This window comes from Neolamprologus multifasciatus, chromosome 3 (assembly GCF_963576455.1).
Source record: "Neolamprologus multifasciatus chromosome 3, fNeoMul1.2, whole genome shotgun sequence".
Classification (NCBI taxonomy): domain Eukaryota; kingdom Metazoa; phylum Chordata; class Actinopteri; order Cichliformes; family Cichlidae; genus Neolamprologus; species Neolamprologus multifasciatus.
Window position 1 is genome coordinate 31480146 of NC_140441.1, and position 70734 is coordinate 31550879.

The window sequence follows — 70734 nt, forward strand, 5'->3', positions numbered from 1 at the left end:
TTATATTAATTGCAATTCCTACCTCTACATTTATTTTTTAAAATATATAATCAGCACAGCGTGGCCGTGCAATGTTTTATATGTTTAACCAGTGTTGGGACTAACGCGTTATTAAGTAACGCGTTACAGTAACTACGTTATTATTGTGGTAACGAGCACGGTAACTAGTTATTATGCCAAAATCAGGAACGCGTTAGTCGTTACTGGGATTTAGATAGGGTCGTTACTCGTTACTTCGTGTGGCGGCTATTGCGGAGCTTCCACAGATTCAGTAACATTAGCAAGTGTTGGAGGCTAGCAGGTGGAAGAGAAGGAAAAGAGACCCGAGGCGGCCGCCGGTCCAAGTGTGAACTGAACTTCAGGTAAGAAGTTATGACCCGCAGTCTATCTGGGTCAGATATAAACCAAGTTTAGGTGGAGTTTATTTTCGTTATTCTGACTTTTTCCGTACTGCGTACTAGCTAGCATGACGGAGTTTCTATACAGCTTGGTGGGTGCTATGATGTTAACGATGTTGAACTTTATTTTGTTCATAAGTTATTAGAGTTGCCAACCGTCCCGTCTGGTATTCAGAGAAAATATTACGCGTTTCTTATTGAGGTGAAAAGGAACAGTTTGTCCCGTAATTCGGCTAAATTGAAAAAGGCACAAAGCTGGATTTATTCTGTGTTTGCTGCACAGTTGCCTCTTCTTCTCTCATTCTCCTCCCTCTCCCGTTTCTACTTCAATCATGAAACTGATCAACGATCAGCTGATCGGCTCTCTTGTTTGTTTATCGCCCACTTCGCGCCAGAAAGAGGAAACCAGCCGATGTCGCGTTAAACAACAGCAGCACGTTTAAGCTTGATCAGCTGTTGTTAGAATTTATTTAATATTAATTTCTAGTATCAGCTGATGTTTGCTGGAGCCACAGCTGCAAAAAAGCTGCTGGTCATGATATCGGTTTGGTTATCTGGTGAGAGGGAAACATGAAGATGAAACCAGGAGATGTCCTTACTGAATCATCAGAGCTGAACAGGTGATGGAGATACAGGTTTACCTTTTAGGTGACATGAATGAGTTGAAGGGAAGTTATGAACTGTTTCTGAGAGACAGATAACCCCAGGATCCTTTTTAGGTAGCTGACAGCTGGTAACTGTGCAGGAGCAGAGCTAGCAAAGTTTTGCCAGGGGGGCAGGTAGTGCATTAACAGGGAGAGGGGGGCACAAAGAAATACTTTTCTTTCTTATTCTCATTTAAAATGTCTAGCTTTTAAAAAATAATTATCTGAATCTTACAACAAACGATTGATAGATTGATGCATATATACCATCAAAACAGTGAACATCACTGTCACAGCAGCGTTTGTTTTCATTCAAAGGCTTTATGATTTTTCCTATAATGGCGGCCGGTCTCTAGTCAAATTTCCCGGGACGATTTTTTGTCCCCGTCCAGCCCTGTATGCAGCTCATCTGCAGTCTGGTGTTACCTACATCTTCCTATTCAGAAGGCAGAATTTCCGAGTTCTGAGTACAATCAAAAGTACCACGACTGCAGTTTTTGTGTTGGATGTAAAAAGCGCACATGACGCTGTGACGTAGGCTAGAATCATGGCAGCAGTCAATGACGGTCCAGGCGTGGGATTTCACTCGTGGAAATATGCACATTATCTTTTCCTTTCTATTGGTAGGTGGCACAGTGCACTTGTGGCAAGTAAGCAAGCTAGAAGACTGGCAAAGTTATGGAAGCAACACATTAACAAGAGAATTCTGAGTAAAACCAAAGTTACTTTCCCTAGTAACTAGTTACTTTGAAAGTAACGAGTAACTTGAAGTAACTGAGTTACTTTTGATAGAAGTAACTAGTAATGTAACTAAGTTACTATTTTAAAGTAACTTACCCAACACTGTGTTTAACAGATAACAGATTCTCTCACATAATAGACACATATTCATGAAATTATGATACATCTGTGAATGTATTTTTACAATCTAAATATGCATATGTACAAAAAATATATTTAAAAAACAAGTAAATTGTGTTTTACTATATTTACAGTGCTGTTATGTTATTTTACCTTTGACATGTAAAATCACAGTCTACTTATGTAAATTTAATGATATTCTAGGAAGACAGTACAAAACTGTAAAATATACAGTAAGATACTTTGACATTACTATTTTTTGGAACAGTGTACTTTTTCATTGTTTATAAAACTGAATGTTTTGTGCTATTCCTTCTTTATTTATATGTGCAAGTTTATGCATTATAGTTTAATGGCTCATTTACAACATGCACTGAAAGCTATCTTGGCTAAGGCTGCAAACACTGGACATGTGGTTAATGCTACACTTGTCTCCAAGCAAACATTTATAAAATGAATAATTTTCACAACTAATTATCACCACCATCCCAGAATAACTGATCATTTCAGAAAGTTTCTATTTAGTTTTTTAGCTACACGTTTGAAAATAAATGACTGAACTAGATTAGTAAAAGTCTTTCAACTGACACAGAGACTAGAAATCTCCATAGTGAAATGCTCAAACCTGACTTACCAAATAGAAGCTTAGTTATTTATGATTTTATGATTTAAACATCTTTAACACTTTTTGTGTATGATTCCTCTTTGTGGAAATCTGCTGCTGTGTTTTTTTGTTGTTGTTTGTTTTAACCTTTTTTTTTGGGGGGGGGGGTTGGTTGGTTTGTGTTTTTTTTTTGTTTTTTTTTTGCATCAAAAGAAATATCAGAGCATTTGACTTTAGACCTTATTTCAGAGCTGAATACGATATATAACAGCCTAGATACAAAATGAAATAGCTAATCTCTGGTACCATAATAATAAAATGTTTTGAGCTCCCTCTCTAAACGCTCAAGATCACTTACAGGAGAGTAACATATCCCAGAATGCATAGCGCAGCGGTGGGTGTGGATAATTTTGCCGGAAAAAAAAAACGGCGGATGAGGGCGCCCGAAGAGTAAACTTTAAGTAAGTACTGAATATTATGTCACTTATTTATGTGCAAATGTTTAATAACGAAGAACATTAAAACATTACTGTTGGCCACATGTCGGCAAAGTTATGTGACATTAGTGACGTTTGTACTAACTTGGTTTTAAAGCCTTTACTTTAAAATACACGCCGTTCAGTAGCTGACCTTCATCTTACAGAGAATGATCAAAGCTCATGTAGAAACAAACAAATAAATGAACAAAAGATTTTATCCTTCATTTCTGTCAAACAAAGCTGTATGAAACGTTTCCATCATGGTTGCTACGCAACCTCGGCAGCGCAACGGAGGCTAGACCGTCCCATTTCACAAGCCTCGCACTTCCGGCCTTAGCGGTCTATAAGTACGCGGCCCTTGAGGATCGTTGAGGCTGCGTACTTTAAGGCTGCAGATCCTGAATTGGAATACAGCCCATGTTGACCTCACAGTCACTTCTTTTATTGAACTAGGGCATGCGCCACACACGCTGACACACTCTCAAACAACTGTTGCCCCCTGGTGGACAAATCTCTGCTACCACAAAACACCCCCCCCCCCCCCCAAACTGAAACTACTCTGTAGTTTTAATCACCACATAAAATACCCATAAACAAAACCTTCACCTTTATTAAAATGCAACAACCCCGTCCCCAGCCTTTACGGAAATTTCACTCCGTAATAATGAACCTTTAGTCCCGCAGTCTTAGGTTAAACTATAACAGTTCACCGTAATCTTCTTATTATTATTGTCAATCATGGCACAAAGTCTCTCAGATGCTCAGGAGGTCTCTTGGTTCTTTGCAATCACCGTAACACAGTGGCTGGTGACTCCTGTGAATCACTACTCTCCATGTGTGGCTTCACCACTGGTGTAACTTGCACCTCAATGTTTTCTCATCATTGTCTCCTGCCTCAGCGCTGATGATTGGTGCTGCTTTGGGGTTCTTGCCCAGGTGGCCTTCAGGCATTCCTGCTCACAGGCACGGCTCCAGGCAGGCAAACAGCTTATCTACATGACGCCTCACCACTGTCCCATTACCCAGCATCACCAAGTAGGAAACAGGCCCTGTCATCTCCTGTATAAGTCCTGGTATCCATTTGGGTCCTCCGCCAATACTGTGTCTGTAATAACAAACTTGTGCTTGACATGTGTATCATGATACAGTCTTTGGCTATCTTGTTTTGCTGTCACTTTCTGTTTCAAGTCAGGGTGTATGAAATCAAGAGTACACCTCAACTTCCAGCCTATCATCAACTCAGCAGGAGACCTCCCCGTTTTGGATTGTGGTGTGATTCGGTAACTAAGCAGAGCCCTGTTTAACTTGGTTGCCAGTGTGTCTCCAGCACTCATTTTCATGAGTTCTTTGAAAGTTTGCACTGCTCTTTCTGCTAACCCATTGTATGCTGGGTGATATGGAGCAGAGGTGACATGAGTGATTCCATTCTTTGCCCTGAACTCTTTAGTTTGTGCACTTACGAAACACTGGGCATTGTCTGAGACCACCATCTCAGGAAGGCCGTGTGTGCTGAAACAGTTTCTCAGGCAGTCTATGGTTGCAGCGGATGTAGCGGATGGAACTGGGTACACATCTAACCATTTGGAGTGGGCGTCCACTATTACTAAGAACATTTTACTCAAAACGGGCCAGCATAATCGATATGTATTCTTCTCCAGGGCTTTTCTGGCCACATTGGTCAGACCTTGCAACACACTCTCCATGGTGCGCTGAAAAATGGCAGGACTTGAACTTACACCAAATGGCAACCTGGTGTATGTAAACAAACCCCTGTGTATGTTTACTGTGACATACTTTCGAGATTAGTCATCAACCTGTTGTATGCGTGACTCATATCTAACTGGTGCATTTTTATCCTTCCGCCAGCCCCGCTGTCATGTCCTCCATTCTTGGAATGGGTGTTGTTCTACAGGCGACACCTGTTTAACCCTTTAAGACCTACCATAGAACCAAGCCCGCCAGAGCTTATATTATATTTTTACATGCTGTGGAGCCATTTCTGGGAGCATTTCAAGTTGATATACATCAATACAACCATTATAGCCCAAATTTTAATAATATGTCTGCATTAAGTGCATAGTAATTACATAAATTGCAAAAAAGTGCAATAAACTACAAAAAAAATTAAAATCGTTTTTGTTTTTTTAACATATATTTCTAGTTAGAGAAATTTAAGAGGCTTATTCCTCAAAACTGTAAATACAAAAAAGTTGCACAAAATAGTTTCCCACCACAGGAAATTTATTTTGAGTGTCTTCATAGTTTTATTTTTGAAATACACCAATTTTTATATACTGCAGGAAAAACTAAAAACAATCCTATGATGCAAATTTGCAAAAAAGCAGCATATGCATCAAAATAAACTATTTCCAGCAGTGCAATATTAGTCCTAAGCATCCCAGAAACGACACAGAAAGTCATAAAGTCAAAGATAACTTTTAAAAACACAAGTATAGGCTCATGAGGCCCTGATGGTAAAAAACTACATTTCCGCAAAATGACGTCACTTCCGGTTTTAGGCAGGTCATGGCGGACATGCGATAGTTCATGTTGATGGACTAGTGTTAAGTGTTACAAACAGCTGATCGGATCGGCAAAGCGTGTTTCTGGAATATTATGTTTTTGTTGCTGCAAGTGCTTTTTATGCAGTTTTTGCAAAGCTATATGTGGAAGGAAACTGTGACCTAGGACAAGCTGATGGCATAAGATGTAAGTACAACTTCTCCGGTTTCATATGCAAAAAAAGTATTGCACTAGCTTACGTGGTTGCAGTGCTACCGGGATTTTAAAATAGTTATGCAAAATGGAGCGTGTCCGCTCCGACCGGCTTTAAAGGGTTAACAGTCTGTTTGTAGTCACCACAAATTCTGGCGCTGGAGTCTGGCTTTAGCATGGGTACGATGGGTGCGGCGGACTCTGAGAATTTCACTGGTTGGATGATCTTCTCCTCCAAAGTCTCTCCAGTTCCTGCTCCACTTTCTTTTTCATAGCAAACGTAACTGATTGGGGTTTATAGAAGCACGGTTTGGCTACATGTATCTTTGCTGCAAACCCCTTCAGCGTTCCCAACTCATCCTTAAACACTGTTTCATATCTGGCCAGTATCCACTGTAAGGCATCGTCTCTGCCTTCTATCTTATGTACAGGTTGCCAATCTAATTGAAGGGCCTTAATCCACCCCCAACCCATCAAACTAGTTCCAGCCCCTTCAGCCACCACCACATCCAGATTTTTTTTTACTGTCTCTGAAGTCCACCTGCTCTTTGGCTGCTCCCCACACGGGCAGGGGTGGACTTTGCATCTGTGTATTCTGGAGAATCACAGAACAGCCGGTACTCCAGGAAGTACTGGCTGTTCTGTGATGTGGTATTATTTGTGCAGTAAGAGTAATTACTGCATAAATGATTAAGCTTATCAAGTAATAAATTCATTTTAAGACATTATCTAACAGCATTTTATATAATCTATTCCATGCTGTCTTGGAAGAAAACCTTTTTTAAATCCATTCTATCATTTTTTTTTTCAACATCAGCACTGTTGCTATAATTTTGATGGTTTGATAGCATAAGCCACAATTAAAGTCTTGTAACACTAATGCCAAGCATTATTGTTGCCGAGTTTCCGCACGCCAATTACTTTGGGCTGGGCCCAGTCAAAGTCCAGGGCTGTTTTTTAGTCCCAGTCTGTCCCTGCCCATGGGTACCTTGTGGTCTCCATACATTCTCAGTTTGATTCCACACTTGCTTACTTTGGGTGCATTACTGCCTTCAAAAGGTTTTTAAAATGACCCCTTCGACATGGCAGTGTAGCCACAGCCTGTGTCTACTTCAATTGTCACATTGTGTCCATTTACTTTTAGCTTCTGTCTGAAGCTAAGGGAGGACCTTAGGATACTAATCTCCTCATGCACATTATACATAGTCACACTACTTGCCTTTATGTGGTCCATTTTAGCTCCTTCCTCCTCACTCTCCATATTCTCCTCTTCTAAGAAATGTGCTTGTTTACCTTGTCTGCCACGCCCTCCTTTTTGTTCCATTTTCATTATTGTGTTTATCATTGTGTTTCTTCAGTTGTCACAGTGTCTAAACACAATCAGAGTGAGAGAGAGAGAATTTCAATTTTCAGCTTTTTTTTTTAAACAAATTTAAAGCGAAACAACACAAAACACTGCAAACCACAACACAATAAAATATAAATTAAAATATGCAAAATTGAAAGAAGATGCACATTGTCTGTCATATAGGCCTGGGATGATTTTTGGGGAGAGTGTTTTCTTGCTTGGAATTGCATACATAGGATTTTCTGCATGTATAAACTTTCTGAATCCTTTATCATCCGCAACTGAAAATAATTGTGGATGATTACTATCCTACCTTTCTAATGTGACGTTGTTGTCTCTTGTTGTTGTCCTTGACTCGCTTTCTCTTTCTGCTTTGTCTCATAAGTTTTCAAAAATGTCTTTTTCTGTCATTGTCCAGTGCATCAATTTAATGTCCAATATTTCCTCTGTAACATACAAATTGGAGTCCACTCCACAGATAAAGATGGCCAGCTGTGCAATGTCCATCATGTCTGTACTTGTATCCACCGCAAGAGAATGTGCAATACAGTCTTTGCTTCTTTCACACAACTGTGTTCTTAAATCAGTGGCCATCTCACAAATCCAATCAGCAATTGTATTTCTCCTCAAGCTCACATTTGCAAAATTCTGCGTTTTGCACACCTTCATCATGCAACTCTTCAGAAACTCTCCCTCAATAAACGGCCGGGCTGATTTGGCTGTCTCCTCTGCTACAATAAAACTTGCTTTCACAACAGCTTCACTTTGTGATTTTGCTCTGATGAAAAACATCTGCTGAAATGTCAGATTCTTCTTTAGCTCTTTTGCTTGGCGTGACTGTGGTTCAGTGGGTTGGGAAGCTCATTTTGTAACCAGAAGGTTGCCGGTTTGAACCCCAGCACTGTCGTTGGTCGCTGTGTCCTTGGGCAAGACACACCTATTGGTGTTGGCCAGACATGGCAGCCCCGCTTCTGTCAGTCTGCCCCAGGGCAGCTGTGGCTACAACTGTAGCTTGCCTCCACCAGTGTGTGAATGAATAGTGGAATTGTAAAGCGCTTTGGGTGCCTACAAAAGCGCTATATAAATGCAATCCATTATTATTTTTATTATTACTTTCTGTATTTTCTGCCCTGCATTTAGGTTTTTCTGATTATCCTGATGTTTTGTCTCGTTTTAAACCACCAAACATGTCACCGCTTAAGTGTGTGAAACATCAAAACACAAAGAGAAATCCCAGTTTGGAAATGATCACCAGGGGGCAGAGTCATTTTTTTGTTTATTTGTTTTTTGGCCTGTCCTGTTTGGTTCTTAAGCCATCGGAATTATTGTCTGAAGGCCAAGAAAGATGCCCAATGGATTTACTTTACCAAGTGGATCATCATGGATCAAGGTTATCCAAGTAGATCACCTTGCCAGATTGGCCCATTTGATTGACCTTGGTTATTATTATTATTTATTTATTTTATTTTCATTTGTTACAGACGGGACAGACATGACTGGAGGATAGGAAAGAGAGAAAGAAAGGAACAAAGAAAGAGAGGGGGGAGAAAGCGGGGAAGAGGGACAGTGAGAAAGGGCACTTAAAAACAAACCACCTGGATCACCGGTTAAGAAAAGAAAAAAAGAAGAAGCAAAAAAGAGAGCAACATAACAAACACAACAGCATCACACTAACAATTGGAGGGGCAACTGTGTCACCCTCCTGGGAAGAGCTGAGGAGAGCCCCCGAACGAGGGGTCACCCAGCAGCCACGGAGAACAAGCCTGAGGGGGCTGCAGTGACATGCCCCCGGGCTCTACCAGCAGCCAGCTGCGCCAGAGTGAACCAATCCGCAAGCCCAGAGGGCAGAGGGCCTGATTGAGGCACAGGTGTTGTCAAGCAGCCACCAGGAGTGAGCCGGTACATACCTTAGCGCCCAGCCTCGGACACCAAGAACCACCAATACACTGACGACTAGGGGGCAGAGTTGTTTTCCATTTTAGAACGACTTCACACTCTGCAGCGATGATTGTAAGTGGAGATTCCACTTCAAAAGTCTCCTTTGTGAAGCCAGTTTTTATATTTGCTCTCGTCAAGATCTCCTGCCACCTCAGCCATTTATCTTAAACTAGAAAAATTAATCAGAACCGATTTTAATGTGACATGTTTTCTGATCTTTTTCGTATCTGCACAGGAAACTCTGTCCTTAGACTCCGAATAAGATAAGAACAACATTTGAACACATTGGAGAGAGAGCACTATGAGTGAATCATGTTTGGCAAATAAAAAAGGGGCCCGCTAGGTGGCGGGAGTGAGAAATGTGACTTTATACTGTCAAAATCAGTGTAACTCTTAGAAATGACCTCAGTAAATAGTGTTTTGAGATTGCAGAGCTCACTTTTTCACGTAAATAAATGAACTTATTATTAAATCTGCTTTTTGTTTGGTTTTTGTCTTAAAATGTTGCACAAGCTGAGGTTTCAGACTGAAAGGTAAGAGATAAGATAAACCTTTATTAGACCCACACGGCAGAAAGTACAAGAGCTGTAAAAATTGGGAGAGAAAAACAATAGAATAGAATAACATAAACAGAATAACATACTATACAAAAATAGAAATCATACCAGCCACCGGAATACAATAGAATAAGTACTATACAAATAAAATAAAATACTTTGTTACTGAGTGTTTGCTCTTTCATTCAATTAAGTGGTCCTTTGTACTGACAAATCAATTTAAAGAGAAGAACAATATTTATATATTTTATTTATTTAGACCACAAATTTGCCCTTTTTAAATTAAATGTTAAACTTTATTATTAAAATAATAATTCATTTTCTTGGAGAGCCAGGAAAGTACAAGACAATAGTTTACATTCACCTGACTAGCATATGACACACTCACTGTCAAATAACAAAATGACAGAAACTTGGCATCTGAAAAAAAAAAAAACAGGGTAACAATGCGATAGAAAAAATGCTTTGTCATGACTTGCTTCCATTAGTATGATGACAAGATAGTTCTAGGACACGTGGATTGAGTTTCCTCTCACATGGAGAAGCCTGAGGCAAACCAGTGGATGAGTCAGTGTTTGGGGGGAAGTACAAAGCATAAATTCAGTGATTTAAAGATATAAATGGTAAAATTGAAGAATAGTTTTAAATGCAGTTGAAACAATGATTAAATGAAAACCACATTTCTAAAAACCTGGTTATAATTAGAGCCTGACAGGATCTGTTGAGGAGCTCTGAGTATCTGAATGAAAACAGATACAGTGGGAAGAAGGAACAGGAAGTGAGCTAATCATGAGTAAATTAGTGGGAAGTCCCTGTCTGCTCAGTTTCTATAAACAGATCCACACATAATAAACATATTAAGGAAGTTTCACTTGTACACGTGAAAGCAGACACTATGACGAGAAATTGCAAGGGACTGGCTCAGTCGGGTAATTCTGGAGTACATTTTCCAGTTTTCTATTTTCCAAGCTTCATTCATAGCAGTAGAACAGGTTACTCAATACACCGCTGAAAAACAGAAACTGAGCACTCTGTCATCCACTTCTTCAACTGCCAAGCTGGAAGTGTTTGTTTGTTATTCATGAGTTATATTAAAAATTTAATAAAAAACAAATCACAAGCAAAAAAATGACAAAAAGAATAAACAATAAATAGTTTAAGAACAAAAGTCTATGATTTTACAGCAGTGCATGCAAAACAAGCAGGTCTTCAGCTGCAGCAGGACTCGGCTCAGTTTACATTTACAGTTTTTATACATGAAGACGAAACAAAAATAGATCCCAGCACAGACTCTGATGCCGCCGCTCAGCTGGCTGCTGGTTTGATTGTTGAATAGAAAGTTGCTTCAGAATCTGTTTCTGCTAAAGACACAAAGATGCAAACTGTTAAACTACTAACAACATGCAGACATTAAAGTTCAACTACACTTCATCACATGCTATACATTTTTAAAACATCTACTTACAGTGACACCAGGCAGGGAACAGATGTGTGGGCTTTCTTTGTTTCACGCTTCATTTTTCAGTGACTCTCACACAGTCTGAAGGGGGTGTCCCCACCCCCTTAAAATATGACTGCCTCTACCTTCAGCACTGAAGTGTTGCAGTGAATCAGTACTCACTTGTAGTAATGGGCAATTCTTTATAATGAATACTTTTACCGTAAGCACTGCGTACATTTTGATGCTAAAACATTTTTAACATTATTATTAAGGAAGATCTTTGTGTACCAATAATAGGAAATGCAGTAAGTCTTTACATTTAAAACAATTTCTGTGATGGCACAGGACACAGCAGTCATTTATAAGCCACTTTTCTGTGTTTCTGTCATGAAGACAAGTCATGGCCTGGTAGAGGAACCAAATGCAAGGCGCTGAGGGAGGCTGAGCAATGACCGGAAAGTAAAGTCAGTCCTCCATGTGAAAAATCCCTAAAATGCATTTAAAGGAGAGAGGACAGAGTTCAGCCTGTCTTACATGGAACATGGACGCAATGATGCAGTGAAACGTGCAAACATAGAATCACAGTATGTTAGGCAATGAAAGCTTGTACAGGTCTTACAAAGTTGAAGGTTGTGTTATTCCTCAACACAGCCTGAACTCTCTTAGGCAGCGTTCTTGTTTCTTTAAGTCGCCTTCAGGAATAGTTCTCCAGGCTTCTTGAAGGACATTCAAAGCTCTTCTTTAGATGTTGTCTGTCTTTATATGACCCTGTACTTCAACAATGTTGAAGCCTGGGCTCAGGGAGGCGAGTCCATGACTTACAGTGTTTCTTTGTGTGTTTTTCGAACACTCTGTTTCTAATGCATTGGCAGTGTTTGGGATCATTGCCATGCTGAAAAATGAAGTTGCTGCCTTTGAGATGTTTTTCAGATGTTGTGGATCAAAACCTGATGGTATTTTTTCTGTATTCATAATTTCATCAGTTTTGACAAGATCTCCAAAACACTGGCTGAAGTGAAATGAAAAACCATGAGGAAGCTTTACAGATGGCTGTAGACACTCACTGTACCTCTCTCATGACCTCCTCTGTACATACTGATGACAGTTTGAACCAAATATTTTAATTTGGGATTCACTCCATCACTTCCTGTTTTCCTACCTTAAGAATGGGTTCTTGATGGCAGCCCTACCACTTAACACCAATTCTGATGAGGCATGAGTAAATGTGCAGAGATTTCCAAGATTTTCGGCTAATGGTTCTTTGTGAAGCATCGTGTTGGTGCAAAAATGCTGTGTAGTGTTTCTCAAACGGTGTTATCTTTGGCATTTTTGTAGAATCTGATGACAAAATGGGAATATTTATGTGCAACAAAGACGCAATTGAAAATGTGTTCTTTGCTAATCCTTTGTTATGTGTTGACACATCAGTGGGTTAGGTTCCTTATACTTCAGTAATTAATAGTTGAGTTAAGTAGCTTAACAAATAAAAAACACATTCCCCTAAAAAATTTAAATAAATAAAAAAATTAAAAAGAGTGAAAAAGCAGCCAGTGTCCAAAAGAAATCTTTGAAAGACCTTCAGAAAGCCTGGAGAACTATTGCTCAAGACCGCTTTGAGAAAGATTACAGGGAAGTCTGACCCCTTGGAAACCAAATATAAAAAAAATTAGGTTAGCTCAGGACTTTTGCACAGCACTGTATACTATCTTGCCACACTGTGTCATATTGTGACTTTAAATCAGGGCCCTAAATATCAAATATGAGTAGTCTCTCCTCATGGTAGGGGGGACTAAGATGCAAGGAGAGGAGCACAGGAAAATGTAATGAGCAATGCCCATAGACCAGGCAGAAGTAAACCCGGAGAAACTAAACATAGTAACATTTAAATAGAAACCAAAAGTCATTAAACGCGACAATCTGGGAACACAACAGATTTTGATTATATTTTTATTACTCATGGGTGCTCTCTGTCTGGTTTTATCCCCCCCGACCACAAGTGAAACCACATTTTTAAAACTCTCTGAACCCCCTGTGAGCCACCCACCTGTATTTGCTTCTTTCTATGTTTAGTTATCGTTTGTATCTTATTATGTGTTGATACTCCACTGACTCTATAAATAATTAACAAAATGAAACTTGTTCATGTGCTTCCTTGATAACGACTGATACTCTTGTGTCATTAAACAATGAGGTCGTAGTTTCATGCAGGCGCTACGTTTACACTTGACTCAAAGATCAAAGAAGTTTCACTCATGACCAGATAACAGCACAAATAACTTTATAATAACTTTTATAACTTTCCACAAAAGGGAAAAACTGAGGTAATATAAACAACATACATATGCTTCAGGCTCTTGTGTACGTGTGGGAAAAGAGCTCTGCATGTGTTTTTACCTTTGTCACTCTTTGGCTGCACTTCCGGTACGATGGTGACATCAGTGTAGGAAACATCAGGGTCAGTTTCACCTGCAGCACAATACTTCTCACTGTTAAACATCTGCTTGGAAATATGATTTTCGACCATAAAGTTAAACATATAACTCTCTGCTACATGTAATCGATCTCATTTATATAGTTTGTTCAGTTAAATCACTAAATATAGATCAGCTTAGTAAAGAGAGAACATCACAGAAAACCATTTGTAACGTAAATCCTGCTGTTGATTCATCAAAATTAGATTCTTAAAGCTGTAGCGCTCTTCCAGGTTTTTTGTCTTCAGTGACCTGAATGCTTCTACATGACACTCTCTGACTGTTTTACCAGGAAACATCTGCTGCTTTTTTATGCTGTTTCCCAACAATGAGCTCTCAGCGATGCATAAACTCCTGCAGATACAGACGAGGAAGTTCAGTTAAGGCTTGCAGTGTGAGCAGGAAGCTGGACTACCCGAAAGAAACCCACACAGGGAGAACAAGTGAAGTCTTTACATAAACCTGTAAAAGTGTGGGGGAGGGTTTGATAGTTTCATGGTTTAATACTACAAGTATTATTTTTGGTCTTACAGTTATGTCTAAACACACCAGAATCAACAACGACCCGATTACTTTCTGATTGTGTTTTTTCACACAGGCCCTCTGTTTTGACCTAAATCAAACAAATACAACATAAACGGTTTCTGTGCAGCAAGTTTCAACACTTTCATCATACAAATAGTGACTAAACAGAGATCAGATCTGCAGTGAGCTCATGAAACACAAAGACATACCAAGGAGATCGAACAGCTGATAACACAGAAGAATATGTAAGACACGATGCACTCATACTTTTTTACGTTAGTCACACCACTGTGTTTTAAGTATATCAGCTCATGTATGTACAGGCCTGTGTTAAAACCATGTCTGGTGCCAACAATTGACCCAAAATCTTTAATCAGAAGGGGGAAGATATGAACTAAGCGAAAGTACATGGCTTTTCCAAAATAACCACAACGAAATGCAGCAAAACACATTTTTGATGTGGAAAATAATAACTAAGAATCATATCAACACTCAGCAAAATCAAAAATAGTCCAATGACTAGCCCAGTTTCATTACAGCCCTTCTAAGAAAGTGTTCATTGAGTGTATATGAACAGTACATAAGAAATATTAAATCATCATTTTAAATTGATTTAATCACATTTTTAAAATGTGCATTTATATTTATATTGTGAGCAAAAGATGTCTTCTTTTTTTAAGTTCAAAAATAAATTTGGGTGGATCTAAAACCTGAAAGATTGTTGTTTTATCTATTGAAAGGCAAAGTTAATTGGTCGGCTAGAAATGAATAGAAACTATGCGGGAAATGACGCTCTCAGCCACCTTTGTTTAGATTGTATCATAATTTTTAAAATGTTTTATTGGTTGTTAAGCTTAAGAGTGTAAAATCTAGCACCAAGATTTAAAAAAGGCATCAAAGACACTGTTTACGTCCGATCACTTTTTAAGTTTCAATATTCTCGTTTTACTAAATAAAGAGCCACAAAGGGTCAGTATGCAGAGCTGCGCTGATACTTGTATGCGATGAATACGCACATATAATTTTCTTCTGGAAATTTGCATAATCGGACTCTTTGAAACTGCATGGTGTTATCTGATGTGACACAACCCTGCCAGAAATGCCATCCAGGGGAAAAAGTCTACTAAATCAAGTACGCGGTTCTGCTGTGGTGACAGCCGAAAGAACAACAGATAAACTGACTCTTTATCGCCACGCTGAAAAACTAACAGTTAATCTCTTTGAAACTTATAATATAATCTTAATATGTACATAGTTTCATAAAGTAAATTACCTTAATTTATTGGAAACTTAGGGCACTCTAACCAGCAGTGCACTTTTGGATTTTAGCGGTGGGATTCTGTATGAGAAATTGAACGATATAAACTGTGTGTTTACAGTAACTAAAGAATATGACTGTAAGTGCAAAGCTGTGGCTAACAGATATACTTCAAAAACAGACTGACCTTTGTGGTTCCTCCAGAGGCAGAGCAGCAGCACCAGCACAACCAACACCACAGCCAGCGAGAGGCAGACACCCACCACAGGAAGCACAACATACATAGGAGGGGAGTGAAAAGATTTGGGTCGCCCAGCTTAAACACAATAGAAAACAGAAACCACAGTTTGTTCTTGATGCAAACGCAACAACAAGTTTGGGCTATCGCGTTGGTAGACTGTGATCTCTGTGCTACGCTCAAATAAAAGCACCAACAAATGTTCAAACAGAAGTTATATCTACTGTGTGAAAAAGTTTCCTTTTTACTTTTCAGTCTTCTCACCTGTGACAGACAGCCAGCTGTCCGGTGATTCTCCGCTACCAGAGATGGTACACTTGTAGAAACCTTCATCAGACTTTGAAACTTTGAGGATGGTCATGATTCCTGTAGAGCTGTTCCTGATGAGGAGGCCATCTTTATAAAATTCAGCTGGGAGGTTGATAAAAGAAGCCTGTTTATCCATGCAGCGCAGAGTTGCAGCATCGCCTTCCTGCAGAGGATGGACGGGACTCTCCAGGATCACAGAGCCTCCTGAACAACAGCATGACAGAAACCATCATCAGCATACTTTTAGGTCAATAGTTTATAACTTTTTGTTCATAATTTTAGCTAGCTCCAGCGTTTCATCTAATTATTGATTATGCGAAGCTATGGTATTAACTAAAAGCTTTAACTGTTAGCCATGCTTCGAATAAGCTTTGTCCATGCACTAATATCTAAATGACCCTTATTGCAGTACTTTAATTCAAAACCCATTAGAGTCAGCCATTAGATTTTATGCTAATTTCTTTAGCTAACTGCAGGTGTTGAGTTACCCTTTACATGTTTCTCCTAGTTACTCCAGAACTACACCCTCTGGTTAGCATGCTTGTACCCCATGATACAAGTTTTTGTTTATTTTGAACTAAGTGATTTATGCTAAGCTAACAGGGTGCAGGTTCTAGCTTCATATTAGATATTTAAAGAAGTAAAACAATAATAATGCTCTTTTCTGTATTTTAGCAAAAGTCTGTTTTTTGAATCTGCTTGTTTGCTATCAGGAGGCGAGAGTCAGCATTAATATCAGACAATGGGTAAGAAGTCATTTGGCTGGAAAACATAAATGAGGTTTGTAGCTGTTTCAACAAATCTTCATGTCAGGCTTCTCATGGTGCATATTTAATATTTAATATCACGTTATTAGTCTGTAATAACACAACATTAACATAAAGTGACCCACTATAACGGTTACTGGTTGGATTTCCCTAAAATTTGATGCATTAATTTAAATACCCTCAGTCCACTCGGTGACATTTTCTGTTAGGTCCAAATCTGTGTTGATTGGTGCTTAATTCTAATTAGAAAATTTTCACTATTTTAATATGCTAAACTTCATAAACCTGCTGAACATCCCACCAGCATGTTGGTGTCATATTTCAATCAAAACTGCAAACAGAACTATCTGTAATCTGGCTTTAAATCCAAATGACGGCCTCTTCAATTTAGTACTTAAACTCACCGGTCACAGTGATGTTGACAGCTTCACTGCAGGCTCCAGCTCCAGAGTCACACCAGTACAATCCACTGTCTGATGGGTAAGCATCTTGAAGGAAGCAGTTTGATTCATTTTTTGTACCCCAGTGTTTGGAACACTCTTCATTTGTTTTTGTTGACGTGTTTCTCTTTATTGTCCAATTAGAGTTTTTAAGCTCTCCACAGCTCAGTGTAACAGGATCGTACTTGAAGAACTGAGATCTGTTGGGAAAGATACTCAAAGTGGCTGAAAGAAACAGAGAAAGAAACAACAAACAGAAAGGTGAAAAACAATTAAATACTTTTACAATAAAAGATGTAAGGTTTGAGCTATAAGGTAGCCACCACCACCTAAAACTGAGTCTAGCTGCTCTTGAAGCTGCTGTAGCATCTGTTCTGTGAAAATTCTCTGAGAAGGTGCTTCCCTCCATTGTCGTGGGTGAACAGAAACCAAATGAGTGTAGAGTATTTGCAATTAATAATGCTAAATGGTTTCCACCAGTTGCTGTTTCATGAAACAACAATGCACTGTAAAATCAAAAGAAACTCAACTGACACCATTTGTCTCCTCTTTGCTGCTCTGTTACGTGACATATGTAATGAAAGCTTCACATATTACCCACAAAACAGATACATCTGCATCTTCTGTTACAAGGTTTCATATGAAACACATGTGGGGTTTTTGAACGATGCTCTTTATGGGTGAATATGTGATCTGTATCAGGATGCCAGAGTGCAAATACGGTTTTATGCCCTAATTAAATGCTCAGCTGCAATCCTTTTTATTTTGTTTATTGTCTGTTGTATTATTTACCTCATGAGCACATCAATAATTAATTAACATTTGCTTAACTTCACTTCATTATCTAAAAACAACTTCATAGGTAAATTAACTCAAATTAATTAAATATGAACAAAAACTTCTGTATTTAGAAACTACATTAAAATACTGAAACTGTAAACTGAACACAGACAGCAATAAAATGTAAGAAGTTTAGCAACAATGAGGCAACTTTTTGCTTGTAAAAGTTGCTCAGTTTTGCAAGATGGTTTAACAATTATAAAGTAACAATTACCTTGTAATATCAAATAATCACAAAGCTTACAGTTTATTGTAAAGTATGTTTGAATTCATGTGAAATACAAAAACTTGATTTCTCTTTAATTTTGTGAAAAGATTAAAGGCTGAACTATTAACCCATCTGTTCATTAAATCCAAAACCTAAAGCCCACACACAGACTCACCGGAGACTTGACACATTCTAGTACTCACCCATAATTGTGCACAGAGCTGTGATCTCCATGCTGCTTGGCTGGTGTTCGACTCTCAGACTGAAGAGTTTCGGAGGGGCTGCATCACACCTCAGTGCTGACTTAGTGAAAAAGACAATTATGCAGGATGTATGTCACAGTTTTATTTTTGAAACCACAAATGCAAAATGCTTACGTTCTTCACCCTGAAGACCTGAAGTATATTAATAATGTATTAGACCTGAATCAAAACAGCCCTGAGATTCATGCAGAAAAACTTAAATCTTGCATAACAATCTTCAAACATTGCATAAAACTTAGAGAAGAAATGTAATTATTTTGATGTCTGGAAGTATGTTACTGTTATATTACAGTTGCATTTGTTGATTTGTGCAGTTTGCACATGCAGGTTGCAAAACAGGTTTCATGTCACAAGACTTTGGAAGGGAGTCAGGTTACTGGCAGGACTTTGGTAAGAAAAGCAGATATCCCCTAAAGGTTTTTTTGTTTTTGTTTGGTTTTTCAATAATGGCACAACTAAAAGCATTTCCCACAGCGCCCCCAAAAACTCCAGATTTAACTTGATTAGGTAACTGTAACGCAGGGTTTGCCAGCAAAATTCCCAGAGCGCCTGGCTTGATGAGGCTCACTATTACAAGTGATACTTTGGGCACCTTTCCCATTCAATCAAAACTTAAGACTTTTGCTTTCTCACCAGTACGATTTCAAACGAATCTCTCTGTAACTAACTGAAACCCTCTTGACACAAATGCGTAGAGGTTTGAAAGAACGCCAACCTACTGTGTGGGAGTGTGCAGAGTTGTTTAACTCTCTATCCAACTCAAAGCAACAACTGCCGACACACACCAACGTAAAGCTGCTTGGAAATAAATAAATATATATATATATATATATATATATATATATATGAATACAATTTTAAAAATCCTGTCTTACAACACATGACACTTATTGACCCTACTGTACAAGACCTGAAATATACCAGGCAAAACACAGCAGCAGCAGTGAAACTTCCATCAGAGGCGGTGTGGTGTGTTTCAAAAGCGTCTTTTACTCCATTGCTTCAAAGTGTGCTGAGTCTGTATTTACGGGAACCTAGTTAACAGAGTAAAGTCAAGCAGGAACTAAGGGAATCTAATTACTCTTCAATGAAAAGACTCAATGCAGTCCATGGGCCTTGTTTCTGAAGCAATTCAGCGACTGCTGTGATACAGAGCAGGTGATGATCAGACAAAACTGCTGGAGACGTGGAGTTATATTTATGTATGAAGTAGAGGTTGAGACATTTAGTGAAGACATTACAACATCTGAACTAAATGTTAACCTCACCAGACACAGGTCGCTGGCCCAAATCTATGGGGAGAAATTTGCATTACACACATGTGCGGATCCTCAGAAGTTACACACAAATCACTGGGCACATTTGTAAACATCCATTTAAGCTTTAGGATCATATCATGCAACTTTCTAACACTTTTGAGACAAATTTCTCTCCAAATGTATCCGTTTTTTTCTAATATTGGTTATACTCAGGTTACTAAGTAAATAACTTAACTAACCTCACTTGAAATATGAGTGATTACTCATATTTGTGAGATTATGGAGAAAAACTCATCTCAGAGATTAAAGATACCAACATCCACAGCTCTTTTCTGTGATTTCATCTATGTTTGTTGTCTTATTCTTCCTGTTGCTCCTTTTATCTTTTAACTGACATAATATACTATTACGTAGCAGTGGGTTACATAATAACATGTGGGATGTGCAGTCATACTTTAGCAGATAATTCAGTTCAATTACAATTTTTTTTTATATTTTTCCAAATTGCAAAAACAGTCATCTCAAAATGCTTCTTATTGTAAAGACTCTACAATAGCCCAGAGAAAACCGCAACAATCAGCTGACCGCTATGATCCAGCACTTGGCAACAGTGGGAAGAAAAAAGAAACCCTCCTTTTAACAGGAAGACACCTCCAGCAGAACAAGCTCAGGGAGGGGCAGCCATCTGACATGACCAGCTGGGGTTGGCGGAAGAAGTTGAGACACAGACACACTGTGGAAGAGAGTCAGAGATGAATAATAGCTACTGATGAAATGCAGAATGGTGTGTATATAACAGATAATAATGTTATTTTAAAACATCTACAAGTATAAACTGTACAGTTCCAAATCATCTAGCCTGTGGCCATACCTACCAACTGTGAACACAAAAATTCCAAAACAAAATTCCCTGGCAGGTTTAGTAAATCTAGTGTTAACGTGTACAGATGTGGTTTGTGCTGAATCTGTGCTGAATCTGTACCAGTTCCTCTAAAGTCCAGTTTGAACCTGCAGGGTGGGCTTTAGAAAGTCAAGCTCACAACTGGGTGAGATTTTACTGGATGCCAGCCTAACATAAAGCTAACACACAGAGACGTGCAACCACACACTCTCACATCCCAGCCAGGTTGAAAAAGCAGAGCTTCTATGAAAGTGGAAATCCACAACTTCTATTTAACCCCAGACGGAAAAGGCCCAGCTGACCAGGATGTTTGAACACAAGGTGATACCGACAAATAAACACCGTGATGCACTGATGTTTAACTGGCAGCATGTTTGTATTTATCACATAGACAAATAAAAGCAAATAAATCTGCATCCAGGAGGAAAGACAAACTGCACACATATACAGATTCGGTGGAGGCAGGGGAGCTCATTCTTGGACCATGTGAGGCCTTTGCATGTTGATCCTTTCAGCAGCTACTTCATTCAGTTGTTGCCCGCTGTTGTTCACTAAAAATGAGGATCGGAGGTGTTTGATTTCGTAACCTCCCCCATCCCTGCTGCCGCTCCTCTGATCTTTTTACTTTCATTTTACCAACGAGGCAGCAGCTGCTCCACGGTCTCTCTCTTTTACCAAATAAAGTAGTTTTCTTATAAACACTGCTCCGAGAATCCGATGGTCACCGTGAATTTACAAATCTGCGATCCGAACAGGTGAGTCTCTTCTCTGTGATATCACAGCTGCTTAGGAAGTTTGGTTTTTATATTCACCCATGTTTGGTTAAATTTTCGCTTTCTCAAACTTCAAGTTCAGTAAAAGTAGAGATAAATATTCACTACTTTCTCCATTTGATTTACACAAGTTTGATACTGTACAATTAATCACGTTAAAAGCACGTGTTTCTGGGGAATTCACCTGTTAGGACACGCCCCTCATGTATTTATAGCTCGTGATCAGACTTATATTAAGCTGGTTTCAAGATGCTTTAATTATTTTCTGCATTACTGTCATATTAAAATGGGCGTAGGAGAGTTCAGTTACAGGATTTCTATCTCAACTCTAATAGTCGTCTTTCCGCTCCTTTTTGTCTTCAGGCTTGCTCAAGGTAAGCTTTAAAGTACATGTAAGGTATCCTTGCTTTGCAGCCAAATATTATTACTACTATATATATATATATATATATATGTATGTGTGTGTGTGTGTGTGTGTGTGTGTGTTATGGAAGTGTTTTCGTATGTAGCGCTCTTAGAGACCTGTCAGACTTATGCGGCTGTACTGTTATCGTAGCCAATTAAATAAACATGACTGAGACAATCCCTTTAATTTCTATGGAGATAAAAAAGTAAACATGTCAGCATCTTTGATACTAATGACGTTAGATGCTGTGATGTCTGTGTGTAACGTTTCAGTTTACTTCTATTGATATTTGGTGGCAGTAGGCTGCTTGGATTTGATTGGTCAAATCTTACCCTCGTAATACAAATCACTGAAAAATATATTTGCTGAATTGAACTGATATAAAGCACTGTCCAGAAATCTCTGTTGATTTTGTTTTTCATTAAAAATATTTGGTTGGTTCACTTTTTTTCTTTTGAATAACCAATAAATTATTCATCTGTCATAATCACTCCCTTAAGAAATGAAAATTGATGAATGAAAAGTGTATTGGATTTTTTCTTTTTTTTAATGAACTTACATACTTGCATGGTTAGAAGAAGAAATACTAAGACTGCATGTTTGACTCGAACCTTTTCATTAGCAGTTTGTTTAGCTGGGATAGGCTCAAAGAATTGGAATCTGTATTACTATAACTTGGGTACCACTGGCCTATTTAAATCTTAGGAACACATTATGTTTTCTATACCATATATAAGTATAACTGCATGAGATTTTGTACTTATACCAGAGGTGTGATTTGAACCCTCAAGGTCTTATGTCAATTGCCTCTTGAGTCAGTTAAGTCTGTGAGGATTAAGTGATTAGGCCTTAGTGATTAGACTTTAGGTGGAGATGGGACTGGGCCAGTGTTTGGTTGGAATTTAGGAGCAACTGAGCAACATTGAGATTAAATAAATGCCAAGACAGATTCCACAAAGATTTTTGTGTGTGTGTGTTGTTAATTCATGATATGTTCACTTCACTAAGAAGAAAAGTGAACAGTTATAGGCCTGGTGTTATCTAAAACATGAATCAGAAACATGACTGTTGTAGGAGGGCGTCCTAATCACTTGAAAAGCTCTTTCAATAGCATCTGATTTGTCTGAGAAGTGCTATATAAACAAGGCCTATTTGGTTGCATGTTGATTTGATTTAAATCTGCCACCAGACAGATTTAAAATCTCCCTTTTTGTCCCTCAGGTCAGTTACACGTGGTTGGATCCCTTCAGCCTGTTGTAGCAGCTCCAGGTGATGATGTCATCCTGCCCTGTCAAGTGGAACCAGCATTTAACGTGGCGGGGTTGACGGTGGAGTGGTCAAAGCCGGACCTCCGTCCTGACCCCAACGACCGGCTCAGCCGAGTGGAATATGTTCATCTTTACAGAGATGCCCACGAGGTCCCCGACATGAAGCTCCCATCGTACATCGGGAGGACGGCGTTGTTCACAGACAGCCTGAGAGATGGAAACATCTCACTAAGAATCACTAATGTGACACTAGAAGATGAAGGAAGATACAGATGTTTCATCCCGAAGTTAAAGAGTCAAACAAGGTTTTCAATTGTTCGTCTGATTGTTGGTGAGTCAGACTGATAAAATCCTTTTTTTCTCACTTTATTTTTTCTCAAAAGTATTAAAAACCTATAAGACCAATGACTTTAGTTATATCAGCTAATTTACAGATGATAAATACATATTTTTATTTAATTTATTTTGTTCTTTCAGACCCAAGTTTAACTGAAACTGCGACCACAGAGACACAACTGGATCCTGAAAATTTCCATGTTCCTGATTTAAATGAAGAGATAGATAATAAAGGTGAGAACATGAGACCATCATACACCCAACAGAGAATATGAAAAAGTCTTGAAATCAGCACTTTTTTGCTCTTGGGTCATGTGGAACCTACCATAAATGTTGCAAGTGCCTGAGACACTGAACCATTCATATTAATCCAATTTAGCTGAATACGTGTGTGGACTACGACACGAGTACATGTATTATGAATGTAAGGCAGCGGTCGCCGGTGTTCTGCGAGAAAATGAGCAGACCTCTATGCATGCCAAATTTAATGCAGCTCTCATCATTGTAACACTGTCACACAGCTAGATCTAAGCCTGTAACAAAAGCCTTTGCTTTCCACATTGTAGTACAGATGCAGGTCTTTTGCAAATCCATGTCCCAAATCTTTATCTCATCATTGTCAAATAATACAGTTTATCTCCACCTTTGCTGACCTCACAAAAAATGTCCCAAAAAAGTCAACAACATGATCTGGTGGACTGAAAAAGAAAGTGATTTTATGATTCTACTACTATTAAGACAGTTTCAATATACCAATATAAGATCATTGTTATCTTATATCGGTACCCATAATATGGGTGGATGAGAATGTGAAGTCAGCAAATAGCAGTGCTATGTGTTAGCTTATGACATCAGTGTTTTATCTAAAAGTGCAGCCGAGGCTGCCTTATGCTTTATGACTTATGACTGTACTGAATTATAAAGATATCACAGGAACTAACTTATCGTCTACCAAAAATTACACTTCATATAATTTCCTTAGGGATTAATAAAGTATTCTGATTCTGATGATTAGCCATAAAAATTATATCAATAAAATATTGAAATATAAAGATGTTTACATTTACAGTTGGTCTCATCTCTGTTTGGTTTTTCCTGGCAGGTGTTTCGTCCGAGCGGTGCCGACTGATTCCAGTTGTGGTTCTCTGTGTGTTTATTCTTCTGTGCTTCGCAGTCGGAGGATGTTTGATCACAGAGTCACAAAAAGCAGAAGTATGTTAAAGTCTTAAATATTTGTTTTTATGCATTTACTTCACGTTTGAAAGATTTGAAACAGTTAAAACTCTGCACAAAAATAATTTAAAAAAATCTTTCTGCAGATCAAGAAACTTCCAATCTAATTGCTTTGTGCAAGGGCGCATTGGAACTGTTAACAGAGAAGAGTGCTGCCTACGTACCTGCGGATCTTTCATATGTGTGTGAAGATTCGAATCATTAACTCTTCCAGCCTCTTCTGGACACAGTGGACTCGTCCCATAATCTGTTTGGACCCAAATGAACTTTAACTCTAAATCATGACCATGCCTTCAGTGATTGGTCAGGTGATGTTGACCTCTGGCTTCAGAGTATACGGTTACTTTAAATCTATTGAAGTGACGTGTTGCAGCACTTTGTGTTTTACATGTCGACACTAAAGCTGAATTTGTTTTTGTTACTTTTATGTTAAGTTATTTTGGTCACAAGGAAAGATTTAGCTCTATTCACATAACTTTGCACTACATATAATGTGACTTCAGTGTTTTGCATATATACACACTTGCAGGATATATGAAAAACTGAGGATTGGTGGGAACTGAGGGGAGTTTTGTGTTTGTGTTTTTTTTAAAGAGTCAAATCCAGCAGTAATGTATTGAGACAGCCTGGAGCTGTAGGTGGTTTTTCATCTCTTAGTTTTCTTATAATGACACATTGTTTATGGGACAATTTTTTTGTATCAGTTTTAGGATTTCAGTATTTGGATGTCATTTTAGAGGTATGTTTCCTTTATAAGGAAGAACTTTTCCATCCTCTGAACTTTAAAGTGCTTTTCAGTTACTTAACACTGACAATTAATGGGCTTTTGAGCCACGCAGCTATATTTATGGAGAAAAGAGCCAATATCATCAAAGTTAAATATTTATTGTTCTGTTTATTTGAGCTTCTTCATATTTAAATTCTTTAAAAAATGGTCTTTTTTTTAACGATTGTTCTGATTTTTGAAGTTTGAAACTCTTGTCACTCCTGCACTTTCAAATGAATTTATGTGATATTTGAAACAGTGTTTATTCGGTTTCATGCAGCAAAAAATAGCCACATAAAGTGCATTTCCAAGTGACTGCAGTGTGTTTGCGTCATATATTCAGTGATTAAAATCTGTTCTGGAGTTCAGCTGTTACATCACATGATAGGCATCTTATGTTGTGTTAGCATCGGGGAATCATGGATGAGTAATGTGAAGTCAGCACATAGGTCATAGCACTGTGTTAGCTTATGGCATCAGTGAGCAGAGGCTGCTTTATGCTTTCTTCTATGACGGTACTGAATTATAAAGATATCACAGAAACTAATTTATCATCTACAAAGAATTACACCTTCCATCATAATCTGTAGTAGATTTCTTTTTCATTGAAACTGTAAACGTATCTGTTGGGTGAAATTTCACATCCACCGTGCTTCATCATATCCCCTTATTGTTTTGATTTCCTTTCTGTGATTCTGTATAAATTTTATGTTTGCAGCCAATCCAGACATAAAAACTAACTGCTTCATCACGTTGTAATGCTTTCTAATTTGGGCCAAAACGGAATAATTTATATGTGTATCTGGAGTTTAGGTGGATCTATTTCTCCAAACATAGGCCGGGGTGTTATTAAAAAGGTATATGTTTATGTATGTTTGATTTTACGCACTTACTTCACGGTTGAAAGATGTTAAACAGAAAAAACTGTGCACAAACGTTTTGGGTTTTTTTAGATTTTTTTTTAGTCATGAAAGCCACTGGAATTCTTTAATTTTCTTAAACATTTGAGATGTGTCTCAAAACTGGATTATAGGTAGCAAACAGTTAGTGTCTATGTTCAAGGATGGCCTTTCACAGTAGACATAGATGGCCTCTTTCAAACCATTTGTCTTCCCTGATCTTCTTTTCTGTGCATCTTTGATGATTTGATGGAAGCCCAATTGGGATTTCCACATGTTTTAAGAGTTTTCTTTACATGTGTGTGTTCCTTTTCTTTCTCATCTGGCTTAGAGGGAACATTTTCTGCTCAGTGCTGTAGGGTCCTGATTACTCCAAGTTTGTGTTCCAGAGGGTGGTGAGAGTCAAAGAGGAGGTACTGCTCTGTGTGTGGAGGCTTCTGGTAAACTTCAATGTTGAGGTTTCCCTGCTGCTCAATGTGCAAAGCACATTCCAGAAATAGCAAACTGTTATCCTTTGTATCTTCCCTGGGGAACTTTATTTCTATCCACTGAGTTGATGTGAACAGTAAAGGCTTCTACTTCTTAGGTTTTGATTGTGACCCAGGTGGCATCCACATACCTGTAACAGCAGCTTTGTGCTGTCCCTTTTAAAAGCCTTTACTTTCCACTTGCTCCATGTAAAGGTTGGCTACAATAGGTGACACGGGTGAGCCCATGGCAAATCCATGGCCTCATTGTATTTACAATTAATGGTGGTAACACAGAGGTCTAACAGTGTGCCTATCTAACTGGGGGTAAAGCTGGATCTTTTTTCTAGGGAGCTGTCTTGCTGTAGTTATTGCTGCTTGAAATCAGGCCAGTACAGAATAATATGGAGTTCAGATGATAACTTAAAAGACTTACTCCAAATCAGTGTTGGGTAAGTTACTTTAAAATAGTAATTTAGTTACATTACTAGTTACTTCTATCAAAAGTAACTCAGTTACTTCAAGTTACTCGTTACTTTCAAAGTAACTAGTTACTAGGGAAAGTAACTTTGGTTTTACTCAGAATTCTCTTGTTAATGTGTTGCTTCCACAACTTTGCCAGTCTTCTAGCTTGCTTACTTGCCACAAGTGCACTGTGCCACCTACCAATAGAAAGGAAAAGATAATGTGCATATTTCCACGAGAGAAATCCCACGCCTGGACCATCATTGACCCCTGCCATGATTCTAGCCTACGTCACAGCGTCATGTGCGCCTTTTACATCCAACACAAAAACTGCAGTCGTGGTGCTTTTGATTGTACTCAGAACTCGGAAATTCTGCCTTCTGAATAGGAAGATGTAGGTAACACCAGACTGCAGATGAGCTGCATACAGGGCTGGACTGGGACAAAAAATCGGCCCGGGCGTTTTGACTAGAGACCGGCCTGCCATTATAGGAAAAATCATAAAGCCTTTGAATGAAAACAAACGCTGTTGTGACAGTGATGTACACTGTTTTGATGGTATATATGCATCAATCTATCAATCGTTTGTTGTAAGATTCAGATAATTATTTTTTAAAAGCTAGACATTTTAAATGAGAATAAGAAAGAAAAGTATTTATTTGTGCCCCCCTCTCCCTGTTAATGCCCTACCTGGCCCCCCTGGCAAAACTTTGCTAGATCCGCACCTGCACAGTTACCAGCTGTCAGCTACCTAAAAAAGGATCCTGGGGTTATCTGTCTCTCAGAAACAGTTCATAACTTCCCTTCAACTCATTTATGTCACCTAAAAGATAAACCTGTTTCTCCATCACCTGTCCAGCTCTGATTATTCAGTAAGGACATCTCCTGGTTTCATCTTCATGTTTCCCTCTCACCAGATAACCAAACCGATATCATGACCAGCAGCTTTTTTGCAGCTGTGGCTCCAACAAACATCAGCTGATACTAGAAATTAATATTAAATCAATTCTAACAACAGCTGATCAAGCTTAAACGTGCTGCTGTTGTTTAACGCGACATCGGCTGGTTTCCTCTTTCTGGCGCAAAGTGGGTGATAAACAAACAAGAGAGCTGATCAGCTGATCATTGATCAGTTTTCATGATTGAAGTAGAAACAGGAGAGGGAGGGGGGAGAATGAAAGAAGAAGAGGCAGCTGTGCAGCAAAGACACAGAATAACTCCAGCTTTGTGTCTTTTTCATTGTAGCTGAAGTCCGGGACAAACTGTTCCTTTTCACCTCAATAAGAAACGCGTAATATTTTCTCTGAATACCAGACGGGACGGTTGGCAACTCTAATAACTTATGAACAAAATAAAGTTTAACATCGTTAACATCATAGCACCCACCCAGCTGTATAGAAACTCCGTCATGCTAGCTAGTACGCAGTACGGAAAAAGTCAGAATAACAAAAATAAACTCCACCTAAACTTGGTTTATATCTGACCCAGATAGACTGCAGGTCATAACTTCTTACCTTAAGTTCAGTTCACACTTGGACCGGCGGCCGCCTCAGGTCTCTTTTCCTTCTGCGTCCCCTTTCCCTCATCCACCTGCTGCCTCCACCACTTGCTAATGTTACAGAATCTGTGGAAGCTCCGCGATAGCCACCACACGAAGTAACGAGTAACGACCCTATCTAAATCCCAGTAACGACTAACGCGTTCCTGATTTTGGCATAATAACTAGTTACCGTGCTCGTTACCACAATAATAACGTAGTTACTGTAACGCGTTACTTAATAACGCGTTAGTCCCAACACTGCTCCAAATATAGGCTCAGGAGGATTATTAATAGGCTGTATTAGAATAAATAATGCATTTAATTGGGATAAAGTCTAAACACCTCTTCTTTTTTTCTTTTTTTTTAAAAATTCGACAAAATTGCAGAAAAAATCGTCTTATGATCCCACAAACTGAGTTCAAGTCAAACTCAGATTTTCAGTACAGAGCCATGGACAACTACTGAAGACCGAAGCCTGAGCATACCACTAACCACCCCCAACAAACAAGAGAGAAGCTAATCGGGGATCACATAATTTTGTTTTCATTTAAAATGCTTGTTAATTAATTTTTAGTAGAAATTTTTAGCTATATAATTTTATTGTCACAACAAGTCCTGGGTTACACATATGCTCTGCATGATTCAGCTGGTTTGTGTTTATGGCAAGTTACACAGTGCCCTCTAGTGGACCAGCGATGCAACATCAACACTTATATTTTAAGAGTGTTCCTTCTGTCTCTTCTTTACTCCATTATTATATTTTTCGTTTATTCACCATTATTATTGTTGATTCCAGTGTAGATTCTGATTGCAGCCAGGCTCTAGTTATTAATACTAAATGGTTTCCTGCCACCAAACAACGCTGAGTATCATATTTACCCCATAAACAAAGAAATGACTAATTAACATTTAGTATATTTCATGAAACCTATTCTTTTTCATGTGAGAAGGACAAAGTGAAAGTGAAAATAAAACTCCAATTTTCAACTTCTCTCCATATGTCAGGAAGGAAAAAGCTGAGGGAGGCATGAAGGATGTTACTCAGAATTGTGGGAGATGACTCAGACGTATTGCTGTCAGGAGATGAGGTAGAAGAGGCCCAGACATGACAGCTTTAATGCAGCTGAGCAGGAACAAAGTGATCGCACCCAACATCCACACTGGACGTGTAAGGCAGAGCTCTGAATTTTGTGGCATTGCAATGTGTAGGAAGGGAAATAAGAACACTTAGACACACACAAGTAGAGTACATAATCAAATCATTTCTATTCAAGTCGCTTTTATTTATATAGTGCCAAATCACAACAACAGTGGCTTCAAGGTGCTTAAACTATGGGCACTTCCTATTGAACTATTTCTTTGATTTATATAAATAATATTTTCTAAAACTAATTCAACTTTATCAGTTCAGTTTGGACCCTAATGAAACAGGGTAACAACAGTATTTAACATGAAACCTAAAAACTGCCCACAACCACCTCCTAAAGACCTTAAATAGAAAATAGGCAAAATGGTTTTAAATATGTCAGACCACACAAACCAGAGTCAGGTGCTTGTCGCTGACTGCAACTTTAAACTCAAAACAGAGTATCTATAAAATGTTTGATGCATGACTCAGATACCCTGGGATCTGGATACACTGGGTCCCAGTGGTAGTAAACTCAACAAGTCCACATATTATCCTTAGATTAGGCAGTCCATCAAGAGGCCTGAATCAGCCAGACCATGACACAGGAAAGCCTTTGTCGATGAGCTGATGATTCCCTGCACACACTGCAGTTTGTGTCCACGTTTGTGTTCCAGAGGGTGGTGGGAGTCAAAGAGGAGGTACTGCTCTGTGTGTGGAGGCTTCTGGTAAACTTCAGTGTTGAGATTTCTGTTCTCCTCAATCTGCAACTGTTATCCTTTGTATCTTCCCTGGGAAACTTTATATTTCTATCCACTGAGTTGATGTGAACAGTAAAGGCTTCTACTTCTTAGGTTTTGATTGTGACCCAGGTGGCATCCACATACCTGCAACAGCAGCTTGGTGCTGTCCTTTTAAAAAACCTTTACTTTCCACTTTCTCCATGTAAAGGTTGGCTACAATAGGTAAAATGGGGGAGCCCATGGCAAATCCATGGCCTCATTGTATTTACAATTCATGGTGGTAACACAGAGGTCTAAAAGTGTGCAAATCGGACTAGGGTTAAAGCTGGTTCTGTTTTCTGGGGAGCTGTCTTGCTGTAGTCATTGCTGCTTCAAATCAGGCTTCTACTCCAAACATGGACTCAGGGGGGTTATTAAAAAGCTGTATTGGAAATAAATTATGTATTTAACTGCGATAAAGTCTCAACACCTTTCTTTTTTTAATTTGACAATATTGTATTAAAAACATCCTCTTATTATTCCACAAACTGAGTTTGTTCAAGCAGATCCCAAAGTCAAACAACTTTTCAGGACAGAGCCTTGGAGCACCCACAACTGCTTAAGACCTACGTATGGGCATACCACTAACCACCGCCAACAAACAAGAGAGCTCTGCATGATTCAGATGGTTTGTGTTTATGGCAAGTTGCAGAGTGCCCTCTAGTGGACCAGCGATGCAACATCAACACTTATATTTTAAGACTGTTCCTTTTGTCTCTTCTTTACTCCTTTATTACATTTTTCGTTTATTCACCATAATAATTGTTGATTCCAGTGTAGATTTAGCAGCCAGGCTCTAGTTATTAATACTAAATGGTTTCTTGCCACCAAACAACTTTGTGTCATATTTACCCCATAAACCAAGAAACGACTAATTAACATTCACTTCATTCCACATCACATCACTATTTAAAGGTAAAGTAAGCATTTGTTATGGGTTATTTATTTTATTTTTATAAATTATACGCATGGGGGGAAACATACGAAATGTTTAATTGACACATCTGGGTTTTTTTTGCTTGTTTGTTTTGTTTTTTAAATTTCCTGATTTATTACTATTGCTAATGTTTTTCAAATATAGTCTGTAAAAAACAGACTATGGTCTGTGACTCCAGAGGCAGAAACATGCCAACCAGTCAGCTGCAGCCATTATGGGAACAGTCTAAATTTAATGCTTCTGATCTCTCCTGGCTGATTAATACATGTGTGTCCTACAGAGGACCCCATAGCTACAATTATGTGCTTACGTTGGGAGGGGTAATAAAACAGAAGTCAGTTCAGTACAATTAACTGCCATCCAGCAGTGAGTTTACACACTAACTTAAATCAGCATTTTGTAGGTAAATGTCTAAATGTGCTCAAGTGAATCAAAAATGAACCAAAACTTATTGAGTTAAGGAGAAAAATGAAGACTAATACCATGAGACTGAAACCATAACTATAAAAAATAATCATAGTAACATAGTAATCACAAAGTAAGCTTCTGTGGTAAACAAACTTGTAATGGTCTTTTTTTGTACAGCTATTCAAATCATTTATTATAAAGCATTTAAATGAGTCTCATGTGAATTCATATGAAATACAGAGGCGTGCTTCCTCTAAAATTCTGAAGTAAAACATCACAGGCTAATCGGTTTGTTGCTACATCTATTTATAAAATGCAAAAACAGATGCTCACACACACATGATTGACTTTTCACACATTTGGCTCAATAATGGTGCACAGAGTTGGTGAGCTCACAGTGTCAGAGCGGCTTTGTAAACCTAGTTGTGGAGGATGTATGTCACAGTTTCATCTTCGATACCACAAATTTCAAATGTGTACTGTCTTTACCAATAAGTGTATTACAATGAAGTGAAGCTATGGAATATTTATTAAACTCTGAATGTCATGTCTAAATTACAATCTAATATATACAATATATTATTCTGTAAGAGGGGAGTATGAGAGCTGAAATAAAGTAAATGTTCATCACTCTATGGAGGATGTGCAGTTACATTTTAGCTTAGGCTATTTTAAAATATGTGTAAATATAAAGAGTGTGTTAGTAAACCAGCTATCTTAGTCTTTGGCCAAATGAAGAAGTTCAGTGAGGTTAAACATCCCCTTTGCCTAATGTTACACAAATGTGCTAAATTTATACTACATTTCCTCTAATTGCTGGTTTGTGGTTGCTACATTTGGATGGGCTTGTAGAAAAAAATAAGTGAGTAGTTAAGCAGAAGCTGTAGATGTTGCAAAGGAATTTGCTGTTGTATTCTACAGTAGTCCATCTATTGCACGGATGGCTGGTATGAGCAGGATGTCGATGCACCGTAGGGACAGAGAAACATACAGCGACACACTCAATGAACACTTAACAGTCCATTCTTTATTAAAGCTGTGGTTCTCAGCATCAGAAAGCTTTTGTACTCCCAGTGTTCTGCACAAACTACCACACTGCATGTGACAGCGATAAAAAGGGAATAAATATCATACAGCATTTACATATTCCGTCATATTCCTTCTTATCAGGTAGGCGGGATGAAAGTAGATCTGTTCAGCAGCAGGTGGTTTGACTCTGATGCTGAAATGGATATTGAAGAGTTCACTTTCAGTATTTCTTTCTCAACTCTAACAGTTACCTTTTTACTGCTTTTTGTCCTCAAACCCATTGGAGGTAAGCTTTCACACACACACACACTTTTTAAATTCAGTTTAACAGGATTTGTGAAATGTACAGTAATTGTACCCCTTTCAAAATAAAATTTTGTAGTGAAAGGAACTCACTAACTCCAATTTTCAACTTTAGTCCATACTTTAGGAAGGAAAGGGCTGACAGAGGCAGGATGGATGTTACTCAAGATTATTGGAGGTGACTCAGACTTATTGTCAGGAGATGAGGTAGAGGAGGCCCAGACATGATAGCTTGTCTGATTTCTTTGATTTATATAAATAATATTTTCTAAAACTAATTAAACTTTATCAGTTCAGTTTGGACCCTAATGAAACAGGGTAACAACAGTATTTAACATGAAACCTAAAAACTGCCCACAACCACCTCCTAAAGACCTTAAATAGAAAATAGGCAAAATGGTTTTAAATATGTCAGACCACACAAACCAGAGTCAGGTGCTTGTCACTGACTGCAACTTTAAACTGAAAACAGAGTATCTATAAAATGTTTGATGCATGACTCAGATACCCTGGGATCTGGATACACTGGGTCCCAGTGGTAGTAAACTCAACAAGTCGAGACATTATCTTTAGATTTGGCAGTCCATCAACAGGCCTGAATCAGCCAAACCGTGACACAGGTCGATGAGCTGATGAGTCCCTGCACACACTGCAGTTTGTGCCCGGGAACTCAAATCGCACAACTTCAGAGCCCCGCCTTACACAGCACTTCTTGTAATTGACTTTGAATGTTGGCATTTTGTTCCAGCTCAGACTTCTCAAAAGCCAGTTTGTCCTATTCTAAGGTTTCACCTTTCTGTTCCTTCTCTCTGTTATTACATACACGATTACTGTTGGTGTCATGCCTCAGGTGTTAGTGACCCAACAATGGAGCTTTAGAAATGATGATCATATGTTAAAAGTCCTCACCTCTGTCCATACGTCAGGAAGCAGAGGACTGGAAGAAAAGCCATTCACTGTTAGGAGATCAGGTGGAGGAGGACTAGACAGTGATTGTTAAACACGGCATTTAAGTGTGTGTAATCCACCTCTAAGCACTATGATAGTTGCTATAGGCTCCACCACTCCACCCTCCCGAAACCTGAATTGGACAAGCAGACGAAAATGGAGAAAAAAAAGACATGAGTATGTATGGAAACATGAAAGTATAATAATAATAATAATAATAATAATAATGTATTTTTTAAAAAGAAGTATAACCTGGAAGGGAAACATAAGCCACTCCCTCCTCCTCGTCTTTCTCTCTCCCTTACACACCGTTGCACACACACGCACCGGTGCGTCAGCTTCAGGCGGACCATCACTACTGTTTTTCAGAAAGTTTTCTCCTCTCGATAAGAACCCGATGGTCGCGATCAGCTAATGAAGCTTCTGACTGAAAAGGTGAGCCGCTTCTGCTCTGATCTACAATACTGTTTGATCATTAATGAGAACGAGCGCTTCCTGGATTCAAACCGCTCCTGTCTGAATGTATAACATCTTCTACGCATTGGCTAAAATATTATAGCACCCCAAACCTCTCTTTAAAAGTAAAATTAAAATGCGTTTATTCTCACGGAACGGTTATGTTTAACCTGAAAACACGTCGACGTGTGACATAATGTTGGCAGGCAGCTCACTCATTGCCCAAACCCGGTTTGGGCAATGAGTGAGCTGAGTGGTTCCCAAACTTTTTTTGCTGGGCCCCCCTTGTTTTACAAGAAAAATGTTCGCGCCCCCCCCCCCCCCCGCGCGCGCGCGCGCACGCACGCAAGAACACGTCCTCCAAAGGCAGAGGCGTCACGGTGTAATTATTTTACATGTAGTTGTTTTTTTTTCTTGTGTAATAATATTTAACATTGCTATCAATACATTTTTCAAAAAATCCCTCTGCAAAATGGGTTCAAAAACATAAACAACTGTTGGATGCTTTTTGTCCGTGATTTGAACCGGGGGAACAAATTGTGGCAGGATCAGCCTGATATTATTTGTATCCCACTGTAACTTTACTGTATAAAGAGCTAACATCTCCAAAATGTCAGGAGTAGTTAGTCATTACAACAAGTGTTTGTGAACTACAAATCAAGAATGTGGGATACTGTTTGTCCGTGATTTAAACAGCCCAGCGCTGCTCCCGACGAAGGGAAAACCAACCCTGCAGGGAGACCTACCTCGGCACTTGTGCAGGTAAAACCAAAGGGAAGATATGCTTCACCATATTTTCTAGTCTTTGGCTTAGAATGAAGTTGGTTTGGAAACATATTCAGCTATGCTTCATCTCCTGCTTTGCGTTTGTGTGGGCGCCCCGTGCTAGCAGTGTCCAAGCGTTGTTTTTTTTTTTTTTTTTTTTTTCCCTTTTCATGCCGCGCCCCCCCTGCAATGGCTCTGCGCCCCCCCTAGGGGGCGGGCCCCACACTTTGGGAACGTCTGGCCCAAAGCATGACTCAACCTTTGTCAGACGGTGATTAGTTCCAACATGCCCAAGACCAGTCATTCATCAGCTGCTCTGGAGTCACTTAGTCCTGTCGAAGATGGACACAGAAGAGTCAAGTGTCAGTGTTTCTGCTATATTCACGTTCTTGTTGTTGCTTTACCCCATCGTGTCTCTTGAAGGTAAGCTATAAAGCTATACATATGATGGCTCGCACATGTAGTTGGGTTTGATGATCAAATTAAACGAGATTTATATTCTAATGTGAAGCGTTCCTGTATGTATGGATACAGTAATATATATACAACATTTAATTTAACAAAGCAATTTAAAACAATGATGAAACTCAGTGGTAATTTAATGTGTTGTGTGGTGGATGTTGGCAGTGTTAAGGAGAAACACAGTCAAACTAGTAAATACTTTAATATGAATACAATCCTAAAATGTCCTGGTGGCATTTTTGTTTCTACATAAGCTGTTAGACTGTTTTCAACAGCTGTGAACTAAATTATACTACATGACTTGTGATGGAACATAATGGAAAAGCAAAACAATCAGTCAACTCATGTAATGGCTTGGTATGCCATTACAACAGAAGCCTTTATAAGGGGTGTTGTGTGTGGGGGAAAAAATGGGTTCTTTCAGCCAAGAGGTGACCACAGATGATGTAATCCCAAGCCCCACCAGGCTTTAAGTGCATACATTAGCTTGCTTCATTTGTCCTCCCATTCTCAATTAATACACAGTATTTCTGCTGACACTCTACTATTGTACTTATTTGAGGACATGTATTTGTTGGGTTTACGGCCTTTTTTTGTCAGGGAGAAGGTCAAAAGACTACACTGAGCTCACTGTGCGGTGAGCTCTGTCACTTTTGTCTGAAGCTGCGACATGGCTACTTTTTTTTTTCGTAAATGAAATAAAATTTGCTCTTAATAACCTTTTTAGTCAGAACTGTTTAAAAATGAGTATAAATTCATAGATATAGTTTTATATTTATTTATTTTTGTAAGGACAACACCACTAAATTATTATTTGAAAATACTTGAATTTTTAAGCAGGATGTGTTTATTTATTTCTCCTCCTCAGGTCAGTTTGATGTGGTCGGATCACTTCAGCCTATCCTGGCCGCTCCAGGTGATGATGTCATCTTGCAGTGTCACGTGGAGCCAAAGTTTAATGTGGCGAGGTTGACGGTGGAGTGGTCGAGGCCCGATCGTCGTCCTGACCCCAATGACCGTCTGAGCCGAGTGGAATATGTTCATCTTTACAGAGATGCCCACGAGGTCCCTGACATGAAGATCCCATCGTACATCGGGAGGACGGCGATGTTCACAGATGGCCTGAAAGAAGGAAACATCTCACTAAGAATCACTAATGTGACACAAGAAGATGAAGGAAGATACAGATGTTTCATCCCAAAGTTAAAGAGTCGAACAAAGTCTTCAATTGTTCATCTGATTGTTGGTGAGTTGGACTGAAAAGATTTTTGTTGTTTGGTTTCAAACTTGCCTTAAAGACCGGTGTGCTTGGGTTATTTTACCAACAACTTATTTTGGTGTTGCTCCTTAAAAACGTCTGGATATTATTTTATTGTAAATAATTAAATGTTCTTACAATCTTATATTCAGCTGAAACTATGACAACAGAGACACCACTGCATCCTGAAACTCTCCAAACTCCTGAGCCGATGGACGAGTTTCACAGTAAAGGTGAGAACATGAGGAACAAATCAAGACAATTAAAAAGTCTTGAAATGGATCTAAATCACCTTTATGATGCAGTTTTCTCTCACTGATGGCAGCCTCTCTGTGTAGTCCTCAAAATGTTTAACGTGCGCTGCTTTACTTTGAAGTAGATGCAGGAAGTGTAGTGTAATATCCTGGGAGCAGCTCTGCAGATCTCTTTATTTATTTCTGTGAAGCAGTAAATGTATCAGTTATTCTCTTGTGGTTTTTGACAAAGGCATGTTTGCTGCCCTGAGAATTCTGGGACTTGTAGCATTAAAGTGACCATCAGGACTGATATCTCAGTAATTCTAACTTCATTTCACTGTTATGTAACTCTGTGTAACGTCTGTGCTTAATAGTTTAATAAATGTGACGTGTCATGTTGTGTCCTACAGTAGATCTCATCTGTGTTTGGTTTTTCCTGGCAGGTGGTTTGTCCCGTCGGAGCCGACTGATCCCACTTGTGGTTTTCTGTGTTTTTATTCTGCTCTGTGTCACAGTTGCAGGACACTGGTTCATTGAGTTGAAGCATTGAAAAACAGAAGTATGAGTAAGTCTTAAATCTTAAATATTTATGCATTTACCTCATGGCTGAAGGATGGAAATTAAGGAAAACTGTTTGTGTGTCTGTTCTTTGTTACTCCAGCTTGCGAGTGCTGCTTTGTAGGTGGACACATTGGAAACATTAACAGAGGCGCAAGCATCAACCACTTTACTTGAACGTTAATTAAAAGCATTGATTTTTCCAGCCTCATGTGGACACAGCAGCTCTGCAGCAGGAGGATTTCACTATGTCCTGTAATTTGTTTGGAGTCACGCTGAACCCCTGGTTTAAACAAGACAGTTAAAATACAGAAACAACAACCATCCTTTTTGCCAAAGTTGACTTCTGGGATCAAACTTCAAAAGCGTGAGGACCTACAATTTTGATGCCTTGCTCATGGGCACATTGGAAACATTAAGAGAGGAGAAAGTGCCAACTTCTTACTTACTTTGAGATGTTCCTTATTTGTTTGAGGAGCCGAAGAACTTTTCCAGCCTCCTGTGGGCACAGTGGGCCTGCAGCAGGTGAATTTCATGACGTCCTGCAGTTTGTTTGGACCTGAATTCTACCTTTAATCCCTGTGATGGTGCCTGAGATTGTATGACTGGTCTGTTGACTTCCAAAGGGTTTAACCACAGGTTGTACTGCAACACTAAGGCTGAAATTGTTTTGTGAGACTTTGATCAAATCTTAATAACCTCACATATAAATTCTCTTGCATGTGAGGTTATTTACAAAGAAACACTTAAGTCTAATTGGATGTCCTTTCACGAGAACTAGATCTGAAGTGCTTTAACTGTTCTTGCATTTATACTTGCGTTAGTTTGAACTTTTTTTGTAGCTTGTGGGAACATGAAATGCTAGTTTAGATACTAAGAAAATGAAACCTGTTTAAGAACCTCTTAGAGTCATCTTGTATTTTGAGGAGATATGAGTGAATATTTGCACTTTGTTTTGTATTATGGGTGAAGTCTTACTTTATTCTGCCCTTTAGAGAGCGGACTACTGTTTGCTGTGATGTGATTGTAGGTATTTATTTTGTCTTTCGGGACAGCTTGGAGCTAAAGGTGCTTTCCATATGTTTGTTTTGTTAAAGTTCCTAACTGTCACTCTGACATACTGATTGTTTTATCAAGCTCAACTTTCTGCTTCCTTCTTACAGAAGGAATATCTAATATATAGTTCTGTTGTTTTAGGCCTTATTCTATTTAAAAATGGCTCTTAAAGAAAAGCAGGTCTTCTCTTTGAAACACTGATTTTTATATTTTGAACCTTTTGTTATTTTGCACTTTCCAACTAATTAAACTTAAATTTGAGGCAAAGTGTTTCCAGACAATTGCTTCTCAGATAAAGTTAATTTGCAAATGATTTCAGTGTGTTTGCATCATTTATTCAGTGACTAACATATGTGCTGGAGTTCAGCCTTGTGTTGTTGTGTTATCGTCAGACAGCAATGTTGTTCAATTCACACAGAGGTCATCCACATGAAAACATGCCGACCTGAGCTGTTTGTTAGATTAGCTCAGCATGACAACAGCAGTACAGCAGGGGCTGATTTACACATTCATTTATGTCTGTACTGAAGTAAAAAAACGTATTACAGATTTAAGTTTCACTAAAAGTGAAATCTCAGCTGTTATTGGAGGATACTTTTACTGAAGGACAAGATTTACCTCCCCTCTGTCACCTCACCTTATTATTATTTTAAATTTTTATTTATTTATTTATATTTTTTAATTAATTTATTTTTTTACTTAATAAAACTGATGTTTTCTAATTTTGTCCCCCCCCCCCCCAAAAAAAAAAAAAAAAAGTTTTTTTTAAATTAAATTAAAATAACAAGGCAAATAAACCTAAACCACAATCATAACGGGATAAATCATGAACAGAAGCTAATAGCCGAGACTCAAGATACTGAAAAATGTAAAATTGAGAACCAAACAGGACAAATAATAAACAAAAAACACAGACCGTGACAGCCACCACCTTCGACCCAAAGTCTGTTTGAGGTTTTAAGTTTTATTTAAGAATACAAAGAATATCTGGATATTTATAATAACTCTCTGTTGTACTAAAAATCACAGCAAATGATTTTCCATTATATTTATAGACAAAGGAAGTAGTCTAGCCTATATATAGATTTTATCGTTTCTGTTTACATGGGTATCCTTCCACTCAAGAGAGGAAAAATATTTGGTTGTGTTCAGACTGTGGGTGGGGGCAGCACAGAAAACATAAGAAAGCCTACTGCTTGTTAAGGTATGATCGGGTGAGCAGCCCACAGTCTGCCCCAAATTTTTGTTAAACAAATGTTTCTAACACAGCCGCTGGAAAAACAAAATGCCCGTGGGCGTGTTGACGAGACTATACAGTCAGAGATGTAACACAGGTTTCACACAGGGTCACACAGAGCTCACTCGCATTCACCCACACAGTCTCAAACAATACCAGAATACTTTGCCTTACACGTGTGACGTATTGATCCTCCTTCAGATTCCTCTCATTGATCTGACGTGCCTCACAAACACATTGTTCAAACCTGCTCTTACATTGTATGCACTAACTGTATATGGTTGGCACAGATGTCCACTACCACAAGTGAATTTTTCCAGCTTGGTAAATCTGTCCCTACATGTGCCGATATTGACTCCCGCAGTGACTGCTGTGCGCTGGAACAAAGGAGTGATTTTAGGAGTTCATTCATGAGTAGTTTGGTCTTGTCAGAGATCATGTACAAAAACAGTCATCTCAGAGAGATCTGAACAGGGACTCTAACCAGCAACCTGTAGATTACAAGTGAGCTGCATTAATCTCAAATCTTTGTCTCAACCAAGCTGTGAACTCTAAACTTTTAGCTGCCCACAAAAAAATGAGGCAGGCTGCATCGCCATGTGTGAAGCACATCAATCTTTCATCTGGTTTCACAGTAAAAAAGGGAAAATCCTGTCAACAACTTACTAGCAACACTAATTACTGCACCCTTACTGTAAATCATGTTACAGTATGGTTACTGAAATACTGTGAGCAACGACTTTCATTCAAACAGTTATAAACTTTTCTTTTTGTTAATGATGCCCATGACTGAATTCAATCCACTACTGAAAGCCGATGAGATCTTTGAAAATCTTTACTCCACCTCTCTTTGATGACGCTAATTATGACACACAGAAACAGATGGCATTCACTCCATCGGACCAGTGTCACTGAGTTTCATTGCAGTTCTTGTGTAATTTAGCAAACCTAAACCTTTTGTTCCTGTCTCCCTTCCTTAAGAATGGCTTCTTGACAGCCACCCTTCCACTGAGACCATGTCTGATGAGGCTTCGGTGAACAGCAGCTGGACCAGCTGAAGGGGCAGATGCATCTCTCAAGTTTCTCAGGTCTTTCAAAGAACTGTGAAAGACTTCAGAAAACTCTTGCTCAACACCATAAAAATGTGAAGAAATGGGTTTTGATGACCCTGTCTTTTATGTAGTACTGTACATATAGATACAGCTGGCTAACTAAGAACAGGTAATGGTGGTTGAGTGCATTACTTGTTTACTTTGAAACAACTGTACCTGCTGAGTCCAGGTCTTTCTGTAGCTCTCCACAAGTGGTCTTTGGCTCTTGGACAACTCTTCTGATCATTCTTTTCACTCCACTGTCTGAAATCACCCGGTATGGTAAAATGATGTTCTTTCCACTTCTAGATTATGGGCCCGACAGTGCTCACTGGAACCTTCAGTAGTTTAGAAATTCTTTAATAACCAATGCCATCTTTAAGTTTCGCATGTTTTGCAATAAGGCTGTAAAGCTCTTCATTGGTTTTACCCATCATGTGATGTTTATTGTGTGGCACCTTGCTAATGATACATTTTTATAGGGATGAAAGCAGCTGATATTAATTTATATAAAGTGGCAGGATTACTTTTTAATTAGTGATACATTTCAGCTGGTGTCATGACTTTCCATGCCCTTTTAGATGTCTCGGTCTTCATGTGTTCAATACTTTTTCCCTGTGTCATTTCTCATTATTACACATAATAAAATCAGTATTTACATTAAATATGGTAAATATTTCATTAAAGAATACAGTAATGTGACATCATAAAAAATTTCCATGATGCACTCATTGACAGGAGTGTGGTTCTTTGGACCATGGTGGTGAATGGGTTATAGTAAGGGTTTGAGGTTAGGCGAGTCACCCTCAATCAGGATGAGTGAGTGGGTGGATAAATATAATCTGTTTTTCATATGTTTTAATTCAGGTCCCACCTTCTCCCCCACCCACATCTGCGACTCTGCCTCCTCTTCACACCACCTGAGGCTGCTCCATACTTTCCACTGTCCAAATAAACACTCTGAAGGATCCTCAGAAGTCCTGGAGAACTCAGGATCACTCTAAATAAATGTGAAGAAATGTTTGATGACCAAATGCTTTTACTGCGTACATAATACATGTCTGGAGAAATGTCAGGTTTTCTAAATCATTTCTAAATTCATCAGTATAAAAAGACAGGCACCTCAGTGTTGCATATATATATTTAATTTTGTCTGACACACTGAGATATTTATAATTACAGCTATCTGTATTTTTTGAGGGTTTTTTTTATTATATTTTGTAGATATGTTTTTATTATATTTCTGTAACTTTGTAAAATATTGTATTAATAATTTTATTTTGTTTACTTAGTTACAGTTCAGTCTTGGAGCAACTGTGACCACCTTATTTTGTGAAGGATTAATAAAGTATTCTGGCTAATATTGGCTAATTAGCAATTTGACTCTGTGTATTGGGATGTCACACGGTGTTTTACAACATTATTTTAATCTTTACTTCTCGCTTGTGTGAAAAATCCTCCAATGGAAAGGAGCCTCACATCCAGGCAGCAGTTGACCATGCACTTCTGGTAATTAACCTAAAAATATAATGGCATTTAAATGTGCAGAAATATTACATCATGCAAAATCGCCCATGATGCAGTCATTGACAGGAATTGGGTTCTTTTAAATGTGGTCGTTAAGAGTGTTGCATCGCAGCAAAAAGGTTGTTGTTTGGAATCGTCTAGGCTGAATGGTGTCTTTGACTTTTGGCTGTGAGTATCTACACCTACCCACTACAGTGTGGGTGTAGATGTGTAGACCGTTCACTCTTGTGTCATCGGCTTCACTCCATCCACCCTCTCTCTAAATTCCCCTGAACCAGCTCCCTGACCTGGATGAGATGTAAAGAGAATTAATACGTGTGTGGATTAAGATTATTACGATGGAAACACAGTTAAAATAACTAAAACTTAAAAACGTGTTTAAAAGCGGGAGTAGAAAAAATGGAAACTAAACGCACGTCAGCAGGAAGCCACTGCTCCTTCTTCTTATTTTACTTTCACTTTCAGACTCAGAGCCGCGCATGAAGCGCTTCCTTCCTTCATGTTACTGGAGAAAACAACCTGTTTTATACTTTTTTCTCGTCTCCATGAAGAGAATGGTGGTCACGATCAGCTAATTAAGCTCCTGTCTGAACAGGTGAGCTGCTTCTTCTCTGTCGTACAACTTTTGTGCAACTCTTGCTGGGATTTGTAAATATTTGTCATTTTATTTGCCCGCGCTCTTGAACTCCAGGTTAATTAAAAATCGAAATAAAGATGAACTAACTGCTGGTTTTGTGGGCTGTTAACTTTGTACTGTTTACTGTAAACAAGCAGACAGTAATTAATAGGAATTTCCCGTCACTTGACTTGGAGTTTTTCAGGCTTCCTTTACTGTTACAGAAAACCTCCTGTTTTTCTGGCACTAAAATTCCCTGCTAACATTTATGTAAGCTTGTGTTATTATCATTATCATTATTATCATTATCATTATTATTATTATTATCATCATTATTATTATTAATGGCACCTGGAAAGAAGTAAATACAGGGGGCAGCGGAGGCGTGGGACAAAAAAATTACTGCCTTAAATGTGTGCGAAGTGGGCGGAGGGAGAGAGAGACAGACTGGTATTTATCAGCTGCTGTCAGTCAGCGTCTGTCTCACACTCACTGTAGATGGATGTAGCAGAGTTTAGGTTCAGTGTGTCTCTCTCAGCTTTAAAGCTCACCTTTATGCTGCTTTTCGCTCTCACTGTTGAAGGTAAGATTGCTCTGCCATGTGAGTCCAGTTTTGTTTAAGCTTTAATTCATGTTAGTCGTATTTTTCTAGTGTTTCACCTTGAACGTCTGTCAATGATGCAAATTATTAAACTTGCTTTAGTTACAAATATTAAAATTTAATGGGAGTATTTAAAAACAGTGGCGAACACAGTGATGATGTAGCAGCAGTCTGTTATACTCGCTGATGTTGCAGATGTTTCACACTGTAAATAAAAGCAGACGCTGTATTCAAGTGTAAATTAGTCTAAAAATACTGCACCAAAAGGTGTGCCTTACTCTTCTGTGTAAAGTTATGTTGGGGGTTTAGAAAGGGAGCTCATTTTCTTTATTATGCTATCTATCAGAGTTTAGCCATTTCTTTTAGTTTATAAGCCTATATATATATATATATATATATATATATATATATTGTGCTCAGAAATAAAACAGATGTTTAAATCATAAATAACTGAGCTGAATCTATTAGTCAGGTTTGAGCATTTCACTATAGAAGTTTCTAGTTTCTGTATCAGTTTAAAGATTTTTATTAACTTAATTCATTTATTTTTATTATTCTTTATTCATTTATCTTTAAACCTGTAGCTAAACAGCCAAATAGAAACTTTCTGAAATGATCAGTTACTCTGGGATGGTGGTGATAATTAGCTGTGAAAATGATTCATTTTATTAATGCTTGCTTGTATAGAGACACGTGTAGCATTAACCAAAGCCACATTTCCACAGTGTTTACAGCCTGAGCCAAGCTAGCTTTCAGTGCATGTTGTAAATGAGCCACTAAGCTATAATACATGAATTGGAACATGTAAATAAAGAAGGAAGAGCACAAAACATTCAGGTTATAAACAAGGATAAAGCGCATGCAAGTGATTCCTTTTTGTTAGCTGACGTGTAAACGGTGACAGTCAGGATCCACTTTGCTCTCCACATGCTTCCCAAACAGAGGAATCTTTCTGTCAGTGTTTTGATTTTGCTCGTCTTAATCTTCTTAATCACTGTTTTTGAAGTTACAGGTGCTCTTTTGTGGAACTCTTGGTGTTATTTACCATTATTTTTTTACTTTTAGAATAATGTGACTTACATTCAATGCAAGAATACGATGTAAAGACCTGAAGCCTGCCCCACAGCTGTGTGGAGATTTGTGTCTATTTTAAAACAGGCTTTGGTTCTAAAATTAAAGCTGTGCTGATTTCAGAGACCCAAACCTGTCCATGTTGCACATTTTACTGAGGTGCATGTTTAACACTGTTAGAGCTGCACTTTTTCAGCATTTATGAACTGCTGTGAGACAGTTTCTGCCTCCCTCTCACTGTAGATGGCTGTAGCAGAGTTTAGGTTCAGTGTGTCTCTCTCAGCTTTATGCTGCGTTTTGCTCTCAAGTCTATTGAAGGTAAGATTTCACTGCAATTAAAAAAGTAATAATTCTGAAATACTAGATATTTCATTTCTTTAGAAAACATTTAAGCTTTAATTCATGTTAATCATCTTTTTTTGGCCGTGCTTCTGATGCGCTGTCACCGTGTTTACACTTGAGAGTAACAATTGACGGAAAAAGTGTGGACGTTATACCAGTTTTTAAATTGTGTTGATAGGCCACGTAAAACCAGAGTTGTGATAAAAATATATGCAATGTTTGGTTTTCTTTCGTTGTTTATATTTACTGCGGGGATAAACGGTAAAAACTGTGTTTTATAAGGAATAAGGTTTATAAGGTTTTATAAGAAAGCACTCTCCGCCTGTGAGCAAAAACAATACCAAAAAAACCCCCAGCTTTTCCTATTCGTCGAAAAATGTACCATGTCGACCAATCAAAACATGGCATTTAGATGTTTAGGAAAGAGGGAAGTTTTAGGAGAGACAGCGGTGTTTGGAGATGTGAGAAATTTGCGACGTTTAGCGCAAATCTTGTGTAGTTAGTGTGCAGTGTAGTCAATAGTTCTGTTGTGTGTGTCAGAACAATGAGGCGACTGATGAATGTTACAGGTGTTAAATCCTGTTGTCAGATCTGCAGGTATCAGGCTGGTGTTCTCCTTTATCTCATAGTGGACAGAAATTATTTTCTTGGAGTGGCACAAATAATTTGTGTGGCATCAGATTTGATGCAGAACAGCTGATTGTTCTGTAAATAGTTTGAAATGTTTTTTAAAAAACGCCTTGGCTGCATTTTTAGGAGAGAGTTACAGGACTCTCTCCCAGACCACAGACTCATAATACAAGTCAGAGCTTTATAAAAAAAAAGGAAAAAAAAAAGAAGGTTGTGTTTTCAAAATTGGAGTTTAAGTTATTTTTACTTCCAATAGTGTTAACATACTACACAGGTCATGAACAAGATTTTTTTTACATTTTCATTGTAAGTGGGCTAAAGCAGTTAATTAAAAGTAGTCTAACATAAATGTAAATGCTGTAATTTGATTATTTTAATAAACCATGTAACTTGGATGGATTCGATGCTGGCGTGACCACAGTGCACACGTCTGCTGTTGCTCACAGTGGACCAAGGGATTGCTCAGGGAGTTTGTGTGTTTGCTCAGACACATGGAAAATTAGAGGGAACATTGGTCACAGGTGTAGAGGTGCTGAAAAGTTGATATTAACATTTTTTTTTTTGCACTGGGAAGTGTTTGATGAGAAAGGAAGACATTTTTTGAAAACGTCAGACTTGGTTTTCAGCTGGATGTGTTTATTTATTTCTCCTCCTCAGGTCAGTTTGAGGTGGTCGGATCACTTCAGCCTATCCTGGCCGCTCCAGGTGATGATGTCATCCTGCAGTGTCACGTGGAGCCAAAGTTTAATGTGGCGAGGTTGACGGTGGAGTGGTCGAGGCCCGATCGTCGTCCTGACCCCAATGACCGTCTGAGTCGGGTGGAATATGTTCATCTTTACAGAGACGCCCGAGAGGTCCCCGACATGAAGATCCCATCGTACATCGGGAGGACAGCATTGTTCACAGACGGCCTGAGAGAAGGAAACATCTCACTAAGAATCACCAATGTGACACAAGAAGATGAAGGAAGATACAGATGTTTCATCCCAAAGTTAAAGAGTCGAACAAAGTCTTCAATTGTTCATCTGATTGTTGGTGAGTTGGACTGAAAAGATTTTTGTTGTTTGGTTTCAAACTTGCCTTAAAGACCAGTGTGCTTGGGTTATTTTACCAACAACTTATTTTGGTGTTGCTCCTTAAAAACGTCTGGATATTATTTTATTGTAAATAATTAAATGTTCTTACAATCTTATATTCAGCTGAAACTATGACAACAGAGACACCACTGCATCCTGAAACTCTCCAAACTCCTGAGCCGATGGACGAGTTTCACAGTAAAGGTGAGAACATGAGGAATAAATCAAGACAATTAAAAAGTCTTGAAATGGATCTAAATCACCTTTATGATGCAGTTTTCTCTCACTGATAGCAGCCTCTCTGTGTAGTCCTCAAAATGTCTAATGTGTGCAGCTTTTATTTTGAAGCACGGTTGAAGCTCTGTAGATCTCTTTATTTATTTCTGTGAAGCAGTAAATGTATCAGTTATTCTCTTGTGGATTTTGACAAAGTCGTGTTTGCTGCCCTGAGAATTCTGGGACTTGTGGTATTAAAGTGACCATCAGGACTGATATCTCAGTAATTCTAACTTCATTTCACTGTTATGTAACTTTGTGTAACTTCTGTGCTTGGTAGTTTAATAAATGTGACGTGTCATGTTGTGTCTTACAGTAGATCTCATCTGTGTTTGGTTTTTCCTGGCAGGTGGATTGTCCCGTCGGAGCCGACTGATCCCACTTGTGGTTTTCTGTGTTTTTATGCTGCTCTGTGTCGCAGTCGCAGGACACTGGTTCACTGACTCAAAGCATCGAAAAACAGAAGTATGTTGATCTTATGCATTTATCTCATGATTGAAAGATGGAAATGAAAGGACATTGTTGTTAAAAAAAAATTTTTTTCATTCTTTACTCCAGCTCGAGAAAGGACCTCCTATCTAGGTGCCTTGCTCATGGACATGCCTTGCTCCCAAACTCCCAGTTGGGAGTCAGGAGACGGATACCCTCTCTATTTTTAAGATTAGGCATAAAACTTTCCCTTTCAATAGCTAGGGCTTGAGACCTAGCTTTATGACCTAGCTAGGGCTTGACAGCAAAGCTCTGCTGAGGATGGTGAGATCAGCACAGCGCATCACCAGGACTGAACTACCAGCCGTTGTATGAGGAAGATGCAGCGGATCCTCTCTTATCCCAGCCACAGACTTTTCACACTCCTGCCATCCAGCAGGTGGTTCAGGACCATCCAGATCCACACTACCAGATACAGAGACAGTTTTTACACACAAGCCATCAGACGTTTGAACTCCTGACATTCTATACACATCATTACACACTCATTACAATTACAGGACTCTACACACTGCCACTTCAAACATGCCACTTAAATGCTCATTGCACAAGTTTTGCACAACCTGTAAATACCAACTTGTCTTAAATTCACTAAATATTTAATACTTTTTTCTCTTTATTATTATTATTATTACTGCTATTTTCTGTTATTTTCTTCTTAATTTAACTGCACACATGGGGGTTAGTACTGTTTCCTCACAGCAGGAAACTCCTGGTTTTGAATTCATCATCTGGCCTGGGCCTTTGTGAGGTTTGCATGTTCTTCCCATGTCTATGCGGATTCTCTCCGGGTACTCCAGCTTCCTCCCAAATTCCACGACATGAAGTCAGTGGGTTTAGGTTAAATGGTGATTTTAAGCTGCCCATAGGCAAGAATGGTTGTCTTTCTCTGTTTTAACCCATAAATATTCAGACTAAAACCTGAGGACCAAACTGATTTAGATAATAAGAAGTCAGCCTGTTTAAGAACTGTACCACATCTAGCAGTCTGCATGTATTCTAAAGAGAGCTAAGATTTCCAACACCTTTTGCCTTGAAGTGACTACAGCAGCTAGGATGTAAACATGTTTGGACACTAGGTATTTTTTCTAACCACAGCCTGGAGCTGCAGGTGTTTTTCCATCTGTTTGTTTTGTAATTATGAAAGTTCATAATTGCCACACACAGACACACTGATTATTGTCTGAAGTACATCGTTTTGGTTTCATTTTTAAGGATTTGGATGTCATCAAAGTTAAATTTTCTTTATAAGGAAGAACTTGTTCATTGTGTGAACTTTAAAGTCCTCTTCTCATCCTTAGGAGCGATGATCTGTGGAGGAGTTCAGCTGTGTTGTTATTAACGTCAGAGACGTCACTGAGCACAGTGGCAAACGCATCAGTCATGGTGCTTTTTGTTTTGAGGTCAGGATTATTTTACAGGGGTTTTTAGAATATTTTGTTTAAGGACAGTGCGGCAGAGGATGCTTTTTGCTATAATGTATGTCTGTACCAAAGTATAAAGATATTACAAAAACACATTTATCAGGATTTATATTAGACTTGATTTGGCATGAAAGCCTTGATTTCATGAAAGTTCTCACCTTTCATGAAATTTAAATCTACAGCTCAACTGTTACTGATATTTTGTTTAAAGATGAGATTTGATTTCCATTGTTCTTTGTTGTCTATTGTCTGACATTTACGTCAGCAGGTGCAGGAGCAGTCCAACCTGTATCATGATTAACCCCACACACCCAACCCAGAAACTAGAGTTGGATGTCTCGAGACCACTTTTACGTGGTCTTGGTCTCGTCTTGGTCTCGACGGACTTTTGTCTTGGTCTCGGTCTTGGTCTCGACGGACTTTTGTCTTGGTCTCGGTCTTGGTCTCGCTGTCTCGGTCTTGCGCTCTCAAATCGACATAGTGTTCGGGAGATTTGGAGTCAACCATCAGCGGAGCGGGGGGTGTCTTACTGGGCTTAAGCCCGGGTCATTTTTTCTGAAGCATGGGGTTTTTTGGAGTGTAATTTGTTTGTTAGATGCCTGACTGACAACTGTATAAAACAAAAACAACACACGAAGCACAGAGCGCACCGTCCTAAATTCCCCCTGATTTTGGTATGATCCGAGCTTTGGCACTAGGCGACTGAGCATAGCACCCATGTGAGCGAGGGGGGAGAAGCTGCTGCCTGCGAGTTTGCTGCAGAGGAGAGCTTAAGTTTGACCAGGTACCAACGGAAATCATTCGTACTGAACTAATAATGTAAATATGACGGTGTATCACAAAAGATTGATATCAAACTGATCACTTGGTTGCGTTACTTACTCTTCGAGTGAATCAACAAATGGATAAATAAAAAGCCGAACGACAATGCTGATTTTTTTTAGAGAGTCTTAGCTTACATCTCATATTTTCAGTTGTTACCCTCCACGGCTAAACAAACTCTCTAAATCGGTTTCAGTTGTGTACTGATGAACACAACAATGGACATAAGGAGCTTCTTTCAAAGAAAAAACTCAGGTAGATGTTATTTTATATATTATGCTTTGTATGTTGTTGTTGTATGTTCAGTATATCTATGCAAAACAAGAGGAATTTCAATACACAGCAGTATATTCACAGTTGAAACCAGATATTTACATACACTTTAGGGAGAAAACATAAAACCTTTTTTTTACTGTTAAACATCAATTTAGAGTAAACTTTTGTTTTAGATAAATAAATGTTGCAATGTCTTTTGAATTAGTTAAATGTCAGAATAAAAAGAGGGAGCTGTCTATTTTAATCACTTTCATCAAATGTAGGAGTACATATACACTAAGTTTATTGTTAATTAAGATTAATTAAGAAAACTCCAGATGATTCCATTCTGAGCTTAAGAAGCTTCTGATTGGTTAGTAGAGTCCATGTGGGTAAATTGGTGGCACAGCTGTGGATGCATATAAGGCAAAACACAGAGCCTGTTTCTTTGAAATGGGAAAGTTTCTTTGAAAAATCAAGAGCTGTCAACCAAAACACCTGGAAAAGAATTCTGGAAAAGAATTGTGGAGCTCCATAAGTGTGGCTCAATTTTGAATACAATTTGGTGCCATTTACAATTAAGAAATACAGACAGTTTCTGTCTTTACTCTTAAACTTAACAAATATGTTTTTTATATTTATCAATCTAAAAAAAGAAACATTTAGTCTGATTTGATGTTACAATTAAAAAGTGTTTGTGTTTTTATCTGAAGAGTATGTAAATATCTGGTTTCCACTGTATATTTGTGTTTGGCTTGATTGTCAGCACAAAGAGGGAGAGAGAGGAACAGAGAGGGAGAGAGACGACGAAAATGACGACAGAACAGAGATGGAACAAGAGCAGGTGAGACACACAAGTTAGTCAAATGGTTGTTTGCCAAAAACTCATCAGAACATGTATCTCGTACCTATTGTATCTTTTTAGATAGCGTTTGTTACTTTTAAAATTCTATATTTATTAAGTTATGCAGGCTTGTTTGCTCAACAAGGCTGAATAATTATATAAACTTTTCAGAATCTAAATAGTGTACTTTGGTAGAATTAAAAAATAAGTGTAGTGCAGGTCTAAGATGATTTTTAGTGCTGCTATCATCTAGTTCTGATTCTGGTTCTGTCTTGGTTACTGTTGTAGTCCTGTTTTAATTCTGGATCAGTTCTGGGTCTGGTTGAATTGGGGTTTAGTCCCTGTGTCTTGATACAGGCCCGACTTTGTTCTGCCTTGCTGCTTAATTAAAAAACTATATATATATATATATATATATATATATATATATATATATATATATACATATGAAGTCATTCTTTTTTGAACAAAGCTCAAAACAGAGCCTAATAATCTTTCAGTCATTTCTACCCCCACTTAATTTCCTTTGGCTGCTCAGCTCTCACACAGTGGCTCAGCTATGCTCCAATCCCTCCATATTGTGGCCAATCACATGCGAGGATATAGGATAATATCATTATGTGAAAAACAGAGAGGGTGAGAGACGCAACAGTCAAGTGGAGCATGCGTCAGTCCTTTCAGTGAGTGAGTGAGACAGTAGACAGCGGTGAGGAGGGCTGTGCGAAAGCAAAAACATAAATATGCCCGAGACCCGTAAACGAAGCAGCATCTGGCTGCAGTTTAAAGACTTTTTTTGTCTCGGTCTTGGTCTTGGTCTTGGTCTCGTCTCGTCTCGGTCTTGGTCTTGGTCTTGTCTTCGTCTCGGTCTTGGTCTTGTCTTGGTCTCGATACCCTCTGGTCTTGGTCTTGTCTTGGTCTCGATACCCTCTGGTCTTGGTCTTGTCTTGGTCTCGGATTAGGCGGTCTTGACTACAAGTCTACCAGAAACTCTTCGACCTCCCCCCTGAGGCAGGAGTATGCACAGCTTCTTCTCAAAGGCTGTAAGAGTGGTCACCTCCAAACCTCACTGGCCTCATTCTAGCTTGCTGTGCTGCTGCTCTGGTTTTTAAAATGCCACACTTGGGTCTTTTGTCTATTTATTATAAAATATGTAGTCATAAATTATATATATCTTATTTTTATTTTTATTTTTAATCTCATAAAAGCTGCTTTCTCCTGCACACGGTGGTTGCTCACCTGCAAGTCTCTTTGCAACCCACCTCTGCCCTTACTCCTCCATACATGCAGTAGCTGACTTAACCCTCTGGGGTCAATGGATGCGCTGGCGCGTCCAAATCACTTGACCAATTTGAGACGACACAGCAACAAGATGTAGCCTCCCAGAGCCTCCATTTCAACTTGTGTTGAAAGTGCGGACTTCAAGCTATTTTGCAGTTTTTTAAAGTTTTAAAATCTTTTTTGCAAAACTTGTGCATAGGTTTTTTTTTAATTTCAAGTTATGAAAATTATTTGTTAAATTTGTGATTGTTACAGTAAAAAATAAAGTACTTTTTTGTACTTGGATTTAGATTTAGTCTCAGATCAATTCTGTTAATGCAGTATGTCAAAATCAAATAACAGTAAATTCAGGCACAGGCTTCTGAGTATAGAGGCTCAAGGCTTGTGTTTTGAGACCTAGTTCCAGCTTAGCTATCCGTCTAACTCTACATCATCTCTTTACAGAAACAATAACTGAAATCACCAGAGATGAAACATGAAAGTTGGGACTTTTTAGATAGTTCAGGGTTGTTCCCCTTAAAGTTGTCTTTCTGGGTGTTCATGTTTGTCAGTGTTGAAAACACTTTTATTAAAAAAAAGAAAAGTACCAAGTATGTGTGGAAAATAAGACTAGGCTTATTTTTGAGAGTTTCTTAGTCTTCAGTGTCAGTTTCGGGGAAGAAAGAAATTATGTAAGAAAAAAAAAACCTGAGTGTTTTCAGTTTCCCTGAAATTACCTCAGCTTCTGTAATTTAAACCTTTCCATCAAGTTTCATGAACATGGCACTTTTCTTTCTTTTTAACTTGCTGGAGGGACAATGAGATAAAAGAGCAAACAGCACTGTAAACCTGATTCACAATGTGAAAATACTTTTGCATGTTAAAATATATTAAAACTCTGACACTAAAAGTCTTTGTTGTGACGCTCCAAACTGAAGGCAGCGGAAACTAGTTTGCCTTTGAGATGTGATAGAACTTGTTCCACTTATGGCAAACTAAATGGACTGCACATAGTTTAGAAATATACTTACTCGTGTAATTAAGATCAAACTGACCAAAGACCAAAACACCGCAGAACCATATGTGACCAAGTGGTTGGCAGGGTTATAAAAATTAATAAAGTTTCGCACAAGTTCAAAGATGCACACTGAGGCCGGTTGGGTCAAATATTAATACAGTTATTGGTATAAAGTATTATATTTTATAAGTATTCTATTTTATAAGTACTATATTTATTGGTATAAAGTAAGATAAAACATCAAACAATGACAGAGCACCGAATGTAGCGTCGTCTATAACTGTGTCCTAAATTACAATAAAAATAAGCGTGGAACTGGGACTTACCAGCAGCTGTAAGCAGCAAACCAACAAAAATTCACACTCACACACCTTCAACAAAGTTTTAACATAACATAATTCAACTAATCACAACACAGGCACTCCTCCCCCAACCGGGAGAAATCCCCTCAAATCAACCAACTCACAATATATAAAACATCAACAAAGACAAACCACACACCTGTACACTCCTGGAACAAGGCCGAAAAACATCCAGCAATCACACAGTTTATTGCTTTTATATAGTCAATCACACCACAAGAAACAGGAGAAAACAACCATATTCACCTTCCTACAGCTCGCAATATGAAACACTTGGAAAGACTAAGATTACCTTTCTACACCCCACAAACAACGTCACCTAGATAGAGAAATAAAACTAAAGAAGAAATTGGAAGCATTCATTCATTCATTTATTTGTTCATTTCAGGCACAACAAAAATACATATATTAAATATAAAGTGCACAAAAACAAAAAGCAAAAAATTACCTGAAAAGGAGTGGGATGAAGAAAACTTATTAAATCCCACCCCTATACTCACTCATCAACAAAAAACAATAAGCTTCCCACAGCTACGCCCATCGTTGCAACCAAACAAACCATCAACAGCCCCGGGCACATGCAAGCATCTCAATGGCAGCTCGCAACAACAAATAGAACCTTCATAACAGAATATATATTAATTATAAATTGCGTTACCACAGGTAACAGGCAATAATAATTACATAGTGACAAACACACATACATATACATACCTACATATCTACACACACATGTACATACATATGCACACACTTTTTTTTTTTTTTTGAATCCATACCAGCAATGGTAAGAGAACAAACATTACAGAGCACACTATAACCATCATTGAGTATACTGTGACCAAACAAACTGTTTGTAGAGGAATTTAAATCTATGAATATTTTTGCATTGTTTCAGTTGTAAACTCAGACTGTTCCAGATTTTCACACCACGTACAGACACACAAAAACCTTTACGGGTTGTTCGAGTTCTGGGTAATTTGAATTCTCCGAAGCCTCTCACATTATAAACCCTTTCTCGAATTTCAAATATAATTTGTAAATTTGCAGGTAGAAGTTTATTAAAGGCTTTGTATAAGATTATGGATGTATTGTAATTAACCAGATCCTGGAATTTAAGTAACTTTGCCTGAAGAAAGAGTTTGTGAGTATGATCTAGATAACCGGCCTTGTGAATAATACGCAGTGCTCGTTTCTGTACTGTGACTAATGGATTAGTTGTATTTTTATATGTGTTTCCCCACACTTCCACACAATATGTAAGATATGGAAGAACCAGGGTACAGTACAGAGTACGAAGTGCATCTTTATCAAGGTATGGTTTCACTTTGTTCAAAACTGCGAGGCTTCTGGAAATTTTGGTTTTTATGTGTCTGACGTGGGGTTTCCATGAAATTTTGTTATCAATTACGACTCCCAAAAATTTGTTTTCACTCACATTATCAATTGGTACATCTTCAATGATAATCGGTAATTCTATATTATATTTTAAATTACCGAAAAACATTGCTTTAGTTTTATTTATATTTAATGATAATTTATTTATATCCATCCATTTTTTTATTAATTTTAGCTCCCTGTTTACGGTCATTACAAGATCAGTATAATCATCGCTACTGAAAAATATGTTGGTGTCATCTGCGAACAGTATGAGCTTAAGTACTTGAGAAACATCAAAAATATCATTTATGTATACATTGAAAAGTTTTGGTCCCAACACTGACCCTTGGGGAACACCACATGTAATACCAAGTTTCTCTGAATGGTAATGCCCTATGCTAACATATTGTTCCCGACCCGTTAGGTAACTTTTTAACCAGTTACCAGCTTTCCCTCGAATACCATATCTTTCCAATTTATCCAATAAAATTGAGTGATTGATTGTGTCGAAGGCCTTTTTGAGATCAACAAAAATACCAACTGCATATTTATTTTTATCCAGTGCATTAGTAATTTCTTCTACTGCCTCAATTATCGCCATTGAAGTGGTTCTTTGCGTTCTGAAACCATACTGACCAACATTTATTATTTGATGTTTTTCAAGGAATTTTTCTAATCTTGAATTAAAAAGTTTTTCTAAAATTTTTGAGAATTGAGGCAGTAGAGAAATAGGCCTATAATTGGTAAAACTGTGTTTGTCATTACTTTTGTATAGTGGTATTACTTTTGCAATTTTCATTTTTTTTGGAAAACAACCAGACTGAAATGATAAATTACAGACATATGTTAAGGGACTAGCAATATTCAGAATAACCTGTTTAACTACAGACATATTTATGTCATGATAATCCATTGAAGACTTACTTTTACATTTTAATGTGATATTTATTACTTCTCGCTCATTTGTAGCTGAGAGGAACAGTGAAGAGGGATTTGATTTTATATTACTGATGTTTTCATTTTTTTGACACGGGATGTCCGCTGCTAGTTCAGGGCCAATATTTATAAAAAATTTATTAAACCCATCTACAATGTTACTCATGTTGAGATTTTCACCATTTGCATCAATGAAACATTCAGGATATGATGTTCCAGAAGATCCTTGTTTAATTAAGTTATTTAACACATCCCAAGTTCCTTTTATATTGTTTTTATTTTCATATAATCTTCTTCTATAATAAAGTTGTTTACTCGTTCTTATAATATCAGTCAATTTATTTCTATATGCTTTATATCTTTGTTCCACTTCTTTTGTTTTTACTTTGATGAACTGTTTATACAGATTGTTTTTCTTTTTGCAAGCATTGATAATTCCTTTTGTGAGCCAAGGACTTTTTATCTTTTTTTTCTTTGTCTTGTGTTCGTTTACAGGACAATGTTTATTGTACAACATAGTGAAAATATCTAGGAAATTGTCATAAGCCTTGTCCACATCTGACTCTTCATACACCGAACTCCAATCTTGTTGTGCTAAATCGAAATTAAAGGCATGAATTGCTTCTTCATTTATTGTTCGCTTTGCTATCGTAATCTTGGTATCTATTTTTTTTAAATCACAGTCACACAAAGTAAAAACTGGTAAGTGGTCAGTTATGTCACAGACAAGCAGGCCACTATTTATTTGGAAATCCATGACATTAGTAAAAATATTGTCAATAATAGTGGCGCTATGTGATGTTATTCTGCTTGGCTTTGTTATTGTTGGATATAGTGATAAGCTGTACATCGTGTCAGTAAAGTCATCAATGGCTTTTAACCTTGTTGGGTTTAGCAAATCAATATTAAAATCACCACAGATGAATAGTAATTTTTGGTTCACCGAAGCAAACATTTTTTCTATCCATTCATGAAAAGTGTCAATACTTGAACTGGGTGTCCGATATATGCAACTTATTATAACATTTCTCTTTTTTTCATTCATGATCTCAATAGTCAAACATTCCAAAATTCCATCAATAGCCATAGACATAGTTGTTACAACATTATATTTTATAGAGTTATGAACATATATAGCAACCCCGCCGCCCGCCTTGTTTAATCTATTCATGTATTTTAAATCATATCCATTCAAACAGAAATCTATTCCTTTATCAACATTGAACCAAGTTTCAGTGATGGCTATAACACTAAAAGGGCGAGAGAATTGTTGCAAGTAGTCCTTAATGAAATCAAAATTAGAGTACATACTTCTGCTGTTAAAGTGAATTAATGAGAGCTTCCCATCTAGGTTGATTTTTTTTTCATATTGTTCCTGTGTGAAATAATTACAATTTTTAACAAAAGAAGAAAGAAAATTACTTTCAGAATCTATTTCTGGGTCAATTATATTATGCTCCTTATATTCACAATCTAGATCAATTACTTTCTGTTGGAGAATTGATTTCAACGTGTCCATGTCATTTCCTGGTGTAATTAGAGATGTTGGTGTATTTATCATTTGATTGTCATTAGAGTTATATATTACCTCAATACATTAGTGTCAGTTGTACTTGTCCAGATCCTCCATGTTCCTCACTATCAGTACTTTTGCCTCTTCTGGTGTCCCGTTTAGCTTAATGAAAATCTTGCAGTTTGTTATCCATGTATGTTGTATTTTACCGTTCTTCTTCAGTTGCCTTGCCTTCCTCGCGATGTCTGCGTTTTTTCGTGTCAGATGCTCATTAATGAAAACGTCCGTGCCTTTCAGTTTGCGTCCTTGTTTCAGCAGTGCGACCTTGTTCTTCCGATTGACGAATCTCATAATGACGGCCGGCGGTCTGTCACTCCTCCTGGGCAGTGGGTGACATGCTTCTACGTGCTCCAGGTCCATCTCTATCCCCTTGCTTTGGAGGAAGGAGGCCACCTGTTGCTCCACCGAGCAACAGGTGGAGCACACGAGCATTAAACAAACAGAAAAAGACTGAGTTGCACAGTTAAACAAATAGGGAAAAAGGTTTTTCCTTTAATACTCGATGGGCACATGCGCTGCCCCCCCCCCCCCCCCCCTTTGTCTCTTTCTCCTCACACACACACACTGCAGGGTTCACCAAGCCCCCTCCTTTGCAGCTGCTTGAGACAGAGAGGCAGAGACGCTTTTTCTTTTTTTCTCCACCACACACAACAGCAAGCCTATACATGCAAGCTTTTAAACCATATAAGCGCTTCTCCACCGGTATTTACACACTATTTACATACACGGGCCCGTATAGACATAAACACGCTGCCTGCCAGAACAGCTTATCGTGTTTTATTTCTCTTTTTATTTCTATACCACTTTTCCTGAATTTTTGACTAATTTGAAAGCTCTAAGCCCAGGCTTCACCTTGGTCCACAGAACCAGCCTTGATGATCAATAACCCCGCGTCGGGAACGCCCTCACCGGCCGCGGTCAGATTTCTAAGCCCTAATTAATTTAAAACCGCTCCCCGCAAGTTAACAGGTCGCTCCACGTCCTGCGTCAAGGAATCAACCTCACGCGTTCAGCTTTACTTAAAACTCACTGTCACCCACGTTAATAGTCACGGCCGGGTCTCACCCTTCAGCCAAACAGCACAGTAAAAGGTAATCCTTGATTACCTGGCCTTTAACGGGTGTCCGAAGTCCCGCGGGAGGCCACCCGAGCTACCTGGACGCCACCAGGGGTAACTGTGCAATCCACAAATTACCTGTCGCTGCTAAACGCTGAACACTGTGCTCTACGGGGTCTCACCCCGGTCTAGGTTAATTTATACACTGTTTAAAAGCGTCCCTGGGGACTCTCAGCCCCTCAGTTTTTATTTACCTGACGCCCGAAACCGCGTTTCTACCACCCAATGAGTCCGAATTCCCCTAACCTTAAAGAGTGCTTGGCATCTAACTCCACACTCTCACTTAAGGCACACAAACCAAGCCTCTTAGCTTTAACACCACAAAAAACCTCACAAAAAACACAGAGAACCCCGTAAAATAAACAGCAATAACTTTTGAGAGAATTTTATCAAACTTTTACCACTAATTGTCCTAATTAAATAAAATCACTACGGAGAGAACCCAGCAGAAGGCCCCCCCTGAGTGAACATTCAATTTAGTTTTAACTTCCCATTTAGTACCTTTGGATAAAAATTATTCAACAGGTGGTACTGACCTTTTATGTCCCGGGTTTTTGTCACTCAGTGGGCCCCCTCCTGGCCTCCCCCCGTCTTTGGCACCCCCGAGGAGCTCCGCTCCCTCGCAGCACGTCTTCTTTCCCCCCAAACCGGGTTTTCGGCACCAAAATGTAGTGGTTCTTTTGATTTGGAAGGAAAAGTAAGCGCAGACAGAGTCCCAGGGAGTGTCCAAAAAGTGATTTATTAAACACACACGTATTACAGAGTGTGGGAGGCCGGTCTCTCCGCTTAGCCCCAATACAGAAAGCTTTATAGCCTTTATGACGTCAGAACAATTCCTGGAAGTCATCTTCTTCAGAACAACAACAACCCTTTCTCGGACTTGAAACCTGATGTTTCCCATATATAGTCTGCGAACATATCAACTGTGTACTCGAGTGTGAAAGTGTGATTTATCATATGTCCCCGGCCACCGAAAGTTCAGAGTCCTTATTTGACTTACTCTGAATGTGTTTGATTCTGCACGCTCTGACCAATATGCTGAGTGGTAAATGATACATGATAATAAGGATGATAACCGGATAATGATAATGATAAGTGATGCAGACTAATGTAGTAATGATAAAATAATGATTGTGCATGTGAACAATAACATAGTGACAGAAAAATAACATTCCTTTACGTGACAGGACCAAAAAGTAAACCACACGGGAAAAAACCACTGCAGTCTATTCACCCGGTGCTGTACAAGATGTCATGGTCCGACAGCCCTCGCCTGGCTGCCTGCCCATGTGTTATTGTGTGCATGTCGCTCCCTTCCTCTCTCTCTCTCTCTCGGAACGGGATTGTTTACCTCCGAGCGGTGACGAGCATTCCCGAGAGTGTTCCCGCGCAGAGACTGGCCGCACCTGTTGTCGATCGGAGCCGACCAGCTGTAGCCAATTATCCGCCATCTCCCGGGCTGCCTTCTTAACAGGGCGATCGAGTTTCGGTCTGCGCTGGATCATTGTGTGAAGCACGGAGGGAAACGGAGAGAGAGACATCACGGGAGCTGGACCGCCACTTGGGATTACTGTTTGGAAGGAGTCGCTACGTGCTAGGAGGAAAGGAGGAGACCACACCTGGGCACCCATATCTATCTATCGATCGATAGATCGATCTATCTAACGATATCGATCGTCCGTCCCACGGCCATGTCCTCAGTTCACTGGAATAAAAGCACAAGACATACACGTTAAAAAGGGCCACCAAATAACAGGCTCTCTGTATATAAAAGAAAAACCTACATCTTTAATAAAAGACACAGAGAGTGCAGACTGGAAATACTTGCACTCCGCAAGTCAACCAGCGGCTGCTGCTGGTTATGATTGTCCACAGCCTCGCTCACTCCCGTGCAGCTCACCACAAACCGGTTTCCTAGCACCAGCCCGATGTGCAGTTGAACATCGCTCTAGCCGGCCACGGAACCCGGAGTGCAGACTATAGTCCAGAATGGGCTAACTAAAACCAGGCGAACCAAGAGCGGTAAGCACACCTAAAAACAAAATAAAACCCAAAGCCCCAACAAGGTGAGGCAAAACAAGGTAGCAAACAAAATAGGAAACAAGAGAGCAGCTCCCCTGAGGAGGTGCCCTGAAACAGCAACTAGGCAGGCGTCTCAATTCTTCACTTAAGATCAGGTGATTCGTCACAGAGAGGGTGCTGCAGCAATCAAATCCTACAAACAAAAGGACAAATATAACCTTAATCTCCTCTAATTTGCAAAGACTAGTAGCTATAATATAAGCGGCTTACCCCAAGACCAGAGGCGCTATACTGCACGGCAGAAGTAATTCAAACACCTCTCTCTACCACTGCTGGAGTAAAAGAAAAAAGAAACGGCCGCGCAACAGGGCCGCAGAAATATTACTACTAATTTCAATACTCCGAGAGAAATCAGAGGTCAAATAGAAGCCTACCTGTAGCTGTCACACAATCTGATCAGCGCGGTAGATTAATCCATAGCAATATGCCGACATTTACTGCTGTGTTTCGCCAGAAGCTTGGGAGGAATAAACCAACAAAAACCGGCTTCCCTTTATACAGACCAACACCACCCTGTAATCAATGTGCATTTGGGTTCCCAATTAGTCCAATCATGTGATACAAGGAGCGAGCGCAGCGAAGAGAAAGAGAGAGAGATGGTGAAGCAAGCGAGAGAGAGAAACACGAGCAGCCCATCCGGCCACATCTACCCCCCCTTTTGTACATTGTCGGATGGGGGAAAAAATACTAACACCATGGCCTGAATATGGCAAGCTGAGCATTAGCTGCAAGTCCAGATTCAACAGGACTTGCTAAGCGATGAACATTAGAATGCTGACCAGCTGTGGAGCATAGTATTCTCTGCAATGGCGGCCCACTCACTTCTGACTGTCTGAGGGAACCTAGGGAAGAATCTGGGGGAGCAGAGGTCGGGGGTGCTATAAGCATGCTGAGAATAGACCTGGGCTCCACCGATGTAGCCCGTGGAGTGTCAAGAGGTGGCACCACCAGTGCCGCAGGTTGTGGGGGCACTTCAGGGACTAGTAGCCACAACTCATCATCACTCAGGAAGCTCCACTCTGAATTAGCAGACAAAGGTAGGGGTGGACTCCTTGGGCAAAGTGTAGGGGGCCCCGGGCAAACCTGTGCCTTTCAACATGTCACAATGGACATGTCGAACCTTGTCCAAGTCTCCCACAGGGGCAATGGTATACACAGCCCCATTCCCTTGAGGTGCCCTGAACACCTGGTAGGCAACGGAGCTCCATAGGTCCTGGATCTTGTGCCGGCCCCGGGCGCTGTGATCTCGAAGATACACCAGTCGACTGACCTGTAAAGGCGCAGGGTGGACTCTCTGATCATGCCGCTACTTGAGACAGTCAGCGGCCATCGACAACCGTGTCCAAGCTCCCTCAAAAGCCACTATTAACCTGGCTTGATGCTCAGCCACCCAATCCTGTACTTTTCCTGGCACTGGGTCCCGGGCCAATAGCAACGCTGCCTGACCAGTTCAGTGGTACGCTCAATATCCTGGTGCTCATGGTCCTTGTGCAGTTGTCTCAAGGTCTCAGCCCCCACCCCCACCCCCTCTTGAGACGGGAAGGCCCCAGTCTACAGCTTAGTAGCAGAAGGTAACACGGCGGGACACCGAGCCTGCTGAAGCAGAGTTGGAACTGAAGTCCCAGGCAGCACACTCTTGACCAGGCTAGAGCTTGTCTCATACTGTTGAGAGAGAATGTCAGGATTCCCATTGATCTCAAAGTCGAAGGCTGCAAGCTGGGATGCCCACCTCTGCTTGGTGGCACCTAGCTTGGCTGAAGAGAGATAACTGAGGGGACTGTTATCAGTAAAGACCACGCACTTCTGTCCCAGCAGGTATTCTCTGAATTTTTTGCCCATGGCCCACTTGAGCGCAAGAGATTCCAACTTCATGGAGCTGTAATTATCCATGTTGCACTCATGGGGCCGAAGACCCCGGCTAGCATAAGCCACAGGCCTAACACCACTTTCTGTCTCCTGCGAGAGAACTGCACCCAGTCCGCTGTGGCTGGTGTTGACCTCTGAGATAGAATGACGATTGAAATCAGTATATGCTAACACAGGAGCAGACACCAATCTTGCCTTCAGGGCTTCAAAGCTCTCCTCACACTTAGGTGTCCAGATGGCACTCAAAGTCTGTCCCAAGCCCGTCTTTGACTTGGTGTGAGCCAATTTAGCCACTACTTGATGCAGGGGAGGCGCCAACGTGACAAACCCCTCCACAAAGCGTCGGTAGTAACTGGCGAAGCCTAGGAATGACCACAGCTCTGACACGGAACAAGGACGTCGCCACTTGGCCACTGCACCGACCTTGGTGGGATTGGTGGGAACACCCACGCAGTAGATAACATGGCCCAAGTAGCTAACCTTGTGCCAAAAGAAAGCACACTTTTCCAGCTTAGCTTGAGCCCCTCCTGTCGAACATAAATGAAGCACATCAGGTCCCAGAAACTGACCTTGGGGGCACAGTGCTCTCAGTAACTGGAAAGCAGAAGATCTCTGAGTAACTTAACAATGAATTCCATGTTAAGAGGGATGTGAGCAGTTATCCAGTGGGTAAGAGAATCTTAAGAGAAATATTAATGGTGGGATAGTTTGAGGAACACTTGAGAAGATTCTCTGCAAGCTGCAGTGACTGAATACCTGAATTATTGTTTTTTCTAGCCACTTTGAAGAGTCTCCTCAATAGATACAGTAAGAGTTTCCATCATAACAGATACTGTTCAGTTTTCTGACTAAAACTGAAACACCGAGTACAGACTTTCACTGACTGAAATTTACATAAAAAGTGCTTGGATCTTTATTTTCCACTTGAAAAAAAAGATTATTGTTTTGTTCTATTTTCGTGACCATCCATCCATCCATTCTCTTCCGCTTATCCTTTTCAGGGTCGCGGGGGGTGCTGGAGCCTATCCCAGCTGTCATAGGGCGAGAGGCAGGGTACACCCTGGACAGGTCGCCAGTCTGTCGCAGGGCCAACACACAGGGACAGACACATTCACTTGCACATTCACACCTAGTGACAATTTGGATTATTCAATTAACCTATCCCCACAAGCTGCATGTCTTTGGACAGTGGGAGGAAGCCAGAGTACCCGGAGGGAACCCACGCAAACACGGGGAGAACATGCAAACTCCACACAGAAAGACCCCCGCCTGATGTTGGAATTGAACTCAGCACCTTCTTGCTGTGCGGCAACAGTGCTAACCACCGTGCCACTGTAAAAAAACATTTTATCACCTATTTTTAACAACTTTCTCAGTGCACATGTTGCAGACACAGGATAATATTTTACTTAAACTTTCAATTAAAATGTTTTCAGACTGCTTTGAGAGGCATTTGATAATAATCACTGGACAGATAATGGAATTAGGAACAGGGGCGGACCTAAAGAAATGTTCTTAGGGTGGCATTAGGGCAGCAAGGAAGCTACTTTTTTCACACAAAAAAGTCAGAAATCTGTAGTGTTACGAACAAAATTATATATTATCACCAAAAATGTAAAACTAGTTTTTCATGTTTCACTGGGTTAATGCACTTATCTTCATGCTTTTTCCAGAGTGTACTAATCAAACATCTGCACTCAAAAAAATGAAAATGGGTGGTTGTTAGATTTACAAGATTGAAACTTTACATAAACGTCTCCTGTCTGATTGGATTCATTTAAAGTAGAGGGCGTCACTAACAATAAAGATTTGTGACCAGCAGGGAGGGGCTATGTGCACATGAAGCCTCAAGAAACTTAGACGAAAAAAACCTTACATAAAAACAAATACAGAAAATCGCTTTAGCAGAGACCTTGAATAATAATACAATTAGTAATAGTATAATGAGCAGTAATGCTACTACTAGTTTAGTCTCTGTAGTTTTTCCTCCAGGTCAATAGGTGGCGATGATCCGGCCGATAAAATTAAATCACATGATTTCCGGCGGAACGTTAAGAAAAAATAACAAAACAGGGTGGTATGGCAAAGAGGTTGTGATGAAGCCAAGGCATAAAGCTCAGTTACCGTTGATATTACTATGTGTAGCGTTCGGATTAGGAGGTGAAGGAGCGGACACCGAGGGGAAGCCAATGTTAGCCAGTATTGCATTGTTTTGTGCACCATGAATTTACGAGGGCTCTTTCAGGACTTCAACCCCAGGTAACGTAGCTGCGTCTCAGCTAGCACTGTAGCTAGTTAGCATGGATTAAGTGTTCGGTGAGATCGTATCTCTGCTGTTTGGAAAAGAAAAAGCAAAAATCAGACTCATTATGCATGTGGAAATCACGTTCTCTGGTTTCTGGTTAGCCTACAGGGATACCTCTCAATAAAGTAACTAATGCTAACTAAAACCTAACCAAGGCCTGGCTAGCAGGCTAGCTGTTACCACCGATGATTTGCTAGTTAAAGACAATTTAATGTTGTCTACAGTGGATTTTGGCTCTAGTTATGTCATGTTTCCTTTTGTTTCAACTGCCACTTTTCGGTAAAAAACAACAAATAAAGCGAAAATAAAAAATGATTAAAATAAAATTATTTGGCATTTGTGCACATATAGTAGGTAGGTATGTGTACACAAGAAATGCTGTGTTCTAAAATGTAACCAAAATTGTATTTGTTAAAGTTGTTCTTATGTTGCCCTGCTTTTCTTAAATTGGAGCAAGTTTGTCCACATGATTGCTGACAGCTAAGACTCAATACCCGACATACTGCACTCAACATATCTATCAAACTACCTGTCAAAAAACAAGAAAACGAAGTTTTAGAAATCTGTCAAAAACTATTCTAAGCTCTAAGGCAGGGGTGTCTGACTCCAGGCCCCTAGGGCCAGTGTTCTGCAGGCTCTAGATATCACCTTGGGTCAACACACCTGAATCAAATGATTGGTTCATTACCAGGGCCCTGCAGAACCTCAAGACACGTTGAGGAGGTAATTTAGCCATTTAAATCAGCTGTGTTGGATCAAGGACACATCTGAAACGGCAGGACCCTCGATGCCTGGAGTTCGACACCCCTGCTCTAAGCGTTAACCATTACACAAAGTTTTAAAAATGATTTTTGTAATTACCATTGGGTTATGGCAGCTGTGGCATAAACCTTATATTGGGTGGTGGTCTAATACAGTTGTTAAGCATCTAATAATAAGTTTTCAAGTGGGGAAAAATTAGCTTTCCATATTTGCCTTTAACTATAAAAACTGCAAAGCTGCATCTTTTTTCATCATCATGTCTTTCATTTTTCCTCTCTTCTGTTGCAGCAAGTTCCTAATCTATTCTTGCCTGCTGCTCTTCTCCGTGTTGCTGTCCTTGAGGCTGGATGGAGTTATCCAGTGGAGCTACTGGGCTGTGTTTACGCCAATATGGCTGTGGAAGCTGTTGGTCATCATCGGGGCGTCCGTGGGCACCGGAGTCTGGGCCCACAACCCTCAGTACAGGTTAGACTCCCTCACTTGTATATGAATTGGTAGTTAGAGTGTAGACTGTCTGTAAAAAGATAGACTTTCACCATTGCTTAGTGAAGTCCCCTTATGAAGCTTTTCCTCAGGCTCTGTTTTATTTTTGTAGTCATTTTTACAATTCATATTTTATTCAGTCTGACCTGAGTGTAGTGATTGAACCTGTAAAGTAAATAATGGAAGTGTTTACTGGGGTAACAGAGCGAGTGAAGCGGGGCAGTTTTCCCAAAGTCTCCTGTAGCATCAGAAATCTTTTTTTGCAAGCAGAGGAGTTGTTGCCTGCTGGACAGTGAAAAGGAATGCAGGGTCGCCTTCACTTTCTCAGAGAGAAGCTCTGTCCATCTATTCTTACTGTCTGTGGTTTAAAGTAACTAGCAGACCCTAAACTGTGCACAGCTCTTTGCATTGGTGTTAGGTAAACAACCATATACTGTTACATTTACCAGAGCAGTACTGATTGTTAGAGAGTGATGAATTTGTTAGACAAAATAAATATGTAAATATGATGATGCTCACCCAGACTTCATCTTCTTATTCTCATGTTGTTGTCGTCTCCTCTGCTGTTCTCTCGTTTTAGACATAAATCAGTGGCTTATTTTGATCATTTCACAGATATAAGCGGTCGCTGGTCTGTACTACAAATATTAAAATTTGGGCTGACAGTTAAAATTCATAGCTTAACGAACGTGGCATGTGAACACAGTCATAAGTTTGTCACATGGTGCTCAATGTAACTGCCAATATTAATGATTTGTATACCCTATAAGGATGTTGACATTTACATTACACTGGGGAATGTTAATGAATTAATCTAGGAGAAGATTTGGAACATGAATACACACATATGTTTTAGTATGGTGATAGCAGCAGCCCAGGTTCAGCTTGAATGCTGAGATCAGGGCACCTGAAATGTTTTAACCTTTATGATGACCTCTGTCAGGGCTGAGGGGGAGACGTGTGTGGAGTTCAAGGCCATGCTGATAGCGGTGGGGCTCCACGTCCTGCTGTTGATGTTCGAGGTGCTGGTGTGCGATCGGGTAGCGAGAGGAAACTACTTCTGGCTTCTCGTCTTCATGCCACTCTTCTTTGTGTCACCCGTTTCCGTAGCAGCGTGCGTCTGGGGGTTTAGACACGACCGCTCTCTTGAGGTAAGGCGTCTGATTTTTATGAGGATTTTTATGAGGAAACTCAGAAACTATGATCGTAAAATATCACAAAACTACACTTTTCCAGCTGTTTGTCAAGATTCAGTGTCAAAAGATATAACAGTGAGGGGTTTGTATTTTTGCTATCCTCAAATGTTTTATTCATTTTATTATTTATCTTTAGTCAGAGTCGTTTGAATTAAAGCCTGATCCATGTCTGTGGCTGTTCAGGCTACAGTTAGTGATTGTTTTAGTTCAAGTCTTCTGCATACTGTTCTTGTATTATCAGACTCAACATAGCAAAGTTGCACTTTTTTAAACATCGTGTATGAAAAAGCAAGAAATGGTCTCAAGGGTAGTGCTTTCTGTGAGTTGAAGGTGTTCATGACGTGTGGAGGTCTTGGGTTTGAATCCACTGGCCAGCTGCGAAGCGTTTGCATGTTCTCCCAATGCCGGTGTAACTCTTGGTCTCCAACAACTCTGGTTGTTTTTGTTGCATTTTCTGCATGGCTTTAAATCCCACTGAGAGTGTTCATATGTAGGATGCGTGTAACAGAATAGGCAGTTTAATAAAAGTACAGTTCTGAACTTCTGTCCTGATTGTTTCTCCCTGTCTTCCTCTCCTCAGCTGGAGGTGTTGTGTTCAGTAAATATTCTGCAGTTCATCTTCATCGCTCTGAAGCTGGACAAGATCATCAACTGGCCTTGGCTGGTGAGGCACACGAAACACGCCACTTATTGTGTTTCCATTGTGACCACAATCTGTGCTGGTCCTGAAGCCCTCTTTGAACTTGCTTTAATGAAACCCTGCCTGTGTTTGTGTGCTGCAGGTGGTGTGTGTCCCACTGTGGATCCTCATGTCCTTCCTGTGCCTTGTTGTCCTTTACTACATCATCTGGTCAGTCCTCTTTCTCCGCTCCATCGACATTATCGCCGAGCAGCGGCGAACTCACATCACCATGGCAATCAGCTGGATGACTATTGTCGTACCACTTCTCACATTTGAGGTGAGGCGTGAAGTCTGCATCATCTCCTGTTGTTTAAAATGGCTAGCTGTTTGGTCTCCAATGTAAAGGCCAAGACTCAGCAGTCCATCTGCATCTAGAGGATAAAGGTCACTCTTTTGAGGATGCCAATGTTCACATTTTGGACAGAGAGGACAGATGGTTTGAAAGAGGAGTGAAAGAAGCCATCTATGTCCACTGCGAGCGACCATCTTTGAACAGAGGCGGTGGTTTACGACACCAACTGTCTGCCATTTATAATCCAGTTTTGAGATCCCTTCCCAAACGCCTTAACGTCCACTCACATCCTGGGCCATCTGACCTCAGGAAATCACATGATAGAGTGGGCTAGGTTTCCCAGTGAGCTCACCTGAAACCCTGGCTGATTGTGACCCACACATCTAGGCTTATGTGATTAGGTAGAGGATCATTAGGGGGTCCTTTTGTCCCTCTCGGGGGGGAAACTCCCACAAGGCTTAAATCTGGGACTCTCCATCATTTGATCCCAGAACTGAAAAAGCTTCTCGGATGAGAGGTGAAACATCTTCAAGCAACTTAAAGAAGTCCAGATGCTTTTCTTTGTAAGCTCCTTAGACTGTTACAGTCTTTGGCTCATGCTCGTCTTCTTTCTTTTCTTCTTTCTTGTTTTTAATAAATACAAACTAAAATATATTGTAAAGCGAGCTGGAAAGAATGGCGGATAAAAAGCCTTGCAAACTAAGGCACAGTTGAACAGTCTAAAGTGGGCTGTGAACCACGCTCAGCGCAGGCACTTAGACCATAAAGACAGACGCTCCTGTGGTGTCTGGTTGGTAGAGTCAAATATCGCTGCACACATGCATGTTTTTTCCTCCCGGCAGCAGGATGTCTGATAACATTCACATGTCTTTACAGATCCTTCTGGTGCACAAGCTAGACGGTCACAACAGCCTGAGCTACGTGTGCGTGTTCGTCCCTCTGTGGCTCTCCCTGCTCACACTCATGGCCACCACCTTCGGCCAAAAGGGAGGAAACCACTGTGAGTATCTGCAGCTGGACTTGTGGTCCCTGCTGCTGCTGTTGTTGTTTCAGTAATCGCACAACTTTCCCTTAATATAGCTTCATTAAAACTTTTATCTTTTGATGTTTGTCATTTCTCGGACTCCAGCAAATAATGTTCTATGAAGCTGCTGGTTCTGTAAATCATTTGGTCTGCAAAATGTGAGGAAAAATAAATGAAAAGATTATATTTTGACTTTTTGATTGACCTGAGAGTAAATTAGAGGAGGGTAAATTTCCTTTTAATTATTTATCTGGTCATATTTTAATAATATTAAACTTTGTTTGAAAATCAAAAAGCTTTTCATTGTTTCTCTCTTCTGCTCCGTCCTTATTTCTGATCAGGGTGGTTCGGCATCCGGAAGGACTTCTGCCACTTTCTGCTGGAGCTCCTTCCCTTCCTGCGAGAGTACGGCAATGTGTCCTACGACCTTCAACGTAGCGAGGACCCCGAGGCGGCCGAGGATCTGCCCGTCCCTGAACCGCCCCCAAAGATTGCCCCCATGTTCCACAAGAAGACCGGCGTGGTGATCACGCAGAGCCCCGGGAAATACTTCGTCCCGCCACCCAAACTCTGCATCGACATGCCGGACTAATGGCGGGTCAAAGCATGAGCAGTCGTGGGTGCCGAACTAATAAAGCCAAAACCGCTTCAGAGACTGTTTCTTTTGTTTTGTTTTAAATCCACTCTCCACTGAAGGATTTTGGCCCCCCCTGTGCATCAGCATGCCCAGCACGGGCCATCCACCTGAACTAAAACGGCATGGATCCAAGATCCCCGCTGTCCTTCTGACTTGCTGCCTTTAAAGGGTGAAATCATGGAACCCACGAAGGGACAGCTTTGTTTTTCATCTCTCGCTGGAGCCACAACATCCAAGACTCTATTGGATCTAAACTTCAGGCTGACATGATGCTGACATCAGTGAGAACTGGATACGTGTAGACTTTAAATGTTCGCTCTGAACTGCTGTAGATCTTTGCTTTATGTTCAGAGGATGTCAAAAACAAAATCAACATTTTTGGGTTCGTGATGGGGACCATTGGAGAGACTCCATACAGGGATCAGTGTAACCCTGTCCTTTAAATTCTCTCTTCATTATTTAGGTGTTAAAAAAAAACAAGGGTGTGGGGCTCAGAGGAAAAGTTTCTTTCTATCTTTTT

The 70734-nt window shown here is 39.5% G+C and overlaps 5 protein-coding genes across 9 annotated transcripts; 4 read left to right on the top strand and 1 right to left on the bottom strand.

Moving 5' to 3' along the window:
* Positions 1 to 9521: 9521 nt before the first annotated feature.
* On the bottom strand, positions 9522 to 19105 carry LOC146522574 (Fc receptor-like protein 5). Of its 4 annotated transcripts, none has more exons than XM_085151871.1 (6): positions 18245 to 19104; positions 16958 to 17218; positions 15742 to 15990; positions 15427 to 15555; positions 13380 to 13451; positions 9522 to 10902 (listed from the first exon to the last, which is right to left on the bottom strand). In XM_085151871.1, exons 1-6 carry the CDS (start codon positions 18273 to 18275, stop codon positions 10850 to 10852), a joined length of 795 nt encoding a protein of 264 aa, XP_085007997.1. In that variant the 5' UTR covers positions 18276 to 19104; the 3' UTR covers positions 9522 to 10849. The 4 variants fall into 4 exon arrangements, 3 of the variants coding, with proteins under 3 accessions (XP_085007997.1, XP_085007986.1, XP_085007971.1); XM_085151860.1 differs by having other exon boundaries at positions 9522 to 10905; positions 18245 to 19103; XM_085151845.1 differs by having other exon boundaries at positions 9522 to 13451.
* Positions 19106 to 20941: 1836 nt separating this feature from the next.
* Positions 20942 to 27049, top strand: LOC146522575 (myelin-oligodendrocyte glycoprotein-like). Its single transcript, XM_085151896.1, has 5 exons — positions 20942 to 21611; positions 22865 to 23242; positions 23389 to 23481; positions 24350 to 24459; positions 24567 to 27049. Exons 1-5 carry the CDS (start codon positions 21524 to 21526, stop codon positions 24585 to 24587), a joined length of 690 nt encoding a protein of 229 aa, XP_085008022.1. The 5' UTR covers positions 20942 to 21523; the 3' UTR covers positions 24588 to 27049.
* Positions 27050 to 35046: 7997 nt separating this feature from the next.
* LOC146522576 (myelin-oligodendrocyte glycoprotein-like) lies at positions 35047 to 38524 on the top strand. Of its 2 annotated transcripts, none has more exons than XM_085151925.1 (5): positions 35047 to 35794; positions 36702 to 37079; positions 37244 to 37324; positions 37771 to 37892; positions 37989 to 38524. In XM_085151925.1, exons 1-4 carry the CDS (start codon positions 35713 to 35715, stop codon positions 37875 to 37877), a joined length of 648 nt encoding a protein of 215 aa, XP_085008051.1. In that variant the 5' UTR covers positions 35047 to 35712; the 3' UTR covers positions 37878 to 37892; positions 37989 to 38524. The 2 variants fall into 2 exon arrangements, with proteins under 2 accessions (XP_085008051.1, XP_085008044.1); XM_085151918.1 differs by having other exon boundaries at positions 35050 to 35794; positions 37771 to 37886.
* A 5314-nt stretch (positions 38525 to 43838) lies between these two features.
* LOC146522577 (myelin-oligodendrocyte glycoprotein-like) lies at positions 43839 to 51621 on the top strand. Its single transcript, XM_085151909.1, has 6 exons — positions 43839 to 43995; positions 46714 to 47091; positions 47256 to 47336; positions 47758 to 47873; positions 47967 to 50398; positions 51165 to 51621. Exons 1-5 carry the CDS (start codon positions 43911 to 43913, stop codon positions 47988 to 47990), a joined length of 684 nt encoding a protein of 227 aa, XP_085008035.1. The 5' UTR covers positions 43839 to 43910; the 3' UTR covers positions 47991 to 50398; positions 51165 to 51621.
* Positions 51622 to 64804: 13183 nt separating this feature from the next.
* On the top strand, positions 64805 to 70694 carry tmem185a (transmembrane protein 185A). The gene is made up of 7 exons (XM_085154050.1): positions 64805 to 65092; positions 66189 to 66365; positions 67327 to 67534; positions 68160 to 68243; positions 68362 to 68538; positions 69430 to 69553; positions 69919 to 70694. The coding sequence occupies exons 1-7, from the start codon at positions 65055 to 65057 to the stop codon at positions 70167 to 70169; spliced, it is 1059 nt and encodes a 352-aa protein (XP_085010176.1). The 5' UTR covers positions 64805 to 65054; the 3' UTR covers positions 70170 to 70694.
* Positions 70695 to 70734: the final 40 nt, after the last annotated feature.

Excerpts from the sequence above, each read along its gene's own strand:
- LOC146522574 (XM_085151845.1), bottom strand. The coding sequence starts at position 18,275 with ATGGAGATCACAGCTCTGTGCACAATTATGG. Across the intron at positions 15,556-15,741 it reads CAGCTGGCTGTCTGTCACAG|CTGGGCGACCCAAATCTTTT; the intron begins GTGAGAAGACTG and ends ATTGTGTTTAAG. Across the intron at positions 13,452-15,426 it reads CCTCTGGAGGAACCACAAAG|GTGAAACTGACCCTGATGTT; the intron begins GTCAGTCTGTTT and ends ATTGTGCTGCAG.
- LOC146522575 (XM_085151896.1), top strand. The coding sequence starts at position 21,524 with ATGGGCGTAGGAGAGTTCAGTTACAGGATTTCTATCTCAACTCTAATA. Across the intron at positions 23,482-24,349 it reads TGAAGAGATAGATAATAAAG|GTGTTTCGTCCGAGCGGTGC; the intron begins GTGAGAACATGA and ends TTTTCCTGGCAG. Across the intron at positions 24,460-24,566 it reads CAGAGTCACAAAAAGCAGAA|ATCAAGAAACTTCCAATCTA; the intron begins GTATGTTAAAGT and ends ATCTTTCTGCAG.
- LOC146522576 (XM_085151925.1), top strand. The coding sequence starts at position 35,713 with ATGGACACAGAAGAGTCAAGTGTCAGTGTTTCTGCTATATTCACGTTC. Across the intron at positions 35,795-36,701 it reads CCCCATCGTGTCTCTTGAAG|GTCAGTTTGATGTGGTCGGA; the intron begins GTAAGCTATAAA and ends TCTCCTCCTCAG. Across the intron at positions 37,325-37,770 it reads GGACGAGTTTCACAGTAAAG|GTGGTTTGTCCCGTCGGAGC; the intron begins GTGAGAACATGA and ends TTTTCCTGGCAG.
- LOC146522577 (XM_085151909.1), top strand. The coding sequence starts at position 43,911 with ATGGATGTAGCAGAGTTTAGGTTCAGTGTGTCTCTCTCAGCTTTAAAG. Across the intron at positions 43,996-46,713 it reads TTTCGCTCTCACTGTTGAAG|GTCAGTTTGAGGTGGTCGGA; the intron begins GTAAGATTGCTC and ends TCTCCTCCTCAG. Across the intron at positions 47,337-47,757 it reads GGACGAGTTTCACAGTAAAG|GTGGATTGTCCCGTCGGAGC; the intron begins GTGAGAACATGA and ends TTTTCCTGGCAG.
- tmem185a (XM_085154050.1), top strand. The coding sequence starts at position 65,055 with ATGAATTTACGAGGGCTCTTTCAGGACTTCAACCCCAG. Across the intron at positions 68,244-68,361 it reads TCATCAACTGGCCTTGGCTG|GTGGTGTGTGTCCCACTGTG; the intron begins GTGAGGCACACG and ends TGTGTGCTGCAG. Across the intron at positions 69,554-69,918 it reads CCAAAAGGGAGGAAACCACT|GGTGGTTCGGCATCCGGAAG; the intron begins GTGAGTATCTGC and ends ATTTCTGATCAG.